We start from the raw sequence: 72,089 nt of genomic DNA, 5'->3' as shown, positions 1-72,089 counted from the left end.
GGGTCATCATTTTGTCCACATACTAGATTTTTAAATCATCTGGTTAATTAATTTATTAATCCTAATAACTGTTGGTTCACACCAGAAACCTAAAAGGTAAGGTACCTTTTTGTCCACATCCTTTTACTTTGAGTGAATGAATGATTCCACATCATCCACATACTATGTAACTAGAAACTAGTAGATGATGAAATCACACACTATATAGTATATATGATCACAATACTACTACTCTTCAACCATAATCACATATCCTTTTATTTTATTTTCATATATATATATATATATATATACACATTTGTACAAAAGTTATATCATATCCTCAAGATAATTATTTTGTTATGGCTCCAGATAGAGATACCCTAATGGCTTCCTACAATGTTGCTAAAAACACTCAAGCAGCCAATCTCCAAAAGCCCTCTAGGTTGTCGATGGACACGTTACAAAGGACGATATCCGACATCTCCTTTGAGCTAAGCAAAGAAGTAGATGATGTTGTTTCTGATCACTTGAAGCTTCCTCCTATTTCGGAAGTTGAAGATGCAAAGTGCGAGTGTTGTGGGATGTCCGAGGAATGTACACCCGAGTACATTGCTCGTGTTCGTGACAAGTTTCTAGGAAAGTTGATATGTGGGTTATGTTCGGAAGCGGTTAAGGAAGAGATGGAGAAAAGTGGTGGAAAGATAGAGGAGGCGTTGAGTGAACACACTAGCGTTTGTGTGCGGTTTAATAGGTTTGATAGGACGAATCCTGTGTTGTTTCAAGCCGCGGCAATGAAGGAGATGTTGAAAAAGAATTCGAGGTTGGATGGAGGTGGTAATAGGGCTAAATCGCTTAGCCCTAGAGATCAAAAGAGAGGTTATGGTAATGTAACTAAGGGTGGACTTACCAGGAGTTCAAGTTGCATACCTTCCATTACAAAGGAGATTAATGACCGAAAGGTCATGAAATGATCGATCGAGCAGCCTGCAGCTTTCGATCGATACATTTTCATACAACGTCGTTTCCATCAGAATACATACAAACTACTCTTTTTAGTTAGTTGCCAATCTTTATATTAATTTCCACAAGTGACTGCGATAACTACTAGCGTAGATTTTTATCCATAGCTAGATCGATATCTTTGTGTACATCGTGACCTCCTTTGATTGTTTGATCTAGCTAGTACATATTGTAAGGTTCTTAATTAGTGATGTAAATTAACATATAATAAATTCTCCTTTTCGATCTTTGGCTTACCCCACAATTTTATATGTATTTATTTATGAAAATATAATGTACATTATCTACTTTATTATCTCGTAAATATCAAAATTAACTTATAGCTTGTTTATAAGACTATCGTTCATAATTTGTTCTCAATGTTTTGGGTTTTTACTCCGTTTCCAGAGATTAAGTCTAGCTATTAAAATGAGTTGTTTGTTTTTTTTGTTTATGACAGCATAAATTCAAACCGTCTTGAAACTGGTTTTATACGGGTTTTTCCCTTCAAAACCAGACCCAACCCGATTATGAACCCGATATTTATCCAATTTTGTAACTTGAAACCGATTACAAACCGTTGGGATTTCCAAAAATCGAACAGGTTTTGATCAAACTTGGGTTTGAACGGTTCAATTTCGGTTTTCCCAACCCGGTTTGAAAAAACCGGTTTTTATGCGTACCACTGAACACAATTATACAGAAAGTTCTAACAAAGTTGGGTGTATCATAGTGATCCGGCCTGTTTGGTTAATCGCACAATGCTGGTTGGGTCATATACCTCATCCCTGGCCCAGCCCATTTAGTTGATGGTGTCACAATCACTAATGTGAACCCCATTTATAACACACCATGAATTGCATAATTTTCAAGATATTTCAAGATTTTCAGTTAAATCAAAATAATCGTTTTCTTTATTTTACTTTTAATACTTATTTCATTTGAACCATAATTAACCATGTCCTTGATTTGTGAATTCAGAATAATTTAATGATCAAATGGTTCATTTCAAGTACCACTAAGATCAATACCAACATACAGTATTAAAACTAACTTTAGTTGATGAATTACTAGTATAGTATTTATTTTGATCCTTCAGAATTCAAAGAGTAATAAATGTGGTGAAAAGTTAGAATTGCAATACCCCCTTAATTAATGGATGAGATTCATTAAACAGCAAAAACTAAAGGGATCACGAAATTGACGAAAATAGTTTTTTAACTAAGAATCTTTAAATGTATATAGCATGCACATTTTCCTTGTTCTATTTTTCGACAATTTTTGGTATGGTTATTTTAAGATACAATACGAAATGTTTTTCAACCATATGTAGGATGACATATTTGTAATCTTCTTACACCAATATGCCGATATGACTAATTCCATGCTTGAACTTTACCTGTCACCCGGTTACTTTTTGGCGGGTGGGCCCTCAGCCATTAGAATTTATACATCCGGGAATATTTATATAAATTATCTTTTTTATATTTAAAAAGGGCAATAGCCATCCGGGAATATTTATATAAATTACTCGTATCTTTTTTATATTTAAAAAGGGCAATAGCCATTACCGCGATAGTAACATCAATAGTTTAATTATAGATAACACAAAATACAATTAACAATGAACAATTTAAAGATATACAACTAAACAAAAAAAAAACAAACAGAACCTGAAACCTAAAAATACATAGGTTGTCGTGGTCGTCCAAAGAAAATTAAAAGAAACAACTGTGTTCTTGTTCAATCGCAATCTACAAAAGATGTACTAGGTGGACTATTTTATGTGGGCTAAATTACATATGCAGTTTAAGACTTTAAGTTTTTAGGTGATTAATAATTTTTTAAAATGTTTAACAGAATTAGTTGATTATTATAGGTAGAGAGATATATATACCATATATAACAAACACACACATATAAATATAATAATTTGGCCATTAGGGAAATCAGGCCCTAGACGGTCTCCCACTTTGTCCCAAGCCTAAACCGCCCATTATTCTTGGGATGCAACTAGAGCTATTATATAGATTCATTTTTTGGAAATTGTTATCCATTCGATTTTCATGGCTTCTCTTTGCTATATCTTTCATTGCCCATGTTAATGTGAGCTTTGGGTTAATCCTAGTGGTTATATTGAAGTTTTGACAAATCTTATTATGAGCGATGACTGCTTCTTCCATGGCATTTCCAGGGTTCTTTGATATATATTCTTTGATAGCTTCTGAACATAAGCCACAAACCCATGATCCTGCATGAGAGTTCTTAACGCTCGCAATGTAGTCTTTGGTGCAATCCTCGCTTTGGCCACAACATCTACACTCTGTTTGAAAAACTTCATCTTCTATTTTGGTTAAGACACCCAAGTCTTTCGGGATGATTTCTAAACTTGAGATGCTCAAAATCGCCGAACTAAGCTTGTATGAGCCCTGAAAAGAGAAGTAAGTTACAATATATACATAATAATACACTTTAGCTCAAATATCGATTGACAAGATAAAGGGAACTTAGTGTGCACTTGCAAAGTGTGCTACTTAAACTACTAAAACGAAATCATTCTCCATGTTGATAGGTAAGTACGTGTACTAGCTTATTACAATCTAGCATAAAATCTAGGTTTTTCTTTTCAAATTAACACCGCTTAAAATTTCATTCTTTTCCCAAAGGAGTTCATCGTGGGGGGTCATAGATTCAAATCCTGCCAAAGACATTTGGAAAGGGGTCTTTGTAATGCTATACTCATCCAAGACATGAGGGAGCAAACCCTTTAGAGCATTATCAGGATTCGAACTCGGGGTGGATACACCAATTTCAGGGGTGTTGCCAGTTCTTCTGCCTTTCAGGAAAAACATTAAAAGAATGACGAAAATTGAGAATTAGATTACGTTTAATCAAGTGAGGTTGGAAAGTTTGATATAACATACCATGATAAGCAACGCTGAATTTAATTGATTTTCTCTAGTCACCTTACTAAATGGAAACCAAAAATCATGTACGTCTAACTTAAATTTTGGTTGTTCATATATATATGCATGGAAAAGTATTGCTGATAGTTTGATTATGTTATCTTCCAGAAGATATCTTTAATTGCAGCTTTCAGTGTCTACTCTATAAACCTATAAATGTAACACTTTTCCTAGTCTAATTGAGAAAGTGCAGTCTAGATATAATGATATATATCCTCGATCTATTTATATCAACAATTATCTTCACAATCATGGTCAATATATCTCTATGTGTTTGCGCAATTTGAAAGGTTGAAACTTTTTATTGATATTTATCTGTGTTTTCAAGTGTTACAATAATTACCATGTGAAGTCTAGTAATTAGCTTAATTACCCGAGTTCGCACTCTGTACTACTCTCTTACCTAATGTGAGGTTTTATGGAATATTGAAACACATAAATGGTAATTTTAGTAAAAGCTCCTTGAAGCGAAGTTGACAAAGCTACTTGAAATAAGTTGAACTTTTTTTTATATATATAAACTAAAAACGTATAAAAAAAATATGTCAATCGAACAAATTAAAAAGATATTCAAAAAATAAGCTATATGAAGAAATAAATTATTTAGTCAGATATACTTTTTAAGTGATTTTGAAATTTTGACTTTAAGACGAAATATTTGACTCATAGAAGATTTGAGATAGAGCCTTGCTTAACTGCTACTTGCTAGCTAGCTTAAGCTTAAAATGGTCCAAAAATGGGCTTGTAAAGTAGGATATAGATGGTCCCAAAATAGCCAAATCTTGAATTATAGATAGGCTATCCGGGCCTTTTATGGATAACCCGTGAGTCCACTTGCAAAACCCAATAGATATGATACGGAAGTCATTTGTATTAGTTGTCTATAATTGCATGTGATTTCTGGTGACCTGATATTTTTGCCCGTCGAACTGATCGACATGCAGTATAGATTATTTGACTAAGATTTTTTTTCTCCCGTTTATATCATAGAAACGTCATGCTGATTAGAATTTGGTTACTTTTGGGTATTTTAACTAAATGTTAGTAACTTGATATTAGCCAGGCTAACAATATATGACTACTGAATGAGTGATACCCATTACTCATGTCTTTATCTTTTTGTCGAATTTCTTAGAAAACTATGTTCACGGTGTGCTGGTGGTGGTACTTGGATCCAAATCAGCTCAAAATGTTTCATGACATTTCGAATAGAGTAAATTATACTGATTTGTCTAAAAGTAAATTTTACATATATCATTTGTAATATCAAGTGATTTCAGTTTAAAGAAGTGGCTGAATAAAATAAGATTACGTTATAAAAAAAACTAGTGGTAGCGGATAAACAACATATAGATGGTTCATATGGTTTGAGACTTTGAGGTAATTTTCACCAATTATCTCTATAAATTATTATAATGTTTTGAGTTAAATGTAAGAACGGTCCCCTTGGTTTGTCGACTTTTGCAACGGCAGTCCCTCTCTTGATTTTTTTAGCAAGGGTGGTCCCTGAAGACATGTATCAGTTGCATCAGCAGTCCCTCTCTAACAGATTCCTTAATTAATGCCGTTAAGTTTTCCATGTGAGTAACATGTAAGGGGTATTAATGTCCTATTACTTACACAAACATAGGGTGTTCAAAAGTATTCGTATCCGACCCTGTAATATGAAAATCCGATCTGAATTTATCTGAAAAGTTGGATATTCAAAAATTCGGATATCCTAAATTTCGAATCCGGAAAATGATGTTTGAAAATCTTGGGCATCAAGAATATTCGAAAAGTTAGAATATCAAAATTCACTATGCGCAAGTTCAAATATAAAAAATTGAGCTGAAAGTTAGATATCTCCCAAAATTTCGGATATTCAAAGTTTTTGGATACCCGTGATGTTTTCGTATTGAGAATAAGTTTTTGATATTTTCGTAAAAGAATATTTTCTGGATATTGAAAATATCATTTTTTGATAGTTTTTTTGATATTTTCGGATATATTCGGATTTAAGAAAAAAAATATTGAAATTCTTAAACTTTTTCAAAAGTCACTATCCAAATTTAAGTCCGAAAAATATAGGATATCCAACTTTTCGAAGAAAACCGAATCAGATTTTCGGATAACAAGTTCAGATATGGATAGTTAACATCCCTAGATTTGTGTAGGTAGAAAGACATTAATACCCCTCACGTGCTATTCACATGGGGAACTTAACGACATTAATTAACGGTTCCATTAAAGTGGGACTGTCGTTGCAACTGAAAGATGTCTTCAGGGACCATCATTGCTAAAATTTCAAGAGAGGGACTGCCTTTGCAAAAAATGAGAAACCGCAAGGACCATTCTTGCATTTAAGTCTAATTTTTTTTTGTATATATGTGTCTTTTTTAAGAAGAGAAGACATTTAATTAGCAAAGACTACAAGTAAAAACAAAATTTCAAAAATATGGATAAATTGTGTAATTTCAAAATTTATAAATTATATTTAAAATTACTTCCAACCAAAAGGACGATCCATGTAACTTACTGTTCCTTAATATTGTGGAATTTTGAACATACAATCTCTATGATTAGATTTAGGGTCAACCATAGGTGCTATACAGCAACACGAAGTCACGAACTAACGTTTATAGAGTTGTTCTTTTTTTTTTTTTTTTTTTTTCTACTCACTAACGAGGTGAACTTAAATGTGAGCAGCCGAGCTACAAAGTTTATTTTCTCGAATCGATTAAGGTGATTTGCCGTACAACATCAATATGAATCTTTTATGGTTTGAGTAGTGCAATTAAGGGCCCAATGGGTTATCTAGGCAGCAATTGGACCTATCTCATGGACTCATGGTATGGGCTAACAAGGTTTTTTTTAACATCGAACTTGATTGAATTTCGGCGTATATTCACTATGATTTATTCCCTGATATGTCATGTGCTATTATAGTTCTTGTTTATATCCGATTGGGTATTTTTACTTATAATTCCATTAGAATTCCTTTTTAATTCCTACTCGTATTATTTTAGCACATAACTTGAGATTATGTATATACCTTTATTTATTGTTTGAAAAAATTAAATGTAACAAAGTTAACAACTTAATGCAATTGTATTATTACTATCTACTAGAAACGAACTACTTTTATAGATAAAGTAGATCCAATAGGTTTTCTTGTTGGATCAAAGCAATTATATATATTTTGCGTTCATATTAATTGGTTTGTATATATGCTTTCTATATATATATATATATATATGTTTGTTTTTATTTTCCATCATATCTCGATGTATACAAAATGAGTACTTATAGCTAGTGGTTTTATGCGAACATCAAATCAACCAACACTTTGTTGACAATTAGAGTTTACATGGAACCAAAAGTAATTTTTAAAGGAAGAACTGTACTTGTATTCAACGAAGCATCTGTCAAATGTTAAGAAGGTCGAAGTTCCACTTGCTTTATTAGTAACATCCAACTGAGCCATTTATTATCTACAGCTAATCAAATTTTACCTTTTTAGTTACTTTAACCAAAGTGTGATTAAAGTTATATAATCTAGTGAGCCTATTGGAGCACTCTTAGTCTAAAATAAGTTACACAAATCCCATTATGATTTGATTACCAAATTACTAGAGATAGAGATTGATCTGAAATTAGTTTGGCCTGACATCATGCTTACTTCACATGCTGTTGGTAATTTCCGCTAAGGAAAATGTCGATAATTTCTTACTACCCGAAGTAAGGCTTTTCCTAGAAGTTTTTAATTAAGTTTTAAGACTCTCTTAGCTTGGATGTAGTTCTGCATCATTTTTGGATGAAGGTACCTTAAAAATCAGTAAGACATTTTTGTAATATATCAATCATCTCTTTAATATGTATGTGACTGTATCTATGAACTTTACAGTGAATTGCATATTCGGTTTTCCATTAAAAATTTGGGTAAACAACTAATCATAGAGAAATATTATTCAAAAATCATAGAACAATCAAGTTTCTGACTACTCTGATGTAAGTTCTTTGTGAATGAAAATGAGACAGGTTAGAGTGGTGAGTAGTATCTCTATATCCAAAGCCGAAAACTGTAACAATCTGCAAACTGACCCGTTCGATCATCATTTGGGATTTTATAACTATCATGTTTGGTCAAACAATGTATTTGCAAACTGTTTAACTATGGTCACTGGTGCCATTTTGTATACAATTATAATCATGAACAATTTAACAAAATTTCACGTATTTTTTTTAGTTATATAACAAACTGCATACATTATATAAAGTAGAAGTAAAGTAGGAAGTAAATTAAATATATGAGTTATATATCTTCTATACTCATACGATTTTAACATGAAATCTCATTTCGATCATGTTTATGTGATGAGATTTGGACAAGTTAATTAGGTATATATATATTATTTTAATCGTGCCTATTTGGAAGCGTATCAAACTAATGACCTACATATACTGCACCATCGATATATATATATATATTGATTGGTGCCAAACCTTATCGGAAACTATTGGTAATTTCTATGAGAAAGCACGATGCAACTATATCCCATTAAGGGATATATATATAAGCTTAATACATTCACTTTTTGATAAAGTAGTAGTGGAACGATCACATACAACACACAAAGTTTGAACAAACCATAAAGACTATATTTGTTTGATTTTGTTTCGATTTAATATATTCGATAAAGTCACAAATTTTAAATTTGAAAATTATCACATAAATAATTAAGAAAATGATAAATTGATAATGGCAACCTTAACGATTATTTTATTATATGCATCAAAACTCATTACAAGAAAAATGTCTATTAGTTACAAAAAACGTTTGGTCTTTAATTTTGTTTAGCGTCTAAATTTTCGTCACTAACAATTAAAGTTTAGTCACTATTGTGGTCAGTTACCAAATTTTGGGTGATCACTTTTCGTCACTAAAGGTCCGTCACTATTTTTGTTTAGAGACCAAAAAATATTATTTTTTTGCCATTAATTTTGTTTAGTGATCAAATTTAGTGATCACTTTTTTTTAACGATAACTAAATAAGGTTATTATTGATCAAATTTTAGTTGTCACTAAACAAAATGATCACTAATTAATATTTTTCTAATAGTGATTTATATATCAAAAGTCACTCTTTGAAGTTCTATATTAACAAAACCCAAATTATTAACGTTTCGTTTTAATATATTGAAAGGGTGGTAATAGAATAGAAAAAGGAAAAATAAAAAAGAAGTGGGGGTGTAAGCGTGGGGTAAAAGGAGATAGTGAAAAGCCCTAGAAAATGGAGAATAAGGAAAGCATGCTGGGGAGTGACAGAGACAACACACTGCATATATATTCCTAATTCCTTGCACGAGCACCCATTATTAGTTTACTTCTACTCTTCTCTCTTCTGTTTTTACTAAAAAGCTATTTCCCTTTTCCCACTCCAACGTACGTATAAGGTATTATATCAATCTTTTTCTAAATTCTAATATATATATGTAGACATGACGGAGTAGATCTTCGAGGATAGCGAGTAATTAGATTTTCGATACTAAAAGTTTCGTAAGAAAACATGATCCCCTTATCACTAATTAATGTACGAAATATAGTCAATACCATAAGGCATATCGTTCGTTCTTTATATACCCATGTATCTATTTACTCTATATCTCTTTTTATTTTGAATTTTAATTTTTTCATAATCAGATGATTTTTGCATGAATACTTTAAAAAATAAAAATTATAATCATGTTGTCGCACAAGTGTTGTTCATGAACTACTCGAAAAGTTATAGTATTGGCGAAATTGCCAACTCATGTGGACGACTAGTCTAAAGTATTAAGGGTTAAGACTTTAATCATTATGATGACCCTTTTATAATTCTATGCATATCGATAGAAATGGCCTCACTTTTAAATTTGAAAAACAAGGAGACGTCGTGCATATATACACTATATAACGGGGTGTTTTAGCACATCTTTCGTATCCGTATTTGTCTTTCGTTGTTTATTATAATTGAATAAAAAAATATTCGTCTTTGTTTGTCCATATATATAGTATTTATTCATAATTAAGGATATGTTTTTAAATATATTTTTAGGATATTCATAGAATTTATTTTTTGTTTGTGTTATGAAATAAAGGTATCTAAAAATATGTTTGTATGATTAAGAATTAAATTAAAAGATTTTAAAGATTTGTAAAGATATAATGTGGTATATAAAAAATATATACAAACATCTCTATAGCCTAAACACAATAAATAGCTTTTTTATCTAATGTCCAATTTGCTACTGAATGTTAGTATTAACTAGCCTCAAAGATTACTTATTCATATAAGATAAAAAACTAAATTTGTTCTATTTAGAAAAAAAAAAAAAATCATGAAATAAAAATGAAAATCAAATAACAAGTTTACTTTTTATTTTTTGTAAATTAACCCTACGATAAATCATCTATTGTTTGACGTTGGCATAGAGTTTCCGTTGAGAGATATCAATCAACGCAACATTTAGTGATGATGATTTTTGGTTTGATAATTCCATGCCATTTCATTAAAAAGAAAAAGAAAAAACTTTCCAACGTTTCAAGGGTGCCTTTTGTCCCTTTCTAAATTCAGTCAAAAGATCATTTTGGTCTTATAATTCCGACAATAAATCTTTAAACTTTCCCCCACACTTCTTCTTTTGTGTTTTCTGCCCTCCTTTCAACTATTTGCTTTGTTCAAAACACAAAGTCCAAATGGTCCAATTTTGTAATTATATCATATCTTCCCATTTGACTCCTTTACTTGTAGTTTTAAGTCATCGCACTATATATTTATACGCTAAACTTCTCAACTCTCAAATCATATATCTTCTTCTCTCCACACTCTCCACTTATTCTTGTTCATTATATTATCAAGCACATTGATCTTAATTTCAAGTCCCTAATCATTAGACTTTGGTATGTTTCGCAATAGGTTATTTCACTTTCTAGCTAGTGTTTGTTATGCGTCCGTCATTCTTATATAACGATATATCGGTATATTTATTTTCACTTACCTAGGATATAACGATATTGATGATTTTGTTATGGTTTTAGATAAACCAGTTTCTTGAAACTCAATGCTACTTTTAACAAAAATTTAAGTAACAATTTAATTGGCCTCTATACATAGGCCTAGGGAGTACGGTCACATACATAGGAGGTTTCTTTGTGGAATTGACTTTATGGTCTAGTACTATATACTACCAACAATTTAAGTAACTAAGATGATGTGCATTATACTATTTTCACTAGAAAACTTTATAATTGTTTAGTATTCAAGTACATACATGCATGTGTATGTACGAATTATCTGTATATTATTGTTTCATATTTTCTGCCAAAAAGTTTGTTGGTTTTGTGGTAGACATTTTTAAAGGCTCATGTGCACAATACTAGTATGGTAATTTCCATTTGTGAGATACTTCATAGAAAGTTTTTCAAACTTAAATAGCAATCTAATAATCATTATTCATATATGCGTTAAATTCTTGACGATACTTTTTTTTGGAAATTTAATTAAATTCTTAAGTTGGAGGTACGTAACTTAATTTTATTTCAAGGACGTTTCTTGTTTTACATTGAGCACTTAATAATGCACTTCAATTATCCTTTTTGTACATAGTAAATCATGTAATGTATGTCTCGCAATCATTGGAGTTTGTGTGCCTTTCATTTTGATAACTTTTACTTTAGCATTATAATACATTGAGTAGTAAATAAATGAAGCTCTTGATCCAATGATTTAGTTTTAACGTGGTTTTTTTTTCATTATTGTTGACAGAAAGTGATTGATCCAAACTGTTGTGGAGTCCCATCTAGCTAGCTAGCTGCTTTTTTTCAATAAAGACTTGAATCGAATTCCATTTTGTCCCAATTCTAATGGAGAAAAAAAGTTCAAGAATCTCACATGAATTATGCTTCATGTTCTTGTTTTTGTTCTTGTCATCATGCAGTATTTGTCATGGCTTACAAAATGTGATCAGTGAGCATGAACTCCTTTTATCACTTAAAGCTTCCATTCATGATCCTTTGTCCTTCCTCTCTAATTGGAAGAACACTTCTTTCTGTAATTGGAATGGTGTTTCATGCAATTCCAATTCCACTTATGTCACCGGAATCAATCTTTCTGGAAAGAATCTATCAGGGAGAATCTCGGAATCTTTATTCGAGTTCTTCAACATTGAAAAAATCGATCTTTCAAATAACCAGCTCTCTGGCGACATACCGAAAAATGTCTTCTCTTGTCCTTCCTTGGTTCATCTCAACCTAAGCAACAACAACTTAACAGGTTGGATTCCTAAAGGTTGGATTCCAAAGCTAGAGAAGCTAGATTTGTCAAATAACTTCCTTTCTGGAGTAATTCCGGAGGGAATTGGATTCTTTTCAGGGCTACATTATCTTGACCTTGGGGGAAATGCTTTGGTTGGACATATTCCAAAGTCAATCACAAATCTAACAAGATTACAAGATCTGACTTTGGCATCAAACCAATTAGTAGGTGAATTACCCTTGGAATTGGGGTTTATGAAAAGTTTGAAGTTTATCTACTTGGGTTACAACAATCTTTCCGGTGGAATCCCGAAAGAACTCGGTGAGTTAGCTCGTCTGAATCATCTCAATCTTGCTTTCAACAATCTCACGGGTGAAATCCCATCTTCACTTGGTAATCTCATCGAACTTAACTACCTTTTCTTGTACTTCAACAAGCTTACCGGTCCAATTCCTAAAACAATTTTTAACCTCAAGAAATTAATATCTCTTGATGTAAGTGATAATCTTTTATCGGGTGAAATACCGGAACTTGTTTCCAACTTTCGAGCTCTAGAAGTCTTCCACTTGTTCTCAAATAATTTTTCGGGTAAAATACCAAAATCCTTGGCTTCTTTACCTCATCTCCAAGTTCTTCAACTATGGTCTAATAAGTTTTCTGGTGAGATTCCTTATGATCTTGGAAAGTACAATAACCTCACGATACTTGATCTTTCTACGAACAATCTCACCGGGAATATACCCGCATCTCTTTGTAATTCGGGTCATCTTCATAAACTCATCCTTTTTTCCAATTCCCTTGAAGGGGACATTCCTAAAAGTTTGAGACATTGTAAGAGCTTAGAAAGGGTTCGTCTTCAAAATAATAGATTATCGGGTGAGCTTTCCTCCGATTTCACTAAGCTACCACTTGTTTACTTTCTTGATTTGTCTTCAAACAATCTTTCCGGGAACGTAAACAATTGGGCATGGAATATGCCAAAGCTTCAAATGTTGAGTTTAGCAAGAAATGGTTTCTTTGGAGAATTTCCTGATTTGTTTGCTAGCAGCAAACTTGAGAAGTTAGACTTATCGGGAAATTATTTCTCTGGTTCCATCCCTCCGATAATTGGAAAATTCTCGGAGTTGATGGAGTTGAAAATAAGTCATAACATGGTTTCAGGGAAAATTCCTGATGAATTATCTTTATGCAAAAAGATAGTTAACATCAACCTAAGCTACAACTTTATCACCGGTGGAATCCCTGAAACCCTGTCAACATTGCCGGTTTTAGGAAATCTTGATTTGTCAAGCAACCAACTCTCTGGTGAAATCCCAAAAACTCTTGGGACCGTGGAGTCACTTGTTCAGGTGAACCTATCTCATAATCATTTTCATGGAAATTTACCTTCCACGGGAGTATTCGCGACTATCAATTCGTCAGCAGTCACTGGCAACAACCTATGTGGTGGTGCATCAATTGCCAATTTACCACCATGCAAGGAAACTAAAAACTTCAATTGGTGGTTTTTAGGGATGGCTTTGGCTGCAATACTAGCTGTTTTCATCTTTATTATGGTCTTATTGTATGTCAAAAGACGGAAAGAATTTGTTCATGAAGTGAAAATGAAAGTGGAAAGCAAATTAGACGGAGGTAACGAATGGGAGTTACTCTTTTTCGATCATAATGCTTCAAAACTCTTGGCAATCGACGAGATTTTGCACTTTTTGAGAGAACACAAAAATGTGGCAGCAACGAAAAACATACAATATTTTGTGAAAGAGTTCAATGAGATCAATCTCAAGAGTGACCATCACATTATCGAACTCAAGGAGATTGGAAAGGTTCGACACCCAAACATAGTTAAACTAATAGCAATTTGCAAGTCGGATAAAGGAAGACTGGTCTTAGTTCACGAATTTATTGAAGGCAAGAAGTTGAGTGAAGTAATTCGAGAGTTAAGTTGGGAAAGCCGGATGAAGGTTGCCGTTGGGATCGCGAAAGCTCTAAATTACTTGCACGGGTGCTGCTCGTCGGCGCCTATCATTATAGGCAATATTACACCCGAAAGCATTTTTGTGATTGACGGGAAAGATGAGGCTTGCTTGAAATTGAATCCTCCGGGGATGATTTTTCCAAATACTACCAAGTGTTTGGTTTCATCAAAATATATCGCACCAGGTAAAATTCAAATACACAACCTAATTTGCGTTAATCTTATCTTCGTTTACATTAAATATATTTTAAAATTTTGTGATCGATCATTATCGTAATTTGAATGAAGATAGTTTGTGCATTATTCATGTCACTATTATACTACTCTATATCGATGATATGTGTATAAATAAGCTACATGCTTGTTAAAAACTTCTTAATTAATTAGACGGCCATGATTTCAATATGCTATGTGTTGCATATAAAAAGGCATTTTTGAGTACTTTTATAAAATCATTATTATCTTATTAAAACTTTAGCAATATCCCATGCATACACGAATAGAACAGGGTAGACAATGTCCCAACAAAACATCATGAAATATATGCCTTTTTTGCTTTTACAACTGTGCACAATCATAGTTAAAAAGAGATTTTGTCTTTTAGTACTCCCTCTTCTCCTTTTCAAACTACAACTTGAAAGGATAAGTAAACCGGCAAAAGAAATACACTACTAATATTTTGAGAAACTCGATCTTCTTGGAAACAATAGCTTAACTTCACTAATTTAATTTTATGACTAAAGTGTTTTTTTCACTAAAAGAAATGCTATATATATATATGCATGGGAAATGATAGGCTTGTTTATAAAAAAACTTATAAAGTGTATCACATCAAAAGAAAAAAAAGAATCCAATGTAGATAATTGGTTCAACTCATTTACTAAATAAGTTTATAAACTATTTTTAAGTTTGAAATTTCTTTATTTGCATATTGCAAATCCCCTGTTCCCTAGTTATTTAAATTGCCCTGTTATTTTTGAAGCATCTAAATGTTAATAAGTATATATAAAAGTATATGTTTAAAGTAAATGAATCTTTTATAGAGAAAGTGTCATTTTGTAAGTAATGTTAGAAAATTAAGTTATGCAACTTACTTGTGACACATTAATATTGCAATTGGGAACGGTTTAGTCAATGTTAAATCACATTCTATATTATATTGCAGAGACAAAAGAGACCAAAGAGATAACCGAGAGCAGTGACATGTACGGATTGGGCCTCATCCTCATCGAACTACTAACAGGTAAAACCCCAGTCGACGCAGAGGTTGGTTTGCACGAAAACCTTGTCGACTGGGCACGATACTGCTACTCCGATTGCCACCTTGAGACATGGGTTGATCCATTACTTAAGACACATGCATCAAAGAAACCTAACCATATCGTCGAGGTCATGAATATAGCCCTACAGTGCACTGCTCGCGATCCGGCTGCACGACCATATGCAGGGGATGTGGCTAAAGTTCTAGAATCTATTACAAGGTCAAGTAACTTATGTTACTAGTTAATTAGGTGTTAATTAATCAGGGTTTTGGATTTTTCTATGATGTTATTTTGCTCTTGCTTTCTTCTTCATTTTTAGCATAAGGTTTTTATTTGAGTGGAAAGTAGTGAAGTGGATGTTTAATGTTGGATATTGTTTTTCATATTCACTTATGAGTGTAGTTAACTAGCTAGTAATTGTGAATGTAGATATATGATGAAGACATGTCAAATATCTCCTCGAAATAATGAAATAATATCATGGAATGCATTATCACTTTTTTTTGGTTGAAAAGCGAGGTATATATTATCAAAACTCGGATTATTTAGGGGTAATTGGTAAATTTGGTAAAAAAAAAGCCCAATAAAACCATGCCATTTATCATACCAAAAATTTTGCCAAAACTAGCCAAAATCTTGTCAAATTCCTTGGTATAGTACAAAAAGTTGCCAATTTGCCAATTAAAGTTGTCGATGCATATTTGACAATATTTTTTTTTAAAGAAAAGGCTCCTAAAGTTCACATGTCAGCTCCCCAACGTTCACTTGTATCGAACAAAACTAGCCGATGAAACTTGCCAAACTTGCCGATTAAAGTTGTCGATGCATGTACTATAAAGTTGCCGATTTGCCGATCCTAGCCAATGCTTTTTGCCGATAAAACAAGCCGACTATACCCTTACCCCTTACAAATCATACTTCAAAGTGGTAACTTGGACACACCAAATAAGTCAATAATCACTCAAGAAGCCATACAATTCTACTGACACTACCAAATTCAAAACCACGATGCAATCATCCAACAAAATGACAAGCCATACATATCTATTCAAAATTAAACAATACAATGTAATCAACATATCACTATCACTTTTACATTTTTCACTAACAGTTTTTACCAATAACAATATCATATTCGTTTTTCAAACAAACAACTAGCTACTTATTATATACCTAAAAATGAATATTCTCAATCTATCGCATCACCCACAACAATATCGTTCTTGCAAACATTCCTCATGTCACTCTAAATCTTCCATAGACAACTTAATTTGACGTGGGTAGCCTAAATGCCTTTACATAAACCTCTTTAATCTAAGTCATCCTTCTTTAATTGGAACCTATCGTGGATTAATTGCAGGTTGAATCACTCGAGTAGTGAAATGTGAATTAAAAAAGGAAATGTTTGTTTTTCCTTAAAAGGAGATATGTACTTTCCAATTGATTTTAATCACAGGCACAGTAAATCATAAGTATGTTGGCTCCATTCATTTGGTTAACAAAGGGATTCAAAAGTGTAGTTCGTGCTATAATTGTGGGTTGGTATAAATCTACTTTGCGACCATTATTTCAGTTCATCATAACATCACAAAAGGGACAAATGAAAAAGTAAAAGAACAAACTGCACAGTGCTGTTTTATGTGGTTTTGAGCCCCAATATTTCGATGGTGTATAGGGAGGTTAAGATGTAGGCAGATCTTACATCTACCTAAGTAAGGATGCTGCTTTCATTTTCTACCTAAATGGTAGAAATGACCCTCCAACATTTGCATGGGACGAGGATCAAACCCACGACCTCTGTTTTTAGAGGGCAGAGTGTTTATCAAGTATCCAACCATAAAGTAAGTTATGTTCAAATAAATACTCCTTAAGTTTTTTAACTTGCGACACAAGTCCACCAACACAGAGAGTAATGAATTTTACTTGTAAACTCAAGTCAAATATCATTTTGTTCACGTATTGTTCTTTTATCGTGTCCGTAATAGTTATACAAGAATGGAATACAATATATTAATATTAAGATTTTGTAAAATCTGATTTTTAAGTAGTAAAACTTTCATAAAGCAAAACAAAACAAATGGAATGTTACTATTTAACTTGTACTAGTTCGATCACAAAGTTATAAAGTAAAGTTTACCGCATGAGTGATGTTCAATTCACTTTGTAAATGTTTTTATAAGAAGATATTAGAATGTGAATCAAAAGTAAGTTTTTAAAGGCGATTTGAAGAACCAAAAGAGCTTTTCTGCGAGGTCTCCAAGAACCAATAATTGACTTTTTGAAGCTTTTAAGATAAAAAGGAGTTTAGACTTCAAATCAAGATTCATGATAGTTTTTACCACTCAATATTTTTATGTCAGCAGCTGGGTTTATACTTTATAGTTATGTGTTTATATTCATCTTTAGGAATGGAATCTTCTATACAATTTGTCAGCACAGATATGATTGGGTCTCATTTGTTGACATGATTGAGAGTCATATTGTACGTAATTCATGTTTAAGATCTTGATCAATGAGCATATGAGTATTGATATTAGTACCGTTGCACCATTTTTGATAAATGTATGTACCACAGTGTAGATGTTTTATAGTTTACTGAGGTGATAACTGCAGAAAATAGAAAGCATCTTTCGACCAATTCACGAAAATAGCAGTGACTTTTAAAAGTTTTGTTATTTAGAAATGAACTTTCATTTATTACCAAAAATAGCAACATTTGACACGTGGACATGGTGACGTGGACATTTTTTATTACGTGGCATTTTTTAACGACGTGACATTATATTTTATTTATTTACTATTTAATTTTTATCAGTCATGTCATTTCCCCCCAAAATGGCTTCGTTTCAGTTTCGGTTCCGGCAAGGTATTTTTTCTCGTCATTATATTCTGAAGCTAATTTCACCTTCTTTTTATTTATTTTTGTTGTGTCTCTTCCATTTTCAAGCATTGAGAAGTTGTGTATGAAGATCATAAAAGAGACATAAATCTATATCTTCTTCGTCTATCTCGAGTTTTAAAATCTCTAAAACTAGATGTCAAAACGTCTTTGTTTTCGTCGGAGAGAGATCCTGCGGATGTTCAGGTGAGACGAGAGTTTCATAGGCCATATTTGGTTCGTTTAAGAAGAGTTTGTCCGCACATGAGATAGATCCAGATGGCGAAGGTCCAGAGGTTCTCTCGAACTCGAACAAACTGTCGACGGTTTCTAAGTTAGTTGAAGAAATCGAAGAAAAAACCATCTCCACATCCAACACTGACGAGGTGTTCTAGTAATCCGACTATAAATTAAAGTTCATTGTTAAAAATTAACTTTTAAAGGTCATTGCTATTTTCGTATTGTTTGAAAGGTCCTTTCTATTTTCTGTGTTATAAAAAATGACACGTCATTAAAAATGTCACATAATCAAAAAATGTCCACGTCACCTTGTCCACGTGTCAAATGTTGCTATTTTCGGTAATAAATGAAAATTCATTTCTAAAAAACAAAACTTTTAAAGGTCACTGCTATTTTCGTGAATTGGTTGAAAGGTGCTTTCTATTTTCTGCAGTTATCCCTTTACTGAGTCACTAATGAATAAATGTGGTATATATACTAATTTATAGTGGTGGTACAAATATCACTCTCTATGAGCATATATATATATATATATATATACATACATGAGGGATGGTAATATAAGGTTGTTAGGTAGTTTAGCTTAGGTGTTGAGCGCTCACATACAAATTTTTTAATTCATAAAATTCATGGGAGCCCATGCATTTATTAATTAAACAAAATTATTAAAATATTAGTATGTGAAGGGTTCCACACCATAAAATTCATGGGATACCACTCAAGCCTTTTTGTGGCAACTTTTGCTTGTGTCGCTTCAACCTTACGTAGATATTGTGACACTTTTTATAGTGTCATTATTGTAAAATTCCACTTTTGTGACATATGGTTTGTGTCACTAAAGCAAAAAGTCGATTTATACAATTGGGCCACCCAAACAAGTCTATCACTGGGCCTGCGAGCTACAGTATTCAAGCCTAATGCTAAGCTCCTGGCCTTTCTTTGTTGGATTAAGAAAATCGGACCTTATATAATATCTTTCGGACAAAAACTTTCAGTGACCAAAGTGAGACATCGATTTATAACCTTCCCTCTAGATGAATAGATAACATATTATATATGTTGATTTTTTGCATGCTTGTACTTCGATCTATAAAACTATATTTATCCTTGTCCTATCAGATTTTTTTCAACAATCTAAATATTTTAAAATAGTAGTATTTTAGCAACGACAGGACTTGAACCCGTGACTAACAGGCCAAGGAAAAGATACACATGTTAAAAGGCCGAAGGCTACACTGTCGATCTTCTCTTGATTTATTGAAGAGTGGGGGTCATATATATGCCCATTAAGGAACTTTGGGCGTTTGGCCAGCTTTATCCAGGCCCAACATATTTATCCCCCAAAAGAGCATGTTAAAAGTTTTGTTATGGGCTAGGCAAATGTATAGTGTAATTACATAATCAGTATGATCATTAATCAACTAGTGGTCGCATCCGCGCACTAGTAAATCTCATGTTGATTTTCATTAAATTTTTTTCCCCTTTTGTTCCGTTTTATACTTTTAATCTTACAAGAACGGTACCCGCACGTTACGACGGTTATGGAGGTGGCGGAGGTGGCGGTGACGGGCGGTGGTGGCAGTGGAGATTGGTGGTGGTGGAGCCAGTGAGTAGTGGAAGTTATTGATGTAATGTGATATGATTATGATATATGATACATCATGCAATAGAATTATTGTTGAAACTTAAAATCAATATTGAAATTTTAAGTTCAATTTTTAAAAATCAAAAATGAATTTATTTTATAACATAGTATAGATATGCCATTTAAGTTGGTAAGCTTAAATATATTATGTCAATATATACTATGAATATGAAGGGTGGATCGATGTCAATAACAGTAACTCATCCCAAATTCTTTTCAATCTATGATCCCTATTTCGTACTAGATTAAATCAGCTACAAATACTTTTAAAACTCGTAATATTACAATTACAATTAGCAAGTATATAAATACATAGATGTACAATGGACGAAGCATCATCAATGTTGAGGTGGTAAAATATGCTAGTATAAAAACACATACGTATAACGGGAGCATTATGGAAGGCCGGGTCTGCAAACTCGAACGACCTCATAAAACCTTACCATGATTAAAAAAAAGAAGTTAATAGTCCGAATCATATCATGCTCGAGTCTTCACGTCTCACCACGAATTGAGAGCACTATCAACATGATCATCAAGCTAGTATATTTAAGTTAGCATCCGATCGCGCGAGTATTATTTTCGTATTTCTCAAAATAAGTGTCAACATTCAAATTTTATCCAATCAAATTAAAAATAGTAGTTAATATGACTATCTTATTAGTTGACAACTTGACATTGACTTTTGAGAAAAATCTATATATGCTAGTTCTACAATGAACACTTCATAATTATTAAACGGCGTTCAAATATTTTGATGAGTGTTCCCATTAAACCAACAATTGCCCATAACACATAGAAATGTATATTTAGCCGTTTTAGCTACCTAGTTACCCAAATCAAACAACCAATAATTTGAACGCCTAATGTTAGGGACAAATAATTAAGTCTATATTATAATAGGTTATCATCACATATTTTATGACCAATAACCGTGAGTGCAAGAAAGGATCGGATCTCGTCTCGTCATTGTGGTCATTGACTATTACACGATAATCCTCCGTAATCGTATCGAGATAAACAACACAACCCTATTACACAAATCATCGAGATATATATATATATATATATATATATATATATATATATATATTTAAATATATGTTGGTTGAGATACAATTAGCGAGACAATTATACTACAAGGAATATGTACTTAATTTGTTAAGAGATTCATAAGTATTTAAAGTTACCTAGATCGTGTTCGATATGATTTATAACCAAAAAAAAAAGGTGTCAAAAGGACTCTTTATTTCACCATTTGCATTTGCATAAAGAGGATATTCCATTGCACATAGACTATACAAAGGTTTCCACTCCTTCAACTCACAACTTCACCAACTTCCACGTGAGATAGGCACGTGCATCCCACTCCAACTCACGTGACGGAAGCAAGACACGTGCTTTCACGTTCGAGAAAAAGAAAAATTAAAACAAAATTTTCTGAAATAAAATCTACATTTTGATAAAACCACTCGATATCGAGTTTCTTTAACAAATTTGTTAAAAACAAAGCACGTCCATATAGCCACTCAAAGAATAACAGGTGGCATTGACCCACCGCCTTCTTTGCTTTCGAATATGTGTAAGTCACATGCTTAGCTGACACTCCCCTCAACCCACTATCACGTGCTGTTTGGACTGTCTAAAAATTTATTAAAAAATATTTATACATTTATATTATTTAAACTTTCATTGAAAGTAAAGTTACATGGATGTATAGTTCTGATCGATAATCATGGACAAAAAAAATACTTAATTTAATTGTTGTATGTTTATGAACATTTGTAATGTGTTTTTTAAAATAATATCTCCAAGAATTTATTTACTTTAAAAGAAATTAGCATTACTTGAAAAAATTTTAGATGTAGATAATATTTTTGGTGTCTTTGAGTATTAGTTTAATGGTTAAAATATCATCCTTTATCCATGAGATCTTGAGTTCAAACTTTGGGGAGGACATAAAGAAGTCCTCTTATGATGGTTTGGTTTGGGTATACCCATGTTCAAGTCTGAGGGGGCAAAGTTTACCCCTATTGATCGTCGTGCCTTCAGGCGGATTAGTAGGGGGTTTTCCCCAATTGGATATTTGAAATAGGCATTTCTGCTTCGAGGGAGCTCTCTAGCGCGGACCCGGTTAAGATAACGTATGCTAGACCTTCCGCTGTCGAATCGCGACACGAAGTTTCCAGCGAAATTCACCTTTAAAAAAAAAAGTAATAATAATAATTTTTTTTGGTGACTTTAGATGTAAAAGTTTAATTATATATGATAATATGACAGAGGCCGGGTAATCTGCGATCCAATTCTATATTATAACAATAACAAATAACAACAATACTCAATTCAATCAATATCTATTAAGATTTAAGAAGACTCCAACAAAAGTGTGTATAATAAAAAAAATTAATGGTCTGCAAGAATATGTGAGAAAGCTGTGTGTGTTAGCATGGTATATCTTTTTAGAATGAAATCAGGATTTAACTAAGAGTCATGATGTAAGGTTAAGTTGGTGTTTAAGAATATATATCAAGTTTACCTTTAAAACAGTTACTCGTAAAACTCTAGTAATGACCTTAATTATACATCTCAAGATATATATAACTCTAATTTCTGGTGATGTAAGAATACTATAGCAATAAGATTCACTGATTTATTTTTAGCTAAATGATACTTTTTTCATCTTGCAAAAATACAGCAATTTTTAATATACCATTCCTTATGTTATTGCTTTCTATCACACTTTGGAATAAACCCACACAACAGTAGTTATTATAGATGTCAGTAGCATGTACCTATTTTAATTCTTACTTTTGAATTACAATTTATTTTAAAGGAATATTATTATTATATATTTTTAACATGATAATAATATAATAATAATGATAAAAAGATTATATGGTATTGGCGAGTAAATGCAAAGGACAATTACCAATGAGGGGGTGAGTACTACAAGAATTATCCGCTATCACTCCTAGGGATCGTAGCATTCATCTTTGGCCCCACTAATGTCTAAATTCAGTAGATAATCCAACGTGGCATTGGGTGTTTGTTTTTAATAAGAAAAAAATATAAGAGTAGCTTCGTTAGTAGAGAGTAATTTTAAGGGAAAGGTGGTAATAAAATTTTGTTTGTTTGAAAGTCTCATCATATGTAAATTCATATCAAACGAATGTTTACCTAATATGGTAACATTGGAAGTTACGACCAAAATGTGGTAGTAGTGACGACTCATAGTGGTGGCGATTGATGACAGTGATGACGACAACAACAAACAACAACGTAGGTTATTGATTTAAAACTAAATGACGTAAAAAAAATAATGCAGTTATTTAAAAAATTAATTGGAGACAACTGTTGTAATTTTTCATTTAAAGTATAGGCAACATATTTTAGTTGTTGAAAATGTTCATTACGTATTTTCAATATTTTAAATTTCGAATGGTTGAAAATGAGAGAGATTGATATGTTTTATTAGTTTTTTTTAATAAAAAATATAATTTACAATAGTAATATAGATATTGGTGTTTGATTTATCTATACTTTTATATCTATATTTATACTTTTATACTACATAATAAAAAGAATGGCTCTTCATGTTGAAAGTTATATGGGGGAAAATGTAAAAACTACCCCCATAAGAAATTCTTTCATTTTTTATTTGTAGTCATTCACACACACGCAACTTTCTCTAAATATTTTTCTTTTTCTTTCATTTGCATTCTGTTTAATGGTATCCCGCTGCAACACGCAAGTGCCATGCTAGTAAATTACTAAAGATATTAACTATTAAAACTAATGTAAATTAACCAATTAAAGAACTGTATTTGTTTAGAGGTATAATTGATAAATATCAAACTTCTACAAGACATCATAGCGTCACTTATAAAATACTCTGTCTAATTAGCCCCAAGAGATTAGACCGTGAATTAAGATACTCTAAAGTTATTATTATCTTTAATATATATTAAAACAAAACCCTTTATTCTAAATTGAAAAAGTAAGGATCATTGATTAAATTTCATCTTTTATTCTTCAGTATTAGATCATTTTGATGACATCATCATTGACTAAATAATTGGTAATTACAGTTTTGGTCCTCATAATTTTATATAAATAAACGTGTCATATAAAGTATTCTATATTTATTTATTTTAGTACAATAATGATACTTCGTAGTATGTATATAACTTATAAATAAATAAAATCAATTATATAGGATATTATATTTTCATGTATACAAAGTTTATATATTTGTATTTCTAATATGGTGTAAATGATACTAATATTTGACAAAATATCCATTTAGAATGGGTTGATATGACTATTACATGGTTTTTTTTTTTGTGATTGCATAAATTAACCTAATACCTTTGGTACTCCTAATATGAGAAAAAGTTATGTAGTTATAACTTAGTGTTAATAAAAATATGTATTTAATATCCCATAATTAATATAATGGTGAACTTGGGATCTCACCTAACGTTGCAGGGTCGTTAGCTTGAGATGAAAAATTTTTATACGAGACTAAGGGTTTCTGGGCATTTACCATTTTTCTTACACACTTATTGGAATATACGTGTTTTATGCATATTTTTAGTTTTATGGCTGAAAACATTATTTGTTAACCTTTTATATTGCCAATGAACATGATATTATTATTGTGGTTTAATAGTTTGTAAATATTTATTTAGATGTTAATCATTTTATATATTAAAAGTTTTTTAATGTAAAAACAATGTACAAATCCCGCGTATTACGTGGGTAATAAGCTAGTTAAAATCATATGTGAAGTTGATAAATTCTTTACATTTGGATTAAAATCAAAAGTAAAGATATTTGAATCTTGATCCTTGATTTTAATCCAAAGGTCAAAATCATCAACTTTACCTATAAAGTTAATAATAACTTTAGAGGATCTCAATCCGTGAATATTAACCACTAGGCATTGACGTCATGGACGTGAAAGCAAATCAGTTGATCCTATACTTCGTTTTTTAGGAGGGGTGTTAGGCCTCTCCTTATAAGAAACTACTTTTAACCCACTTCTAACACTATTCATCACTTCTAGACACACCAAGAACACCTCCTCCTTATAACCCCCACTTCTAACACTTTTTTTTTTATTTACACTAGTTTAAACACAAATCGGGCCCCACTTGTATAACTAGACGCGCGTTCGAAATCGGAAGCAAGAAGAAGACGCAGCACCAAACGCATCTCGTGCTTATAGCGTCGACTGCGTCTGATACGTCGAAAGCGGCCTAGACGCGATGTAGAAAAGCTATAAGGAGCGACCTTAGAAAACTTGTCAAAATTTATGCTATTGGTGACCAACTTAACATAAATTATTTGAAGAGATGGTTTTACCCATGCTTTTTAATAATATGTTCGTTTACTAACCGGGCTAAAAGTGTTTTACGAAATAAAATAAAAAATGTCCGTTTCATGTATTTGTTTAGCTTGAGTTTATATTAAAGTTAATTAATCTATACTATCTATATAAATAAACTATCCCCAAAAAAATTTAACACTCTACCTTTAAAATCTCTAATTTACCCTTTTAATCTATACTACCATCTAACACTTTATCCCTAAAATTCCAAAAATATCCTTAAAAAAAACAACCTTCCCTTCCCTGAATTTGCCCACATAGTATACCAAAAAAACACACATGCGTTAAATTTAATAATCAATCAACATAAAAAACGTTCATTCTAAAATAACAATGGTGGTTTACACTTTCAGCTGGACTAAGAGACACTTGAGTTGAATCATACATTCCAGTAATAACACAGTACCGCTACTTTCAACTTTTTTTTTTCCTATGCCTTGTCGTATTGCGCGAGCACAAGGCTAGTTTAATAAGATAGCTTTAGGCCTTAATTACCTAAAAATAAAAGAAATAAAGGACTATGTAATAATGTAAAAGTTTTTTACTTTCATTTTTAAGGCTATCACTATCAAAACCACTATAAGACCGTCACTATCATTAAAATATGAATTCATTTCGAGTGCATTGTTGAGTTTTATTTTAAATTGATAAGAAAAGAAAGGGTAAAAAACTTTTAGTTTTTGTTTTAAAAGAAAGGGAAGGGAAAGAAAAGGAAAAATAGGATGTTTTGATCCCAAAACTTTCTTGCCACTTTTGGCAAGATTTGGAAGGAAAAGTGGTAAAACTATTATTATACCCCTCAAACTTATATAAAGGTTTTAATTACTACAAGGCTATAAATGTAAAATTGTATCTTTTTATCATTTCTTTTCATTCTCTTATAACTCAAGAATACATTTAAATATCAACTTTCTTTTTTTTTTCTTTCAACTCGAGAATGCCTCTTTTTTTTATGTAATTATCTATTCTTTCTTCCCCTATCTAATCTTCTCTTTTCTTTTCTTTTAATAAAAACTCGAGAATACAATGTTCATGTATCATGAACTATTTCTTTTTTTTTAAATGTAATTTTTAGAGCTGCAGTTAGGGTGCATTAAATAATTATATATTTAACATAAAATTCAAAAAGTGTATTTTTAATATGATAGGTACAAATTATTTATGCATGTTAAGTACAACCTTAATAACATTATTATTTTTTTTTTTTTCCAATCTGCTACTCTTCAATTCCAATATTCATTCAATATCGCCTTTATAAGATATATTCATATGATATACATATAAGATCTTTTAGGATGTTACTATATTTTATGACATGTATGTGATATTACACGTAATAATAATAAATGTAGTATATTATTTAAAAAACAAAAATTAAATACAAAGATATATACATATGACTTGATTAGCTTTTTCAGATAACTTACATATATTAACTTTGTGTATGTTACATGTTTCTAAAACTTTACTCATTTTTAAAAGGGCTTTTTACTTGAAAAGTATCTTAACTTGTCACTTTTTACTTTATTGAGGTCAAAACAAAATTCTGTCCTATTGTGAGATAAAAAACGGGCTAAACCAACTATATTAGGTTTTGACCGGCTAAGTGACATTTTTACCCGGTTATACATTTTAATATTCATGTGGACCTCACTTTTTCATTTAATAAAAACTCAAACACTTGATATATACATACCTACAAAAAAATACAATACAATAAATAAAACAAGCATCAGCAGTTTTTGTGTTTAATTAATTAATCTATATCGCAAAAAAAGGATGAGGATTTCGATATTCTGGTAGTAGGTGGTGAGGATTTTATAGATGATGATGAAATGGATACAGCATCAGCAGCTGCAGTTGGTTTAAAAATCCACAGTTTCTCATAGTAAGTATCGACATCGTTTCCAAAAACAGAAACTAAACCCATACCCGCAATGATGACCCGTTTCTTTGGATCTTTTTCCTTCTTGGGCGCCGAGGCCACGACGACGGAGATTACAGCATGGCGGCGCGTGGTGGTGGTTGTGAGTGATGGTGATTTGAGATTTATGGTGGGTTTTTGAAGTAGGTCAAGTGGGGATGAAACCCGAAGTGGCTTTGATTGAAGAATGGTGAGTGTGTTGGGGGTTTGATTATTAGATTTATTTGACGGATGTTTTGAGGAAAGAGATGAGAGATAAATCTAATAATCAAAACATTATTAGATATATATCGTGTGTATATAGATGGGAAGTTTTTTAAGCTGCTCACTACATTAACTGCTACGTTATTACGATGCATTCTAAAAGTAGCATACATCAGTAGCCGCAGTTGGTTTAAAAGTAGGTTGATTTGTTTTTGTGGATTTTTATTGTTTTGTTTTTTTTTTTTTTTAATTTAGTGATTATAGATCTGTGGTTTTTTTTAGTATATATAAAAAATTAAAATGAGTTGAAAAATCCATGTAATTGATATAATTAAATAAAAAAAAACTCAAAATGAATTTAAAAAGGAAAAATGACTGGCTACCTGATGGTAGTCCCAACATAGTTGGTTTAGCCGGTTTTTTCCCCCATAATAGGACGAAATTTTGTTTTGACTTCAACAAAGTAAAAAGTGACAAGTTGAAGTACTTTTTAAGTAAAAAGCCCTTTTTAAAATGAGAATTTATTTTGAAAAGAATGAAGTGTATGAATTAATTGAGCTAATCTTTTATCCAATAAAATTTTTTGTTGAATTGATTGGTAATATGGTAATTATACATGAAAGATATATCAAGTTATCAAAATATAGAATAGGTAAGTATACGATTAATGGAAGGGGAAAAAAATATATCAAAGCTACGTACTACGTAAGAAAATTTATATTTAAAGGCTAAAAGACAACACGTACATATATACAAATGTTTTTTTCTAATTAAATGAATATAAACCTATAACAAAATCAAATTTCCTTTTATAATTACCACAATCCACCTCGCAGTATATATAGTAAAAAACTAGGAATAGGAATTGCCGGTATTATGTATATCCAAAATTGTAGCCACTGATAACTTAACCATGCATCTAAGTTAAACTATAGAACTGGTTTTCAGTAGTAATATTAATTTATGAATTAGTCTAATTAAATATTGAGTAAAATAAAATAACCTTTGGTAAAAGTAAAAAAGAGCTCCATATTTGTAGGTGTCCGCCAGTCCCCTTCAAACGCAAATAAACTCTCTCATTTCCACACCTCTCTTCATCACTCCTCAACTGTCGATCTCTTTTTCCTTTCTCTCTCTCTCTCTCTCTTTCTAAAATACTTCCCTTTTTCTACGTTACCATATATTCCTAACAATTCCATTTCATCACAATCAAGTAATTATGGAAACTACTCCTGAATTCCTCCATGGATCATTCACACCCGAAAAACGATACTCTGATGTTAAAAGTGAGACTTTTGCCATTGACGACCTCCTCAATTTCCCTAATGATATTGAGGAAGCTTATGATGACGTTGGAGATGTTCCAAATGCTGCTGGAACGTCTACCGACTCATCCATTATCACCACTGCAGTCGACAGCTGCAATTCCTCTGGGGACGGTGTTCCCCAGGGCCTCCCCGACACTCAATTCTCTCATGAAATTTGCTTCCCTGTAAGTCATTTGTAGGGTACTAGGGTAGATATAACATATGTGTTTTTCAACCATGCATTTTTCAACACTATTAAATGTTTATTTAATTGCTTCAAAATATTGATTACCATTTATCTTTATTTGATAAACTGTTGAATAATTGAGCAATTATATACACATATTTAGTGAATGAGCTTGCAAAATACTCGGTATAATAAAGATTTGTAATCTATTTTTTAAGAAATTATTTTTCACCAAAAAGTGGCAAATTTAGATAAAATTTTTAGTTATATATGTTTGAGTTTAAAAAATAAAGTAAAATGTTACAAAATTAAAGTTCACGTCATCAGTAGCTAGCTTTTTGTGGCAGTGAAATCTTCTCGAAAAAGAAAGTTTCATATATCACTTTACTTTTAATGGTAGCAAGCATAATGGTTATAATAAAAGGAATTTCCTACAATATACGGAGTCTTTGGGTATTTCATTAAGATATTTTAAATTCTGAAAATAAAGTACACATTTAAATTTTGCAAAGTATTAAAGCACATTTTAGTGACTTAAACTTTAAAACATATACTGCTAGTACAAGTTTACATATAGTAGTGTAATTCCTAATTGTCACATAAGTACTAGAATATCAAATGACTTCAAAAAAAAAAAAAAAAAAAAACAGATTTTCATTAGAAGTTGATGTTACAACATTTATATATTATGAGACTAATCGACTATTCATACTTGCTTTTGTAGTATGATGATATGGCTGAACTAGAATGGCTATCGAATTTCGAGGAGGAATCGTTTTCAACCGAAGACATGGAGAAGCTTCAATTGATATCAGGAGCCAAGGCCCGACAGGGTGGCTCATTCGCAACACACCAATTTCAGCACGAGCGTGACAATCATGCCAACAATCCTATATTTAACGCGGACATGATGGTCCCAGGAAAGGCCCGTACCAAGCGTTCTCGTGCTGCACCGTGCAATTGGACTTCTCGTCTTCTTGCTCTCTCTCAACCGGCGGCAACTATGTGTCCTAACCCCACCATGTCATCCGAGTCAGAGTCTGACATTGCCTCAAGCTCAATTGGCAAGAAAACTGTTAAGCTTCCACCAAAGAAAAAAGAAGTTTATGACAACGAATCCCATAACGGAGACGGTAGAAAATGTCTCCATTGCGCCACTGATAAAACCCCTCAGTGGCGTACTGGACCATTAGGTCCAAAAACGCTTTGTAATGCTTGTGGGGTTCGCTACAAATCTGGTAGACTAGTACCAGAGTACAGACCTGCCGCGAGCCCCACATTTGTTCTAGCAAAACACTCAAATTCGCATCGAAAGGTACTTGAGTTAAGGAGACAAAAGGAGATGCAAAGTGTACCACAACAACCACCATACTTCCATCATCAAAATATGATGTTTGATGTATCCAAAGGGGATGACTACTTAATCCACCAACACATTGGACCAGATTATCGTCAACTTATTTAATTAATAAGACTGGTGTAGGGTGGTTCAAGTGCAAATTAAGGCGTAATTTTCAGCTTTTTTTTTCCTTAGCTTTTGGAAATTAAATTAGTTAAATTTGCGATTTTTACACCAAAATTTCATTGGGTTATTAAGTTCTAGCTTATGAAGTTTTGAGAGGAAACAAAAATAGTGGAATTTAATTAGGAGGGGTACCTTAGATGCTTGTAATGACAATTGAGTTTTCAGTTGTCAAACTTATGGCAAGTTCTTGATCAATTTTTCATTTACTTTTGCAGCTAATTTCGTTTATCCTGTTACATTTTAACGATATACGAGTAATTCTTTTCTAATTTGCACTTTTCATATCCCTCTTTTTTTAATGCATTGTGGTCTTTAAGCCAATTGATATTATACTTCAATTCGTTAAACCGTATATGGCTATAAGTACTCTTGCGCACTTAAGGGCAATAAGGCTATAGTTAAATTCTTTAAGCCAATTGGTACTTAAGGGCTTTAAGGGCTTTGAGAGTGAGAGGTCTTAGATTTAAATTTTGGTACGAACACAAAGGTTTTGCTTGAATAAATTTACTATAAAAAACTACGCAGTGAGTTACTTGCTTCTATATTTGATAAACTTAATGTACCGTTACATTTAACAATAATAGCATGCTATCCGCGCAATGCGACAGTGTTCGTGGCGGCGGCAGTATGGTGGTGGGAACGACTGTTAATTGGTGGTAAAAGCGGCATCGAGTAGTGTAGATAATTGATATAAAAATTATTGATTTAAAAGGTTAATAATGATATTTTAAAAGAAAAAAGATTGACAATGTAATATAATCATTAGGGGCTTTTTAAACATTTTTGCTTATGTAACTTTTAACATGAAAGTTTTTTTTTTTATTTATAAAATGGTATATATAAAATAAAATATGACAAGTATCTTTGTTTATTGGTTAGGGCCTTTAGGCAATGTAAGGAAGATGCATGTCTTGCTTAGTTTATTTTGCCTTATTCGGCTAAGGTTTTATTTTGTTTTGATAGAATTAAGTGCTTAATTTATTTGGCATTTATAAACTTATTTGTAGATTTTAAATCATGTTAAGATTATCAATGTTGGCCAATTCAATAGACATTTCCTGTTTTACTCAAGATTTTGAGTTTGATTTATGGATGTTAAATCTTAGGGTTTTTCTTTTCAATACTTGTAACACTCTATGTTCAATATATCGTTGTATAGGGTACATGCAAGCCTTCATCATTATACGGCGAACTTTTTCTGATATCGTATACCTTCTGAATGTTCGGTAAAAAAAATCATGCTAAGATTTATGCAATAACGTACTCAACAAGACAGAAGATTAAATAAAAACGAAGAAGTAGACCTGCACCATATAAACGAATAAGCCATCAAATAAGATTATTTTTCTTACTTATAAACCCATCATTATTCTAATAACTTTGTGAGGTTCAATACAAGTCTTTAAGAATATCATAAACACGCAACGACTTTTTTTTTTTTTCTTTTCTTTCTTTCTTGATCGCATGGATTTTTAACAACAAAATAAAGTACCATCTAATTAAAAGTGTACTCCAATTGAAAGAAATCCAAATAACTAAAAATTAAAGTACTAGTTAATTCAATATCTTTTTATTATAAGGTAACTCACGTGGACCAAGAGTACCACTAGCTAGTCCACTATGCAATACTTATATATTCAACTTATTTAGTATTGAAAATTAATATCATTAGACGAAAAAGGAGAGTTTTTTTTTTCTTCATGTGATCATGATGTGCCTCCGATCCTCCATCAATCCTCAAGGTGAATACAAACTTAAGACTTTAAAAAGAGCAGTATCCAATGAGTGGGTTAAACATTCATATAATCATGTTTAATGGCTATACTTTTTTTCTTTGTCTAAAAATTACTTATTCTTATACTCGTATATATTTATGCCCTGCAAGAACAGCACTCCACGCAAGAGTTTCATATATATATTAAGGATATATATTCTAAATTAAAGAAAACTGATATAGCATCCTAATAAATATCTTAATAATTTTCATTAAAACATTAAAACGTGACTATTATAATCCACTCATTCTTTATCTTAATATTGTCCTTAAGTGTCATTATTATTGATCATCTTCCACACTCTAATAGTAAGAACATTAAAGGGTTTGTAAAATATTTATCTTCAAAAGACGCCAATAGAGATATCCTAATTGATGATATACACAAAAATGCGGACATCTAGCATTTTAATCAAGTAACTAATTATACAAAAACCTTAAACCTGTTTGCTCTACTTAATTAGCTAGATTTGTGAATAACACAAAGGTTAATGATTCATCTAGTAAATAGTATAATAACCTGAAATATTGATTTTCATACCAAACTCACCAAAAGTAATTAGCTAGATCACATTTCTTATTTTGTTTTTCCAAGCTACCAAATTAGTTCAAAAACATAAGCAACGTTTAGTTACTTATGTTGGACAAAACTGATGTTAATCAATATCCACATAATGTTAATCAATCTAAAATACAGATTTACATGAGTGTTTTCTTTGAAATTAAAATTGGACATATAATAGATAATTTCGTTAAACCTAAATTAATTTGTTGTTAAAAATAAGAAAATCAATCTCCACATAAGACATTGCATAAATTATATTTGCACTCACTTTTCATTGAAATAGCCCTTTGAACCCATGCCATGTTGCAATATTGCTATCTCATTCTCATTCTATATTTATTATATATTCACTTTTTTAATTCATTATATTAAAAAAAAAAACTCAGCTATGTAAAATAACACTTTAAAGTTTCATTGATTTCCGTGAAGAGGGGTTCAAGGAAAACTGAAAACGATGAAGAGAAAGTGGAGAAAGAGATTGGTGATCAAATGAATGAAAATTTCCAGAGAATGTTGATCAGATAGAATAGAATATCGAGTGTGTCATGTGTTTTGCGGTAATTTTATTCTTTAGGCTAATGTTGACCAGCTCAACGGACTCTATGTATCGTGTTTTACTTAAAAGTCTTGAGTTTAACCATTAATGATAACAAAATTTGAGTTTTTCTTTCAAATACTTGTAACTATCCATGGTCAAAATGTCGTTGTCTAAAATACGTACAATGTTTTACCATTATTCGGTGAGTTTTTTTGATGTCGTATTCCCCCTGAATGTTTGAAAAAAAAAGTTATTCAATTATTTATTTCTAATATTTTTGAAAACTCGAAAACAGATAAACTTTTTCGGCTCAAGTCACTTGGGGAAGACATTTCCTTGGCTACTAAAGTGTGTAACCAGTGACATCACCTGATTTTAAAACTACTCGCGCGTGAGAACATCAAGACTCCTAATCGTTAAACCAAATTCGTTTTCTTCGTATATTTAAAAGTTGTTAAAAAAAAATCTACTACGGAGTACGTAGTATAAATTAATTAATTTATTTAATCTGAATTGAGTTCATCCGGCCGGTTAATTAACAGCTGAAGATGCTTGTAGCAGTATAGTACTGTATGCTTGATCCTAGACATCGCTGATCCATAGGCTGGTAAATAATAATTAACTCGATTTAAGTAATATATAAAGTACGAATATTACAAAAACCATATGTACACTGAACATTAATTATAATTGAAAGTAAGCTCTGCAAAAAAAATATATAAATAAAAAATTTTTGGTGAGCAAGTAACATTATCATAAGCATCAATGCATGTTCATAAAATTATACATCATGGGATGATTTAAAATCACTTTCTGACTAATGTATATGTACTTACATTACAAAATAAATACTATAATTGGTAAAATACGAGAACATGTGAAATTAAAAACATGTTACTTTTGATGAGCATGAAAAGATTAGAACAAATGTGTCTGCAATTCATTGCATAATCTTTACAAACTAAATAATAATTTATACTAATTTTGATTTAAAAATAACTTTGTAGTAAATGTTTTTGATTAAGTAACTATTTAATTACACTTGAATATATACTTTAGGATTTACTTTCTTTTAACGGCCAATAGTTGTTGTAATTAGTGTAGTTAGGTACGTTTTTCCTAGACTAGTAAGGATTGAGATACTATAATACTAATTCAACTTTATAGGTAAATTAAACTGAATCAACTTTAACCACTGAAATAAATCTAATGGTTAAGATATAAACATCAAATTTTAATTTTGACATTGGATTTAATTCAATGTTAAAGTTATAAAGTTGAATCAACCTTAGAGAATTTTAATTCGATTAGTAAATATATCAATACATCAAAAATAAAATAAAATATAATGTTTGAATCAAATAGTTCGAGTCTTTTTCTACGGATTTTGAAAGAAGAAAATAAGAGCATGGTGTATCATGGAACATTTAAGTATTTATAGAAATAATAAAGCCTATCAAGATTATCCAGGATATAATAAAAACACGAAGAAATTAAATTAAGGATTAGAAGCTGTCACTTACATAGCTAGTATCTTTGACGGTCAATTATAAGATAACACACATGAATTTAAGTTTCTAATTAATAAAACAAACAATCGTGCATACATGAATGATTGAACACTAGTATACTATACTTGCAATGTCAAAAGATGAGTAGCTAGTCATCGTATGTTATTTTTATCATAATCTTAAGACAAAAGAAAAGACCCTGCGATTTACGACATTTTAAGTGTCACTGCACAAATATAGCAAAACAGTTGGTTGTGTATAGCTTTCATAATATATATGATGATAATAAATTGAATACTAAGAAAGCTAATTGTTGCCTAAACTAAAAGAAAAAAGAAAGAAGCTACATGTTTGTATATGTATAATATATATATTTATAACGCTTAGAATAATAGAACTTTGAGCAAAATACATGGGCTTCCATGCATGGGGGGATATTTCCATGTTCAATGTAAAGGATATGTCCCCTTTCCACAACCATTCATGCTCACCATTACTTGCCTCCTACCTTTTTATTTAATTCACTTTGTTGTTATTGATTGAAAAAAAATCATTCACGATTAAAAGTAAATTATGAATTTAAGTATCTCTGGTAGATGTATTATGTTTATGTAAAGAGTTATTGCTACCTATTATTAAAACATAAAATCAAATGAATGGCTAATCAATAATGACCAATTAGGTAAAAAATTTTTAATGGCGCATACTTCATTAATTTAATTTTGAAAATATACACCAAAAGAAGACAAGCACCATTAAGTGACCAATTAGTTAGCATCTCACAGTTACATATTTTTTTATGTTTTTATGTTCATAAAACAACACGTTAATATGTTTTTATGTCTTATCAATATTTTTTAATGATCGATGTTAAGTAAAGTTATATATATAGAAGTATTATAATAAATTATAGTTCTTCCAAGTTCAAAGAAAAAAAAAATAGAAAAACAACACACATGACAGTTGAAGAGTGTTATGGAGGATTGGGCCAGACCAGCTTGTTGGACCAAAAACCTAATGGGCCCGAAAGGAAATCTCAAATGTGACTTTATTGTTACTCATTTATTTATTTTCTTTCATAATTAAAAGACAGTTATGAGTTATGTACTAATATTACCCGGTAAAGTACGTATTTAAAGGTGTTTTTACTTTTAACCCCGATTTTAATTTCTTGTTAACACATAAACACAAAGTGTGTTCCAACTACATAAATATTTTCAACTACACTATTTTGGTATAAAAGCAGACACACCCGTTCGAGTCCAACTGCGTACGTATGATGTACAAGGCTTAGCTTGGCTCAGTTTTTAGGGTCCAGACCAGCCTGGGCTTTGGGTATCATTTAGCCCAAAACATACTATATATATTTCAATGTAACCCCTTAAATTATTTTTAAGATCAAGTCCACATGTAAGTATATAGCACCCACACAAGATCATGCCTAATTCATTATTTTTGTCCATTGACTTTGTTCATTTGTTGAAAACATTTTCGTTAAAAGTCCTCCATTAAGCTACTTAAGAATATCGAAATGGCTAATCATACCTCGAAGAGACACTTTGGATATGTATTTCAATGCTTGGAAATGATCACCAATTGATATAAATTATAAACATGTACACATTGTCCTTGTTTCCAAATTATTGAAAAAAACTTTTCTTGCAACTTTTCAAGTTGACATTAAGGATTGCTTCAGATGACTAGTCAATTATTATCATATAATAACTTAGATTCTATATTGTATCTGGTTTGGTATGCTGCAAATTTATTGGTTTTTTAACATCTACATAAACCTTTGACTTTTATATTTGCTGATAACATCTACTATTAAATAAATTAAAAAATGGATATTATTCTTGATAAACATTGCGTGTTTACTTTGGATCAACCTTTAGCTAAATCAATTGTTTACTATGTTTTCAACCATCTGCTTACAAATATTTTATAGCTAATTGTTTGGTAATATCATATTATCATCATCTGGGAGGTCTTAAGTTAATTTTTCACTTTCTCCTAGCAATATGGGTTGGAATTCCCCTGAGGACGCTATGCCGTGGGTGGGTTTATATGTTTGTTTAGCGTCTTTTCTTTGTATTATAGCAATGGCAGCCGATGCCTTTGAAGGCTTTCGGCAATGGAAACTTTGGTTTCCATGCAAATTTTTCACCATCAATGCTGCTTCCCTCACACTCATAGCGATAGCAATGAAGCTACCCGTGGATCTAACCACTAATATGTCTAGAGGTATTGATTCTACGGTTAAGCTTGTTAGCATCATGTTCTTGGTAACCATGTTAGCCAACTTTCTTCCTTCTTTAGGGCTTATGAATGACAAGGAACTTCTGATGAACATTTTAGCCTTTGGTATCCTCATAATTACAATAAGTGTAAATGTGTGGATCCAATTTAGTACCAACGCTTCTTTTGCACCTCCGATATATTTACTCATATCTCTATTTCCCCTTCCATGGCCATTCTCGATAGCTTTGATAGTTCCGGCATCTAGAAGAATTTTGGGAAACCGATACAAGGAGATTCATAGGTTGGACTCACATGGTCAACAAGTCAACTTCTCATCCAAGGAACTTGTACATCATGTTAAAAAGTATTGGATGATGGCAGAAACTGGTAACCCCCAATTTGTTATTGCTTGTTCTTCGATTTCTTCTGCTTTTGGGGTTATATGCTCACTCCTTGTTTGCATTTCACTTATTTTCTTAATAACCTTGTTTAGTGAGATATCAAATTTTTGGCATGGAGAATCAGATTATAAGTGGTCGATCGATTTGATTATCACGGTACAGTCAATCGGGGTAATCATAGGTAGTATAGCACCAATTTTTAGATGGTTGACGTCTATCAGTTATTTCAGTCTCTCCAAGAAATGGAGCAGGAACCATTTAAATGTATTCAAAGTCGAAAAACATTGGATTAGAAAGCTTCAACAATGGAAAGACATCCATGTGCTTTCACTCATCCCAGGCTTTTATTGCAAAATAGTTTTCCATAATCTCAAAAACATAATTTTGAATTTTTGCATAGCACTTCAAATAACAATTGTAGTTACATGTAAAACAATATGTCTCATTCCTGTAACTTTTATGATCTTGTTCTCTTATTGTTGGCATTGTTGCAAGTCATTGTTGAAAAAAGAGGAAACAATTGCATCCGACAACAATGTCAGGTCAGAGATGGAGCAATATACTCGATATGCTTTACAGATTGAAGACGAAGCAAAACTCTCAAAGAGAATACTAAGAAATGCACTAAAAGCTATAACTCGAGTTCTTCATGAGTCTGAAAAGAAAGAGCCAAGTAAACTTATGAAGCTTCTTGAGAAATCTACCGGATTCGATGGAGTTGTAGACTTTGACAACGAAGACGTCCCACCTTTGCACACGGATGCGCCCCATAGGTGTTGGAGCCTAGTAGCAATAACATTAACCGGTGTTGCTTTGGCACTTCCGAACATTGAAAAGTGCAATGTCAAGGGGTTTCTTGCAAGCATGAGTGAAGGCCTCGAATTTGTACAATACATTGAAGAAAGCCTGAATGCAAATGATGATTTAGTCGAGGTAAGAAAAACATCTAGACGTGTGTGGACAGAAGTTGAACTATATGGCAGGTGGCTTCAAATAGATCTTCAAAAGAATGCTCTAAAAGGAAAAACATCAAAGGAAATTCTTCGGTGCTTGGCCGATGAAATGGTAAAAACCGTGATAGAGCACAAAAGCTACAAAAATGGTAATCAAGATCAGTCACCTCATAAGCTTATAGCTGCAAGTTCCATGTATAGAATCAGTGAAACCATACTACTCCACTGTAATGATCAAGAAAATTGGCCGACGGATGTGGAGCTCTTCGAGTGGATATCAGTTACCGCCGCAGATATATTATGCGCCTGCTTTACCAACCTCCCATCCGTCATAAAAATGAAGTGTCATGATGTTGCTATAGAGAAAAGGGAACACAAAATCAAAACAGCTGCTCAGCTTCTTGGTAGATCCAAAAAGATTCTAAAGATGCTTAAAGCGCGCCAGCTTCCTAAATTAGATGCGGATTCAATGGCATACATTGATAAGTGGCATACATTATCCAAGAGCGAGATACAGATGCCCAGTGGTTCGTCTTCTTCAGGCAATATACCGGTTTCTTCAAGTTCCAATGAATCGTTCATAGTAACTTTTATGTGATGAGCATCTGTCTTTTTATTGCATAGCTTAGAAATTCACAAGGGGTTAACATGATTGTATATATGAATAGACCCATGATGTCCTCAAGATGAAATTCTGTTAATTAATTTTTTGTAGTTATTAATTAACGACCTTCATAAATATAATGACATATTTTTCTTCATAACAGAAATTTTTAAGAAAATGATGATCATATGGCTTAAAAATAATCGATGGCCGCCGTCTCTTGAAATAGTAGAGGTTACACATATTTATTTCAACGAAAAATTCGTTGAAATAAAGTTTATAATTACAAAAATATAAGTTTATAACTCTCAGGGACTGATTCTGACATTCCTGATAAGTTTTATAGTAGAAGGTCTGTTTTGTTACTTTATCGTTATGCAGGGACTGTTCTTGTGAAAAAGAAAACTTGGAGTAAAATATCTGGGTTTCTCCTCTCATTCATTCGAGTGTTCACCTCTTTTTTCTGTGTATGTATTATTCTCTGTATTTCTGTCTTTGTAATCATATAACTATTGATTCATTTGTATTGTTTTCTTTCTCTCGAGTATGTAACTTGATTGTTTAGAGTTGCACACAGTTGTGGACAACCTAGTCCTTTAGATCTGTACACGATTGTGAATAAATCATTGTTATCGAGTTGTAACTTGTAAGGAGCTTGATTCTTTGGTAATAAAATTCAGTTCGATTTAGTATTTTTACAAAATTGTAACATGTTGATCGTGTAGTTATAATAATGTTACCAGTACTAGCGGCTCAAGCCATGTTGGAGCCTAAAACAAAACTATAAAATGAGGTCTATATATTTACCACTAAAACTTATTTAAAAAGGAGAAAAAAAACCCAAAACGTATTACAATTCACTCAATCAATCAATCAGTTAGCTAGCAAAAAATAAACTTGGTTAACGAAAGTTTGGTGATGACTTACCCTTGAGTCACCACTATTAACTAAATTGATATATTTAACATATATATAAAATTTGAGGCCTTCAATAATACGGGGCCTAAAACCCTTGCTTTATTTGCCTTACCTTTGAGTCACTACCGAACGTTACAAGATACAAGAAGTTCAAGTCAAATTACCCAAATGTACAATGGTTGTAACCTATATATCTTATAACATCTGGTTTTTTAATCGTACTGACCGAGAGGTTAAAACCAATTGTTGAAGCGGGTTTGTGTATTTTATAAAATGTTACTGCGCTTATTTTATTATAATAAATTAATATAGTCACAATACACTTATAGTATAGTTAAAAATAATACCAATTTAATTGTTACAAAATTTAAACTTAAATTTAAATCTATAAAAGGTTTTCTCTTTTGTATAAGATTCGGGGAAAAGAATAAAAACCAATTTGACCAGTTCAACCAGGAAAAAAGGCCGGATCAACCATTTGCGGTTCAATTCCAAGAAAATTAGGCCTAAAAACACTTCCTCAATACGATATGGGTACAATCTAGGCTACAGAATATACCGTTGGTGGGTTTAGGACCATTCAATGGTTACAAAGCTACGTGGTTTCACACGTAGCTTGCCAAACCGAGGTTACCCAAACTGTGCCCAAAGCCGTGACCTTGACGGCGGTGTAGCCGCGTGGTTTGGGCCAAACCGCGACTCCAAGTCGTTGGCAATGTCAACCCCCTATTGCATATTTTACTATACAAGCTTTAAAACAAGTAGGATTTAGATCAAGTGAAAAACTATTTGTTTTTGGAGACAGAGCTTAACGGTTCGGTCGGGGTTCTTTTGGAAGCAGCAATTCTACGGGCAGGGGCGGATCCATAGTACTATAGGACCTACCTTAGACTTAAACTTCTATACGAACCATGGAATCAGATTTACTAGGAACTACCTTGGATATGTACCAGGAACTACCTTGGTATGACCGACAGACAGTATAAGACGCCTCACTGGTATAGAAAGATGATCATAAAGGATTATTTTCTTTAATGGTGGATTGGTGGGTTTTACTTTTCTTGTCAGTTTGTCACAAAGAAGAAGAAGAAGATATACAGTATGTTTATCTCATATTTTATAGTTATTATTTCAATTTTTTATAAAATCCACTATAAGTTTTAAATATTTTCAAAACAGCCCCTAGCTATTTGACTATGGACATATTTCGATATATGTTATTTTATGAAAGCCAGCCGTATAAACATAGTTGCTAAAATTTCAATATAGTAATATTACATAATTAATTAAGGAAACTACACAACAATATCGGGCACTAATTTATTTTTTATAATTATTTGATTGATAGGCATATGTGGCATGACTGTCAACCTCCCTAAGACTTAATCTTTTATAAAAATTTATGTCATAAGTGTGTATTTGTCTTAATTTAATAGGGTTTTGCTAACTATATCTCTAACGGTTTATAATTAACGTATTTAGAATAATTGTACTTTTACCATAAAGTACTTAGCATTTTCTACTTTAATAATGCATTTTTATCATTTTTAGAACTTGTTTTATGGTAACTTCTAAATTAGTTATGGTTTAATCTTAAATATGACTTACTTAATTGAATGTAAAATTTTATTATAAACTTTGAACATAACATTATACTCAAAAAAATGTTTTTATATTATTTTATTAGATTGTGTCTTATTTTTCGTAGCAAGCATAATTCATGTTATAGACAGTGTAGTGTCGGTCTGACCGACCAGACCAACTAATTAACACACTCACTTTCAATTTTAATAAGTTAAGAAGGACCTACTTTTAAGTGAAACTCTGGATTCACCACTATCTACGGGTGTTTAATTATATCTCACCTCTCCATACTTTGTGAAATGGAAATTTGGATATGGACATATGGTTGTTTGTTACTATACAAGCTTTCACAAAGTGCTAAGTGACACATCGTCCATTAATCAAAGGCAGGACAAACTTTTCTTTACCTTTTAAGATTAGAGAAAGGAAAACTTTTTTCTTGATTCTTGACCACTCATCCTAACCAAAACTGCAAAAGGAATGTTTTACCAAATAGCTACTTATATCTTCCCTTTTTCCTAACTTCATATACATTTTTCTAGAGATATCAATCATCAGTCTAAGTTATCACTTCTCGTCTAGAAAAAAAATGGCTTGGGAATCTCCAAAGGACGCCGTCCCATGGGTGGGTTTGTACATTGGTGTAGCCTCTCTAGTTTGCACTCTTGCTATGGCAGCAGACTTATTTCAAGGTTTTCGACAACGACCACGAAAGCTCTGGTTTCCATGTAGATTTTTCATTATAAATGCTGCTTCCATCACACTCATAGCAATAGCAATGAAGCTACCAGTGGATCTTACTACTGACATGCCCGATGATGATCTTGTTGCTAAGTATGTCAGCATTTTTTTCTTGCTCGCTATGTTAGCCAACTTTCTCCCTTCTTTAGGGCTTATGGGTGATAAAGAACTTTTCTCAAATATCATAGCTTTTGGTATCCTCATAATCACCATTGCGGTGAACGTGTGGATCCAAATGAGCACTAAGGTGCTTCCAGCTAGACTCGTAGGAAAAGTTATACTTATGTTTCCCCTACTATGGCCTTTTTCGGTAGCTTTGACAGTTAAATCATCTAGAAGGGTTTTAGAACTTCGATATAAGGATTTCCATAGATCAACTACAAATCAAATAAAGTTACATTTATCTACCGATGAACTCACACATTGTGTTAAAAAGTATTGGATCATGGCAGAAACCGGCAACCCCCAATTTGTAATTGCTTGTTCACCAATTTCTTGTGCTTTTGGGGTTTTATGCTTCTACTTAGACATCCTTACTTTAGGTTTTTTAATTGGCTGGTACCTGCGAAAACCACTTTATACGGATAAAAAGTCTGATTATAAGTGGTCAATCGAAGTTATTTTAATCGTGCAATCAGTAGGGACGGTAGTAGCTACTATAGCACCAATTTTTAGATGTTTCACTGCTACCACCTATTTTCAACTCAACACCAGATGGAGCCTGAATCATCTAAATGTGTTCCGAGTCGAGAAACATTGGACTGGAAGGCTCCAACATTGGAAACAAATTCATGTAGATTTGCATATCCCAAACAGCCATTGCCGAAAAGTAATTCATACTGTTAAAAACATGATTTTGAACTTTTGTATGGCATTTCATATAGCGGTATTAGTAATATGTAAATCCATATGTCTCATTCCCCGATGTTGTTTGATATGTGTTTCTGGTTGTTGCTATTTTCGAAAATCATTGTTTAGAGGAGTTAAAGAGGAGCAAAATACATCTACTACTGATGCCACATCAGAGTTGGAAAGATATACTACTTATGTTGTACAAATCGAAGAGGAGGCAGAACTATCAGAAAAAATATCTAGAAGCGCACTCAACTCGATTAGTCGACTTCTTCAAGAGTCGGAAAAATATGAGCCACGTAATCTTATCAAGCTTCTTGAAAAATCTAAGGGATTCATGGGAGTCATAGAGTTTGTTGATGATGAAGTCCCGACTTTATTAAATAAAAAAGAAACCAGATTTTGCTGGAGTCTAGTAATAGTAACCTTAACATCGATTGCTATTGCAATTCCTAATATTGATGATGGTCATCTTAAGGGTTTACTTGCTAGCATGAAAGAAGGCCTCGAATTTTCAAGACATATTGAGGAAAGCTTCAACACAAATGGTGACTTGGTAAAGGCAAGAAAAGCAGCTAAGCGAATTTGGCCTGAAATTGAATTATACCGCAGATGGCTAAAAATTGATCTTCAAAAAAATGCTTGTAAAGGAAGTACATCAAAGGAGATTATTCAGCAGTTAGCTGATGAAACAGAGAAAATCTTGAAAAAACTCAAGAGTTGCAAAAAGGGAAGTTTAGATGACTCGCGACATAAGTTTATTGCTTCAAATTCAATGTACAGAATCAGCCTAACAATTATGCGCCACTGTGATGCACAAGAAAACTGGCCAACAGATGAGGAACTTTTCCAGTGGATATCAACCATGATCGCCGATATACTATGTGCTTGCTTTACCAACCTACCGCGTGTCATAACTTCAAAGTGTCATCACAAGGCAATAGAGAAAAGGATAGACAGCATTTGGAGTGCAGCTCAACTTCTTGGTAGATCCAAACCGATATTGAGTATTCTTGAAGCGCGTCAACTTCCTAACTTAGACTTGCACTCTCGCGCATACTTGGATATGTGGCATGCTTTACCAAAGAATGAGATACCAAATGGTTGTGTTTCTCAGGTCAGGGGTAATACAGCTTCTCCATATTCCAATGAATCGACCATTGTTAATATCATATAAGTTTGTATCGCTTTATATTCAAAATCTGGAAATTGTCAGCTTTTTTATGATGTAGCATAAGTATTATAAATTACCCTACATGTAGTTTCTGTTTATCACTAAGAGGTTCATGAATCAAGCTTGATAGTAGACACCGATAGAAATGGGAGCCTTATACAAGTAAAAATGAATTACTTAATCTTATTTGTGTGGTCTTACTTATCTGGTCTTTATATGTATCTGTGGTATTATGGCGTTCCTTTTGTTGGTTGAAAGAAAAAATAGAGCGTCCTGTGTTAGAGACCCATTTCTTTATATATCTTAATCGGTATCCTGGATAGAGACACTCAGACACCCCTTCTCTTTAAAACGGATTCAGAAACCAATCTCTAAGGAATAATCCTGTTAATAAAATCTTCAGACGTATTGCTAAGGAGCTAATCAAGATTATGATTGAACAAGGAAATACAACCCAGAAGGATGGAAAGAAGCCGGCTCTCAAAGTTCACGCTACCATCTGTCATAAAAATGAAGCGTCATGACGTTGCAATAGAGAAAAGGGAGCACAAAATCAAAACCGCTGCCCAACTTCTTGGTAGATCCACAAAGATTCTTAAAGCACGCCAAGTTCCTAAGTTAGATGTGGACTCAATTGCATACCAATAAGTGGCACACATTATCCAAGAGTGGGATACAGATCCCCAGTGATTCGTCTTCTTCTTACAATATTCAAGAAATTCAACAACGGTTTGTATTTAAAATGACCCAGGATGCCCTCAAAGTTAATTAGCATGGATGGAACAAGGATGAAAAAACCCAACTCTCGAAGCTCACGCAACAAGCCTATGACAAAATATCACTTAGGCGCATTTTATCGAACATCTAATATGCGTGATTTTGTAACATTTTGAAATACAACTTACCTGAAGCTTTGCATATCAGATTATACATAAAGTGTTTTTTTTTTTTTTGGTGTAAATAAATAATGCCGTTCAAAAAAAAAATAAATTATACATAAAGTTCTTGACTACATGTAGCTTTTTGTTTATTCCGGATTATTATTTCTCTTTTGTATTTTATAAGTTGTGCCTTGTATGAATGATTTGAAGCGGCGTCCCGACCCATTTCTATATTTTTCTTAATCGATATCCTGGACACACGCATCCGCTTTAAGACCGATTCATTAACGAGTCCCCATACGATAACATACTTCTGCAAAGAAATTGTTCTTTTTTGTTCCAGTAAATAAATGCTAATCTAGCTATGAGGGATCATTAAAATATACCAGAGATGAGAGACTATTGGGTAACTTAATTAGAATGGATTTGTTAATAAGATCCTCAAAGGTAATCCTACTCAAGATTTGTTAGAAGGATGAAAGAATTTGACTCTCGAAGTTCACACTACAAGCCTATGACAACATATATATCAGTTGGGCATTTTATCGAACACATAATATGCATGATTAATTGGAACATACGATTACTTTAAAAACTTTGAAATACAACTTACCTGAAGCTATGTAAAGTGTTCCATATCGATTATTACATAAAATTCTTAAATCCACATGTCTTTTTTTTCCAGATTATAATATCTTTTTTATTTTATGAAGTTGTGCCTACCGTTTTTTTTTTTCCATGTAAAATGTTATTGATTGAAATGACTCTTTGTTTCTTTGTGGGAAATTTCTAAGAAGATATAATACTGAAACCAGCCAAAGCTTTGTATGGCTTGAATAGACGCCTTTTTCTGGGGAATATATAGTAGAGTTCACAATCCGTCGAATATGAGATGAACTGGCAGGTAGTGTTTACATCGGGTCAACCAATTTAGAATTCTATGTTTACTAAACTTGCAACCACATATGCTGTTCGGATTTTTCTCGAGCTGGCCAGTGAAAGGAAGGTGAAGGGAAATTGCACATATGGACAGAATTGTAAAAAATATGATCTTTGATCATTTTCCCCTGAAACTTTTAAGGATATATATTTACAACTAGATGTATCGGATCCATATATTCCTTCATATATACATACCAAGCAAGTTACATTCTTCCCTTGTCTAAAAAGATGGATATGACGGAGGAGAAGAGATTCGAACCCAAGGACGCCATGCCATGGGTGGGCATATACGTTGCAGTAGCATCTTTGGTTTGCACTCTTGCGATGGCAGCCGATGTCTTCCAAGGCTTTCGAAAATGGAAATTGTGGTTTCCAAATAGGTTTTTCACTCTGAATACAGCTTCAATCACGCTTATCGCAATAGCAATGAAGCTGCCAGTTGATCTAAATGTTGATCTCGAGTCTCCTTACGGAGATTTCTTTGCCAAGCTTACCAGCATCTTTTTCTTGATCACAATGTTAGCGAATTTTCTACCCTCTTTAGGGCTTATGGGTGACAGAGAACTTCTACTTAATATGGTAGCATGGGGTATCCTTATAGTCACCATTACAGCAAATATATGGATCCAAATAATTGGACGTCTATTTGCTATGAGTGTATCACTTCTTGTGATGATTCCTCTTTTATGGGTGTTTTCGGTAGCATTGACGGTTCCAGCTTCTAGAAGAATTCTAGAACAAAGGTACAAGGAGTTGCAGAGATCGGAATTCAATCAACAAGAGATAAATTTCTCCTACAAGGATCTTATGAACAATGTTAAAAAGTATTGGATGATGGCAGAAACAGGTAACCCACAATTTGTGATTGCATGTTCACAAGTGTCTTCTGTTTTTGGGGTTATTTGCTTACTCCTTGCACTCTTTGCTTCCCTTTCACTTATTTTTGTGAAGGAGCTATTTTCTGATAATTTGATACCTATTGAAGCATCAGATTATAAGTGGTCATTAAAAGTAATTATTAGCGTTGATTTAGTTGGGATTGTCGTTGGTAGCATAGCGCCAATTTTTAGATGTTTGACGAGCTTCAGTTATTTCAGCCTCTCCATAAAATGGAGCATGAACCATTTAAACGTGTTCAAAGTCGAGAAACATTGGACCCATATGCTTCAGGAGTGGAAACACAGCCATGTTAGTTCACATATCCCAGGACGTGGATGCAAAAAAGTTTTCCTTGTTTTGAGAAACATGCTTCTAAACTTTTGCATAGCACTTCAATTAACAGTTGTGGTTGTGTGCAAAACAATATGTCTAATTACAACAATTTTATTGATCACGTTATCATGTTGTTGGTATATCTGCAAGTCTGTGTGGAAAATGTTCAAAAAGGAACCAAATGTATCCGGCATGGATGGGAGATCAGAGATCGAAGAATATCGGAAGTATGTTATACAAATTGAAGACGATGCAAAACTTTCAGAAAGAGTATTAAAAAATACTTTCAACTCTATAACTCAACTTCTACATGTGTCTGAAAAGAAAAGGCCAAGAAATCTGATAACGTTGCTACAGAAATCTACAGGTTTCAATGGAGTAGTAGAGTTTGACAGTGAGCAAGTACCATCTTCAGAAAAAATCCAGAATTCCTGGAGCCTAGTAACACTGACACTGACAGCCATCGTTATAGCACTTCCTAACATAGCCAAGGACCATGTCAAGGGGTTACTTGAAGGCATGAAAGAAGGTCTCCAAATTGTAAGACTTGTCGAAGAAAGCCTCAATTCAAGTGATGAATTGGTGAGAAGAGCATCTGGACGTGTGGGCACAGAAGTTGACTTATACAAAAGGTGGCTAGGATTCAATCTTCGGAAGAAGGCACGTGAAGGAAAAACATCAAAAGAAATTCTTCAATGGTTGCGTGATGAAGCAGGGGAAATTGTGGAAGATTTTAAAGACCTCAAAAATGTCAGTCTACATCCCTCATTTCATAAGTTCATTGCTGCGAAATCCATGTGCAGAATCACCCAAACTTTACTGCATCGGTACAACAACCAATTATATTGGCCAACAGATAACGAAGTTTTTGAGCAGGTATCAACAATAATTGCAGATATCTTGTATGCTTGCTTTACCAACTTACCACGTGTCATAACCATGAAGTGTCATCACGATGCAATAGAGAAAAGGCAAGACAGTATCCGCACGGCAGCTCAAGTTCTTGGTAAATCGAAAGAGATCTTAGAGATCCTGGAATCGCGCCAACTTCCTAACCTAGATATGGATTCTATGGCGTACCTAGATAAGTGGCATGCACTGCCTAAAAGTCAAATGCCAAAGGGTTGTGCTTCTGCAAGTTCTAATGAATCACACAGTGTAACTATCATGTAATAATGATTTACACTAGTATTCTCTAATATTTTACGAATACCACTAATTATATATGGAATAATGTACCTGTATCTATTTCTACTTGTTGGTAATAGCATTACTGTCATCTATTGTCGTCATAGTGCGCTCTTTGATTTCAAGATTAAATACTCGTATATCATCGTATATCTTCTTTTTTTAGTAGAGGAAAAGTTCCAACAATTGCAAATCCAAAACGTACTTACATCACACAGTAAGTTCTAACTTGTAACCATGCATGCTACAAGGGAACTACAATCGATTTAAGTTGTTAGTTGTCACAAATAATGTAAATTACACATACAGCCACATCAGTTGGTCACGTATTTAGATGGCCACTTATTTTACAAAAGATAACTACACTCAATTTAATGCACACCCAATAAATCAGCGCTCCTACTTAACATTCTTCATCAAGCCGAATTTGAGACCACGTACACCTGGTAAAAGTACCAGGGATGGATTTGAGACAACAAGTGTAAATCCAAATTAAACGTACTTTCACTGCACAGTAATTAAGTTGTAACCGCTTATACTACAAGGGAACTACAGTTAAGTTTTCATAGATAGCGTCACACACAGACACAATTAATCACGTATTTAGGCGTGGCAAAACATTTTTCACAATAAAGATAAATACACTCAACTTAACACGCAACAAATCTGCACTTCTACTTAACAGTAATTTTTCCAATTCTTACTTAACAATAAGGGTGGACGGTATGGGAGTTTGAACTTCGAATTATCAAGCCAAAATTTTTCATGAAACCGCAACAATGACCACCGAGGTAGTGGCCATTGTATATTCGTTACCATGTTGTGTCGTGTTTGTGCTCGTTTTTTAGTCAACTACTGAGTCTGATGTAATTCGATAAGCTAAACCTTGTTGTGAAATGTTTGAAACAAATTCCATGTAGTCTGGGATGACTTATAATTAATTTGTTATAACTTAATTAAGTTTGCAGTGTAAATGAGTTAATTGAACTGTATACTCGTAAGATATTAAACTTTGACTAGCTCGTTAGAAACTTGTTTCCGTGGGTGGGTTTATATGTTTGCTTAGCATCTTTTCTTTGTATTATAGCAATGGCAGCGGATGCCTTTGAAGGCTTTCAGCAATGGAAACTTTGGTTTCCATGCACATTTTTCACCATCAATGTTGCTTCCCTCACACTCATAGCAATAGCAATGAAGCTACCCATGGTCGGTTTCTTCAAGTTCCAATAAATCGTTCATAGTAACTATTATGTGATGAGTAAATGTCTATCTATATATTTTGCAGTCTAGTCAACGTGTCTCTTGATTGTAGATATAACGACCCAAGATTTCCGTTAAGCCTATGACAAGATATCACTTAGGCATTTTATCGAATATATAATATTCATATGATTATTAATTGTAACATATAATCCTTTAGGAATTTTGAAATACAACTTCCCCCAAGCTTTGCAAACGGTTGCATATAAGATTATGACATAAAGTTCTTGACTCCCTGTGGCTCTTTGTTTATTCCATATTATTATATCGTTACTGTTTTATATTTTATAAAGTTGTGCCTAATGGCTGAAAAGTTTTCGGTCAGTTACTGGTTTATCTTGTGATAATAAGTTGTTATAGGAATGTTAAGTGTAAATTGGGGTGTACAAATAATCTAATTACGATTAGTTTTTTTTTTTTAAATCACAACTCACAATGAACAAGGAAAAGACATATTTTTTTCATATTGTTCTGAATTAATCAGCCATCACTCATATAGTGACTTTTTGTTTCTTAGTAAGAGCAATATATCCAAGAAAGAAAGACTTGTATGTATGGCCTGAAATAAACCACACTTTCTCTAGATATAGTAGAATTCACAAGTATCTTCTTAACAGAGCACGTTTGATAGGTTATTCATGTACTTATAATCCGTCAAAAATAAGATGAACCTTTCATTGTTGGGAAAGCTTCCAAGAATTTGGTTGCAAGTACTACGTAGTGTTTACTTTGAGTCAACACTTTTAGAATTATATGTTTACTACACTTGCAACCACATATACAATTAGATTTTTTAATAAGGTGGCCCTGTGAAGAAAATTCTTTCATGCAATTTTTCAAGATATATATTTGCAACCGGATCACTTGGATCTTATATTCCTATCTATATACATACCAAGCAACTCACATAGTACATACTAAGAAAGAAAACTCTATATCTAGATTCTTGACGACGCATCGCAACTGGACACAGTAATAATTAAAATAAAGTTCTTACTAGGTAGCTAGTTCTACTTTCCTTTTTTTCCAACATATTTCTCTGGATATTCATCATTGATATAAGTTATCACTTGTGCAACTAATTTAAGCTCAATTTCTCTTGTCTAGAAAAAAATGGCTTGGGAGTCTCCAAAGGATGCCATCCCTTGGGTGGGTTTGTACATTGGTGTAGCCTCTCTAGTTTGCACTCTTGCTATGGTAGGAGACTTATATCAAGGTTTCCGACAACGACCACGGAAACTCTGGTTTCCATGTAGATTTTTCATTATAAATGCTGCTTCCATCACACTCATAGCGGTAGCAATGAAGCTACCAGTGGATCTTACCGTTGAGATGTCTGATAATGATGTAAGCGCAAAGTATGTTAGCGTTTTTTTCTTGGTCACAATGTTAGCCAACTTTCTCCCTTCTTTAGGGCTAATGGGCGAAAATGAACTTTTCTCAACTATGATAGCTTTTGGTATCCTCATAGTTACCATTGCAGTGAATGTGTGGATCCAGTTGAGTACTAAGGTGCTTCTAGCTAGACTGGCAGGAAAAGTTTTACTTATGTTTCCCCTATTATGGCCTTTTTCAGTAGCCTTGACAGTTAAATCATATAGAAGTATTTTAGAACACCGATATAAGGACTTTCAAAGATTGACTACAAACAAAGTAGAGAAGAATTTCTCTACCAAAGAACTCACACATTGTGTTAAAAAGTATTGGATGTTGGCAGAAACGGGCAATCCTCAATTTGTGATTGCTTGTTCACCAATTTCTTGTGCTTTTGGGGTTTTATGCTTCGTCTATGACCTCTTTACTTTATCATTTTTAATAAGCTGGTACACGGATAAACCAAGTTATGAGAATGAAAAATGTGATTATAAGTGGTCAATCGAAGTTATCTTAGTTGTTCAGTCAGTGGGGACTATAGTAGCTACTATAGCACCAATTTTTAGATGTTTCACTGCTACCACCTATTTTCAACTCAACACCAGATGGAGCCTGAATCATCTAAATGTGTTCCGAGTCGAGAAACATTGGACTGGAAGGCTCGAACATTGGAAGGAAATTCATGTAGATTTGCATATCCCAAACCGCCATTGCCGAAAAGTAATTCATGTTGTCAAGAACATGATTTTGAACATTTGTATAGCACTTCATATCGCGGTATTGGTAATATGTAAATCCATTTGTCTCATACCCAGATGTTGTTTAATATGTGTGTCTTGTTGTTGCTATTTTCGGAAGTCATTGTTTAGAGGGTTTAAAGAGGAAGAAAATGCATCTCCTACTGAAGCCAAATCAGAGTTGAAAAGATATACTACTTATGTAGTACAACTTGAAGAGGAGGCAAAACTATCAGAGAAAATACCAAGAAGTGCACTCAACTCAATTAACCGACTTCTTCAAGAGTCTGAAAAATATGAGCCATGTAACCTTATTAAGCTTCTAGAAAAATCTAAAGGATTCATAGGAGTCGTTGAGTTTGTCGACGATGAAATCCCGACTTTATTAAATCAAGAAGAAACCAGATATTGTTGGAGTCTAGTAGCAGTAACCTTAACATCCATTGCGATTGCAATTCCTAACATTGATGATGGTAATCTCAAGGCTTTACTTGCTAGCGTGAAAGAAGGCCTTGAATTTTCAAGAATTATCGAGGAAAGCCTCAACACAAATGGTGACTTGGTAAAGGCAAGAAAAGCAGCTAAGCGTATTTGGCCTAAAATTGAACTATACCGCAGGTGGCTAAGAATCGATCTTCAAAAAAATGCTTGTAAAGGAAGTACGCCAAAGGAGATCATTCAGCAGTTAGGCGATGAAGCAGAGAATGTTGTGAAAGAAGGCAAGAGTTACAAAAAGGGAAGTCTAGATGACTCACTATATAAGTTTGCAGCAAACTCTATGTACAGAATCAGCCAAACAATTTTGCGCCACTGTGATGCACAAGAAAACTGGCCAACAAATGAGGAACTTTTCCAGTGGATATCAACTATGACCGCAGATGTACTATCTGCTTGCTTTACCAACTTACCACGTGTCATAACTTCAAAGTGTCATCACAAGACTATGGAGAAAAGGAAAGAGAGCATTTGGAGTGCAGCTCAACTTCTTGGTAGATCCAAACAGATATTGAGTATTCTTGAGGCGCGCCAACTTCCTAACTTAGATTTGCACTCTCGGGCATACTTGGATATGTGGCGTGCTTTACCAAAGAATGAGATCCCAAATGGTTGTACTTCTCCGGTCAGGGCTAATACAGCTTCTCCATGTCCTAATGAATCGACCATTGTCAATATCGCATAAGTTTGTATCCATTCATGCTATACTCTGGAAAACCGTCCAACTTTTCTTAAGATGTAGCATAAGTATTTTAGATTACCATACATGTAATTTCCATTTATCAATAATATTGTTACTATAATTACCATTAGATATCTGTGATTTAATTTTTGTCACTCTGTTCGTTCTATTAATTCCTTGGCTTTGATCTCTTCAATAAGTGTGGTTTGTCTGTGTTAAATCTTGATTATATTTAAAATTGTTCTAGATATGTATATATTGGGAGGGTTGATCATGAGACTGCCTAGGTGTTGTAGAGGACAAATATATGTTTGTCATGTATAAAGAGTAGTAGAGATAATAATATATAGTATGTCCATGAAAGGTTTGGACTAGAATCAAAGTACAAAAATGTTACCTGTGAAACCATGGGTGTAAAGTATTATTTTGATGTCACAGTTAACGAAGCAAAAAAAGACAGATTTTTTTCTCTGGTTTTAAATCATCGGCCATCACTGATATAATGACACTTTGTTACTTTGTAAGAGAAATTTCCAAGATGATAAAATATTGAAACCAGACAAAGGCTTGTATGGCTTGAAATAGACGAGAGTTTCTCAAGAAATAGTAAGGTTCACAAGTATCTTCTTGAAAGGACCCGTCGATATTAATCGTGCAGTTAGAATCCATCAAAGATTAATGAATATTCTGTTAATGGGAAAAATTCCAAAAATTTGACTGCAAGTGTTTACTTCGGGTCAAAATTTTACAGTTATGTGTTTACTACACTTTCAACCACATATACTATCCAAAATTTTGTAAAAATAAGATCTTTGATCATTCTTTCCTGAACTTTAAAGGATATATATTTACAACTTGATCTATCGCATTCCCCTATTCCTATATAGTATATACATACCAATCAAATGACAACTTCATTTCCCCTTATCTACAAAGACGTATTTGGACACTCCCAAGCAAGCCATGCCGTGGGTGGGCCTGTATGTTGCTTTAGCATCTTTGGTTTGGACACTTGCGATGGCACCAAATGCCTTCTAAGGCTTTCGACAAAAAAAAAACTGCGGTTTCCAAATAGATTTTTCACTCTCAATACTGGTTCCATCATGCTTATCAACGTGTTGCCAGTCGATCTAAGTATCAACGTGTCTAGCATAGGAGATTGGTACGCAAAGGCTACCAGCATCTATTTATTATGTTGCTTGTTTTGGTTGGAAAAAAAAAGAGCATACTATTTTAGAGACACCCTTTCCCCATTAAGACCGATTCAAAAACCAGTCTCTATGAGGCAAGTTTTGATTGGTCTCCATCGCCTCGGATGTAGTAGTGAAACTCGTATAGTGAACCTTAGGCAACATTCTTCAGTAAATGAAGAATCATTAAAAATATTACAGAGATGAGGCCACATGCTAAGTTAGTATGGATTGGTTAATAAGATTTTAGAAAGTAATGCTAAAAAAGTAATCAAGTTATGATGGACCAATGAAATATAAAACAGAAGGATGAAAGAAACCGAAGTTCACGCTACAAGCCTATGACAAGATATCACTTAGGCATTTTATCGAACACTTAACATGCATGATTAACTGTAACATACAATTCTTTGGAAATTGTGAAATACAATTTACTTAGAGCGTTGCAAAGCGTTACATATGAGATTGTACACGAAATTCTTCAATCCATGACTCCATGTGCATGGCTTTTTTGTTTATTCCAGATTTTTATTAACATTTTTCCTTTTCTTTTTAAAGTTGTAACTACTGTGGTTTGTTAAGTCAAAAACAGTCTCAAAGGTCAACAAGTACAAAAGTCAAAGCCTGCTTCATATGTTAACAAACTTAATTTGAAAGAATGGGTCAACATATATTAATCGGATAAAGTAGGTATATTCTCTCCCTATTAATTAAAATAATATATGATCAAACCTTTTCCTTTTGGTAGCTAGGAAAATTTCCAAGAATATCCTTTTATGTGTTTTACTTCTTGTACGTCAAGCTTAGTTTAATAATCTATTTGACACTTTTTTAATCACATGCAACATTAGTTATTGTCTAGCAGAAGGACGGCACTTCGAAAAAATAAGAGAGAAACATCGGACATATGTCATTGGATACTATTGAACTCATCTAAAGTTCTTATATTCTTTTCCCCTTGATTAAAACCGAAGAATAATACCAAAACGAAATCGCAACTCTTTTGAGCTAATAAATTCCAACAGTGTTCATATCAACCATCAACAAGCTAGCTCGGGTTCTACTATACTAATTAAGTTAAGCGAAATCTTTATATTTTTTCTTGTAGAATGTTGCCGTTGGAACCTGGGGAGGCAATGCCCTGGGTGGGAACATATATTTGGGTAGCTTCTTTGGTTTGCACTCTTGCCATGGGAGCGGATGTTTTCCACGGCTTTAGATTAGGAAAACTATGGTTTCCATGCAGGTTTTTCACAGTCAATGCAGTTTCTATTACAGTGATTGCCATAACAATGAAGCTGCCACTAGATTTAAATGCAATCACAAATTCTGACATCCTTGCAAAGAATGGCAGCATTTGTTTCTTGGTCACCATGGTAGCCAATTTTCTTCCTTCTTTGGGGCTTATGGGTGACAAAGAACTTCTCATTAACATCATAGCCTTTGGTATTCTATTAATTACCATACTTGTTAATGTATGGATCCTAGCTTTTTCATGGGCGGCGAGTGGTTTTGCTGGTATGTTCATATTACCTTGTCTGTTGACATTTTCGGTAGCCTTGACAGTGCCGGCATCTAGACGAAACTTAGAACTACAATACAAAGAGTTGCGCAGATTGGCTCCAAATCATGATGAGATGAATTTTTCTTATGAGGAGCTTGTTAGTTATGTTAAAATGTATTGGATGATGGCAGAAACAGGTAACCCCCAATTTGTGATAGCTTGTTCACAAATTTCTTTTACTTTAGGGGTCTTATGTTTTGTTGCCGCCATCATGTGGATTTTATATCCGGATACATACTCTTCATATACTTCTAACCAATCGGAATCATCAGATTATAAGCGATCACTTGGGACTATTTTTTTGGTGCAACTACTTGGGGTTTCAATAGGTTGTCTGGCACCAATTTTTAGATGTTTTACTGTCATAAGTTATTTCAAGCCTTCTAAGAAATGGAGCAAGAACCATCTAAACGTCTTCATAGTTGAGAAACAATGGATAGAAAGACTTCAGCAGTGGAAGGGCATCCATGTTCGTTCACATATTCCAGGCCGCCATTGCAAAAAGGTTTTCCATATGGTTAAAAATATGATTTTAAATATCTGTATTTCACTTCAGATAGTGGTTGCAGTTATATGTAAATCGATGTGTCTTGTTCCAAGATGTTTCCTGATGTTATTCTCTTACTGTTGGTATCTCTGCATATCATTATCGAAACGTTTTAAATGGAGGTCAAGAGCATCCAATGATTACATATCTGATGAAGAGGTGAAAAAATTTAGTAAGTATGTTCTATTAGCTGAAAAAGAGGCGAAACTTTCAGAGAGGATACTGAAAAATATGCTTATCTCTATAACTAAAATTATCAGAGTATCTGCAAAAAAGGAGCCTGCGAATCTTCTGACGCTTTTAGATAAATCCAAAGGATTCAATGGAGTAGCAGAGTTTGATGATGATGAAGTTCCACCTTTATATCCTGAAGAAACCCATAATTGTTGGAGCCTAGTAGCAGTAACATTAACGACAATTGCAATTGCACTCCCTAACATTTCAAATAGCCATGTCAAAGATTTACTTGCTAGTATGCAGGAAGGACTCCAAATCGTAAGATATATTGAAGAAAGCCTCAATGAAAATGTCGACTTGGTAGATGCCAGCAAAGCAGCTGGACGTTTATGGACAGAAGTTGAAGTATACAAGAAGTGGCTACAAATTGATATTCAAAAGAAGTCTAGCAAGGGAAAACCATCAAAGAAGATTCTTCAATGTTTCGGTGATGAAGCCGTAAAAAATATGATGGAGTTTAAGAGGTCCGATAAGGAAAGTCTAAATCATTCATTTCATACTTTTATTACTTCTAGTTCCATGTATAGAATTAGTCAAACCATACTACTCCGATACAATAAGCTAGAAGATTGGCCAAACGATGAAGAAATTTTTGAGTGGATATCACAAACAATTGCAGATATGTTATGTGCTTGCTTTACCAACCTACCACGTGTCATAAAAATGAAGTGTCATCATGATGCAATAGAGAAAAGGGGGGACAACATTCGGATTGCTGCTCAGCTTCTTGGTAAATCCAAAAATATTCTTAAGATCCTTAAAGAACGCCAACTTCCAAACTTAGATATGGACTCTATGGCCTATATCAATAAGTGGCAAGCTATAATACCAAAGAGTGACATACCTAACTATTTTACTTCTTCAACTAGAGTTCAACTTACTTCTTGGAGTTCTAATGAATCACTCGTAGTAACTGTAATGTAATGAGTGGAGATGTATTTTTTTTTTTTTGTTGTCTATCGTGAATGCTTTTTTCTTTAGATTCTCTAGCTTCATGTCAGTGTGTAATTTTTAATATATGGCTAAGTTTTCAATTTCGTTATCCTTAAGTGTTGATTTGCAGGTTTAAATTTTTGATTTAATTTATGGAATAGGTGGATTATAAACCATAAATACATATTTATTTAATCTTCAAGTTGATTTTAACTTTAACTACTTCCAAAGCTTGTAATCCTTTTACAAAACATTATTGATAACATAATCGTTATTTTTCCTATTTCCTAGATCAAGCTAGTATCTTGCATTAGGTGACTTTATCCCTTTCTGACTCTCCATACTTTTTGAAAATGGAAACAAACTCAAGCCATCTTGAATTGTAAAACGGAGATGTCCCTATTCAGGCTAAGATCTTGAAATACCATCTTGTAAGCCATTCGCATAGCTGTTGAATACCTTTCATTTTAGGTTAATCGGGTTTGGCCATGGGTTTCAAGTTGTGAGTTAGAATAAACAAGGGTCATGGGTTAAAAAAAAAATGGGATCAAAGTGAGATTTAAACGTGTACTTAGTGAAGACTTTTGGTATAAAAGTTGACCGAGTATTTTTGGAGTAGATTGTTGCATATAAAGAGAACTGTTTTTTTGTTTAGCATGTGTTCGTTTATTGTCATATGAAGAATTGTAAAATGCCAGTGAATTAGGTTAGGGGTTAAAAAGTTAGGGATAAATTAAGTAATTTAAAGGTAGAAAGGTTTAAAAAAAAAATCAGTTCTTTTTAGTTTTTACTATGGAGTACAGAGAGAGAGATATGAGATTTTGTTTGCTTCTCTTGTTAATTAAAAGCATGTCAAAAGGCACGTTTGCTTTCCTTTCAACCTACAGTTATATTTTGAAACTTAATTGGCTAATTACACGTGTATGCACCATGCAGCGACGATGGTGTTAACGGTGCAGGGCGGTGGTGGTGAAGACGGGTGGCGGCGGCAAAGGTAGTAGTTGACATTAAAGGCAAATAGTATAGTTATTTTAAGAATTGAGGGATTTATGCTGTAAACTAATTCATTAAATGGTATTATAGGTATATTTAAAAAAAATATTTAATTTAATGAATAAAAAGTATAAGTATTTTAGCTATATCAATTCATATGAGATGTGGGGGGAGGGGGGGGGGGGGGTGGATTCCTTTCTGATAAGGTATTATTGATATAACCTATACTTTTATAATTTTTATAAAACATATATTTCATTATTAGGTTACAGTTATGAATTATTATTAGAGATATACTAAAAGCATGTAATGAAACATATTCAAGTTAACTTTTTTATATATAAAGTTAATTACGTAATATATAGTTATCAATAGGTAAATCATACGGGTATTAATATATGTACATTGCGTATATTTGGCACAGAAGTTCTGAAGCTGGAGCTTTTATTTTAACCATTCTTACATAAGTTTTTATTATACATAACTTTTGTAGTTTTTAGGAGCTTTTTGGTTTAGGACTTTTAATCTTAAATGTATATTCAAACAAAAATATTATTTTGAAGGGGGTCTATTTTTTGAGTTATGGGTTTTTAAGCTTTTAAAAGTCCCTTTGCCAAATAGACATAATACAATTGAGTATTTTGTAATAAAAAAAAAAGCAACATGGTTGGATCAGTGGTAAACATTATCGCCTCTGGAGACAGAGGTCATGGGTTCGATCCTCATCCCATGCAAAGGTTGGAGGACCTTTTCTACCATTTAGGTAGAAACTGGAAGCAGCCTCTCTACTTAGGTAGAGGTAAGGTATGTCTACATTTTAACCTCCCCCATACACCGTCGAGGTATTGGGGCTCAAAACCCGCAGAAGACGACACTGAGCAGTTACTTTTTAGTATTTTGTAAAAAAATAATTCGTACACTTTGTAAGAAAATTACTAAAAGAATAAGGTTAAAAAAAGTTATATAGCTTAAATTAAACGAACATCAAATAGGTTGGAATAGCGGATTTTACAAGTAAATTTGAAAGAACGCGTCAAGATGTTAGACGGATAAAGTAGGTATATTCTCTCCTTATTAAAATGTACTCCAATATATGAACTTTTCATTGTTGGTAGCTACGAACATTTCCAAAAATTTCATTTGATCATGTACGTGTTTACTTCTGGTCAACCTTAGTTTAATATATCTTTACTACTTTCTTTTTTAATCAAATGCAACAAGTAGCTATTGTCCTCTAGAGAGATGACAATTTGAAATAAAACAAGAATAAACATCGTACCGAATTAATTTTATAGTACTATTGAAGCTCCTTTGAACATATATTCTTATATATTTTCTATTTCAATCATTAGCAAACTCTAGTTCTACCAAGTTATTTCTACATCTTTTTCCACCTTGTACACAAGGTAAAATCATGATGAAATCTCAAAATCAAAATTCCTATAGTATTCATATCACCAACCACCAATAAGCTCGGGTTTTACTAAAGTTAGAAAACCTTTTTTTACTCTTTCTAGAATGTTGCTTTTGGAACTTGGGGATGCGATGCCATGGGTGGGAATGTATATTTGTGCAGCTTCTTTAGTATGCATTCTTGCCATGGCGGCTGATGTTTTCCACGGCTTTAGACAAGGGAAACTATGGTTTCCATGCAGGTTTTTCACTGTCAATGCAGTTTTCATCACGGTGATTGCCATAGCAATGAAGCTTCCAGTAGATCTAAATGCAATCACGGATGCTGATACTCGAGCAAAGATTGGCAGCATATTTCCTGGTTACTATGGTAGCCAATTTTCTTCCTTCTTTAGGGCTTATGGATGACAAAGAGCTTCTCATTAACATCATAGCTTTGGGAATTCTGTTAATCACCATAATTGTTAATGTATGGATCCTGGGTTTTTCATGGGCGGTGAACGGTTTTGCTGGTATACTCATGTTACCTTGTGTGTTGGCATTTTCGGTAGCTTTGACAGTTCCAGCATCTAGAAGAAACTTAGAACTACAGTACAACGAGTTGCGAGGATTGGCTACGGAAATTGAAGATAACTAATTGACACCTAGATCTTTAATATTTCGGCCAAAAAAAAAAATGTGTCTAACAAACGGAAATTCAAAATAAAATGAGAATATTAGTAGACAAGTGCACGTGAACCTCCTACTACAAGTACTAATGAACTATTTTGAATGTTTGACAATTCCAAATGTGAATACGAGTTCCAAGAAAAAGCACGTGACATCCAACTCAAACTATGTAACATGAATTCTTTTTCAAGATTCTTACACCATGAGGAGTGGAGGGTTATCCACTTTTTGCATGACACATGTTCAAGCCTAATTATGAAGGACATTTCCCCATTTCCTAGGGTGGAATAATGCCCTTAGGAGCATTCCCTATTTTTTTTTTTCTAAAAAAAAAAAATGATTTATAAATAAGCTAAATAAAACATACTACTTTTTATTAAATAAAAAACACATCACACTAAAAAATTACATAAAACATAAAAAAAACTTATATTATTTAGATTATATATAATAAACTTAATACATTTTTTAAAATAAATATAAACTTAATACTTTTTTTTAAATAAATATAAACTTAATACAATTTAAATAAAATATTTAAAATAAAAATACAAAGAAAATAGCATTTATAATAAAACTTTTTAAAACTTGAATATTTATTTTGTATATAAACGAAAGTACAGGGACTAAATTGAAAAAAAGTATTAAATACATACCCATCAACAAACTAGGGGCAGTCGTCTTCTTCGTGAATGACCTGCAACTCTCAAAAATATTTCAAAATTAACCAACTATTCTTTTTAATAAAATTATTGTCATGTTCATATATATATATATATATATATATATATATAATAATTTAATTAAATCTTTTTATGTTTAAGGAAGGCAGCAACGGGAGTAAGCCCACAAAAAGACAAGCCATCGGACGCGTTCAAAATCGGAAGGGGCTCGCTTTTTAAGAGGGCGGAACGCCCCCGGGATCGAGATAGGGCGTTCCCGGGCGTTACGCACGAAAAAAGAGAGTGGGAACGGGATACTCCTCATAGTCTTAGTACTTTACAGCTCAAAAACGCGTTATCACTTTTGATAATTTCAAACATGCGTGATGTATCCTGACAATGCGTATATGGATACACGTTACACCACCACCACACGTTATTGAATATGTATTTCTCACACCTATTGCAACACGTTTTCTCCCTCTCCCTTTTATGTATAAAACAACTTATTAGACTTTAAACCAAAATCACTCTCTCGAAAATTTCTCACAAACAAAACAGGATTGAATCCTTTAATTCTTTCTGAGATCTTCCTTAAAACAAAACACAGCCGATTAATCACTTTCTTCTTTCTTTCAACACAAATCAACGTTTCTTTCTCAAGCAAAACGATTCAAGTACACAAAAATAACTTTCTGTACTTATCTATAAACCTTACTTTGTATCACAAAATGATTCTCAACAGATTAAACACTCAAACGACTCAACCAAGCACAAAAATTAAGGTACAGGATGTGTTCGTGATTAAGAATCAAAACTTCGTAGAAGGTTTGGCTTGATGATACATGTAAATGTTTCTTTCGTAAATGAAATAATGAAATGGTTTTTGAAACAGAAATGGGTTGAGTCGGGTTTGGGTTTGAGATGAAAATGAGTTTTTAAGTTTTGATGAACTAATACCGGTATTCGAACAAAAGCCGGTATTAGTGAAGAATTAAATGAAAGCCAGATTTAGTGAAGATTTAAATGAAATGTGAAAATGAAGAACAAATACCGATTTTCGATTTTTAAGTACAAATACAAGAACAAATGCCGGTTTTGGAAAAATGAAGAACAAATACCGGTTTTCAAGATTTCAAACGGACAGAGTTTCGTTTAGGAAATACACGAAAATATGTACTAATGCCGGTTTTGGTGTAAACCAGGCATTTGTATAGTGAAAGCCAGTATTTGTATGGTGAAAATGTGAAACCCGGTAAGGAAAACCGGTATTACAACTGAAATTCAAAGAAAAAAGGTGAATCCCGGTAGGAATACCGGTATTACAACATACAAAAACTGAAAATCACAAAATTTAAGGAAAAACGGTCCGAATTTTGTGCCATGGGCTCTGGTACCGAATGTAATCTTTAAATTTCTGTTCTTTAAATGTTTTGTATCATGATTTGTGTGGGAATTAAAGGATTAAAGGTATATTAGATAGATATTACACTATGCATATGTATAGAAAATGGGTGAAAGGAAGAAGTACAAAGGAGGTGAGAAGGGGTATTTATACATTATCCTAATTTCACTAATACCCCTTCCACACTTGGATAATTACAATTCCACACTTGTTATACACTAATACCCCTAAAATATAAAGCTAATAGTAGATACTGATAAAAAAGGGGAGCCTTATACTTATAAAAATGAATTAATCTTATTTGTGTAGTCTTACTTCTCTGGTCTTTGTATGTATCTGCGGTATCATGGCGTTTCTTTTGTTGGCTGAAAAGAAAAACAGAGCGTCCTCTGTATTTATCTTAATCGGTATCCTGGAAAGAGGCACCCCTTCTCTTTAAAACCCATTCAGAAACCAATCTCTAAGGAATAATCCTGTTAATAAGATCTTCACACGTAATACTAAGGAAATACAACCCAGAAGGATGGAAAGAAGCCGGCTCTCAAAGTTCACACTACCACCTGTCATAAAAATGAAGTGTCATGACGTTGCAATAGAGAAAAGGGAACACAATATCAAAACCGCTGCCAAACTTTTTGGTAGATCCAAAAAGATTCTAAGGATTTGTAACGCACACCAAGTTCCTAAGTAAAATGTGGACTCAATTGCATACCAATAAGTGGCATGCAATATCCAAGAGCGAGATGCAGATCCCTGGTAGTTCGTCTTCTTCTTCTTACAATAATCGTTCATGGTAACTATTATTTGAGGACTATCTGTCTCTTTATTGTATATTCTAGAAATTCAACAACGGTTTGTATATCAAATGACCCATGATGTCCTCAAAATTAACTAGTATGGATGGAACAATGAAAAAAACCGACTCTCAAAGTTCACGCAACAAGCATATGACAAGATATCACTTAAGCATATTATCGAACATCTAATATGCATGATTTTGTAACATTCCGTTTTTTAGAAATTCTGAAATATAACTTACCTGAAGCTTTGCAAAGTATTACATGTCAGATTTGTACATAAAATTCTTGACTACATGTAGCTTTTTCTATGTTAATTCCAGATTATTATTTTATAAGTTGTGACTATATGTATGACCTGAAATTAACAACGGTTTTCTTTCGAAATAGTAGATTTTACAAGTATCCACTTTAAAGTACGTATCAATAGAAGAAAAAAAATAAAAGAAAAAAAAAAAAACATCTTTAATTTGATGAATCTTTCATAAAGCAATTTCAAAGAATTTGGTTGCAAGTGTTTACTTTGATCGGGTCAACCTTTTGTGATTATATGCTTACTACATTTCCAACCACATATACTATTGACATATGCTACACAAATTTGTCAAGCTGGACCCCTGAAGGAATTGGGAAGGAAAGTTGCACAAATGGAAACTATTGGAAAAATAACGTACATCTTTAATTTCATCTTTCTTTCATAAAACAATATATAAGGATGTATATTTGCAACTAAAATAAGTCATTTTCTATTTTCTGGTAAAATGGGTTGGGAATCTCCAAAGGATGCCATCCCATGGGTGGGTTTGTATATTGGTGTAGCCTCTCTAGTTTGCACTCTTGCTATGGCAGCAGACTTATTTCAAGGTTTTCGACAAAGATCACGTAAACTCTGGTTTCCATGTAGATTTTTCACTATAAATGCTGCTTCCATCACACTCATAGCAATAGCAATGAAGCTACCAGTGGATCTTACCACTGACATGTCTGATAATGATCGAAATGCAAAATATGCCAGCATTTTTTTTTTGGTCGCAATGTTAGCCAACTTTCTCCCTTCTTTAGGGCTTATGGGTGACAAGGAACTTTTCTCGAATATCATAGCTTTAGGTATCCTCGTAATCACCATTGCGGTGAATATGTGGATCCAAATGAGTACTAATGTGCTTCCAGCAAATCAGGTAGGAAAAGTTGTACTTACGTTTTCCCTATTATGGCCTTTTTCGGTAGCTTTAACAGTTAAATCATCTAGAAGCATTTTAGAACACCGATATAAAGACTTCCACAGATTGGCTACAAATCGGATAGAGGTACATTTCTCTACTGAGGAACTCACACATTGGGTTAAAAAGTATTGGATGTTGGCAGAAACTGGGAGCCCCCAATTTGTGATTGCTTGTTCACCAATTTCTTGTGCTTTTGGGGTTTTTTGCTTCATCTTTGACATCGTTATCTTCGAATATCTAATAAGCTGGTTCCTGCAGAAACCAAGTTATAAGAATGAAAAATCTGATTATAAGTGGTCAAGCAAAGTTATTTTCTTTGTGCAGGCACTCGGGACTATAGTAGCTACTATAGCACCAATTTTTAGATGTTTTACTGCTACCACCTATTTTAAACTCAACACAAGATGGAGTCTGAACCATCTCAATGTGTTTCGAGTCGAGAAACATTGGACTGGAAGACTCCGACAATGGAAACAAATTCATGTCAATTCATATATCACAAACCGCTATTGTCGGAAAGTAATTCAGGCTTTTAAAAACATGATTTTGAACATCTTTATAGCACTTCATATAGCAATATTAGTAATATGTAAATCCATATGTCTCATTCTCAGATGTTGTTTGATATGTGTTTCCTATCTTCGAAAGTCATTGTTTAGAGGGTTTAAAGAGGAACAAAGTGCATCTAATACTGATGCCACATCAGAGTTCGAAAGATATATTACTTATGTTGTACAAATTGAAGAGGAGGCAGAACTATCTGAGAATATATCAAGAAGTGCACTCAACTCAATTAATCGACTTCTTCAAGAGTCGGAAAACTATGTGCCAAGTAACCTTATTAAGCTTCTACAAAAATCTGAAGGATTCTCAGGAGTCATAGAGTTTGTCGATGATGAAGTCCCAACTTTATTAAATGAAGAAGAAACCAGATATTGCTGGAGTCTAGAAACAGTAACCTTAACATCCTTTGCGATTGCAATTCCCAACATTGATGATGGTAATCTCAAGGCTTTACTTGCTAGCATGAAAGAAGGCCTCGAATTTTCAAGACATATTGAGGAAAGCCTCAACACAAATGGCGACTTGGTAAAGGCAAGAAAAGCAGCTAAGCGTATTTGGCCTGAAATTGAACTATACCGCAGGTGGCTAAAAACTAATCTTCAAAAAAATGCTTGCAAAGGATGTACGTCAAAAGAGATTATTCAGCACTTGGCCGATGAAGCTGAGAAAGTCGTGAAACAAGTCAAGAGTTGCAAAAAGGGAAGTCTAGATGACTCAATGTATAAGTACATTGCTGCAAATTCAATGTACAGAACCAGCCAAACAATTTTGCGCTACTGTGATGCACAAGAAAATTGGCCAACAGATGAGGAACTTTTCCAGAGGATATCAACCATGATCGCAGATATACTATGTGCTTGCTTTACCAACTTACCACGTGTCATAACTTTAAAGTGTCATCACAAGGCAATGGAGAAAAGGATAGAGAGCATTTGGAGTGCAGCTCAACTTCTTGGAAGATCCAAACAGATATTAAAGATTCTTGAAGCGCGTCAACTTCCTAACTTAGACTTGCACTCTCGTGTGTACTTGCATATGTGGCATTCTTTTCCAAAGAGTCAGATACCAAGTGGTTGTGCTTCTCCGGTGATCAAGACTAATACAGCTTCTCCATGTTCTAATGAATCGACCATTGTTAATATCACATAAGTTTGTATCCCTATATGATTTCATTCTTGTCACTGTGTTCATTTTATATTAATTCCTTGTCTTTGATCTCTTCTATAGTTATGGTTTGTATAGGGTTTTGATGTGGGAATAGATTTGTTTGTCGTGTATAAAGAGTAGTAAATAAGATAAAAATAAAAGTACCTATGTGAAAGTTATAGACTAGCATCAAGTGGATCAGTCTGGTCTTTGTACATATCTTGGTATTATTGTGGTGCTTTTGTTGACAGAAAAATAAACAGGGGTGTCTCGACCCATTTCTATATTTTTCTTAATCAGTATCCTGGACACACCCATCCCCTTTAAGACCGATTCATAGACCAGTCCCTATGCGGCAACATACTTCTGTGAAGAAATGATTATTTTTTTTTGTTCCACAAAATAAATGCTAATCAAAATCATTAAAAATATACCAGAGACGAGAGACTACATGGTAACTTAATTAGAATGGATTTGTTAATAAGATCCTCAAAGGTAATGCTACTCAAGATTTGTTAGAAGGATGAAAGAATTCGACTCTCGGCGTTCACACTACAAGCCTATGACAAGATATATATATATATCAGTTAGGCATTTCATCGAACATCTACTATGCATGATTAATTGTAACATACGATTACTTTAGAATCCTTTGTCTTTTTTTTTTTTTCCAGATTATTATCTCTTTATTATTTTATAAAGTTTTGCCTACCTTATATGGTTTGTTGAGCCCAAAATATCTAGATATAAGATTAGCCACGTTTATATTTCCATGTAAAATGTTATTGATTGAAATGACCCTTTGTTTCTTTGTGAGAGATTCCGAACAAGAAGATAAGATACTGAAACCAGGCAAAGCTTTGTATGGCTTGAAATATATAGTACAGTTCACAAGCCGTCAATGATGAGATGAACTGGCAACCAATTTAGAATCATATGTTTACTACCCTTGCAAATTGCACAAATGGACAAATGTAAAATATGATGTTTGATCATGTTTTCTCGAGCTGGCCCAGTAAAAAGAAGGTGAAGGAAAATTGCACAGAATTGTAAGAATTATATGTTCGAGCTGGCCCAGTGAAAGGACAGAATTGTAAAAGTATGATCTTTGATCATTTTCCCCTGAAACTTTTAAGGATATATATTTACAACTAGATGTATCGGATCCATATATTCCTTGATATATACATACCAAGCAAGTTACATTCTTCCCTTGTCTAAAAAGATGGATATGACGGAGGAGAAGAGATTCGAACCCAAGGACGCCATGCCATGGGTGGGCTTGTATGTTGCCATGGCATCTTTGGTTTACACTCTTGCGATGGCAGCCGATGTCTTCCAAGGCTTTCGAAAATTGAAACTGTGGTTTCCAAATAGGTTTTTCACTCTGAATACAGCTTCAATCACACTTATCGCAATCGCAATGAAGCTGCTAGTTGATCTAAATGTTGATCTCGAGTCTATTGATGATGGAGATGTCGATGCCAAGCTTACCAGCATCTTTTTCTTGGTCACAATGTTAGCGAATTTTCTCCCTTCTTTAGGGCTTATGGATGACAGAGAACTTCTACTTAATATGGTAGCATGGGGTATCCTTATAGGAAATATATGGATCCAAATAATTATTGGAGGTCTATTTCGTAAAAGAGTATCATTTCTTGTGATGATTCCTCTTCTATGGGTGTTTTCGGTAGCATTGACAGTTCCGCCTTCTAGAAGAACTCTAGAACTCAAGTACAAGGAGTTGCAGAGATCGGAATTCAATCAGCAAGAGATAAATTTCTCCTACAAGGATCTTAGGAACAATGTGAAAAAGTATTGGATGATGGCCGAAACAGGTAACCCACAATTTGTGATTGCATGTTCGCAAGTGTCTTCTGCTTTTGGGGTTATTTGCGTACTCCTTATGCTCCTTGCTTTGCTTTTACTTTTTGTGAAAGTGGTATTTTTTGATAAATCGTTATATGATACATCAGATTATAAGTGGTCATTAAAAGTAATTATTATCGTTGATTTACTTGGGACTGTCGTTGGTAGCATAGCGCCAATTTTTAGATGTTTGACGAGCTTCAGTTATTTCAGCCTCTCCATAAAATGGAGCATGAACCATTTAAACGTGTTCAAAATCGAGAAACATTGGATCCACATGCTTCAGGAGTGGAAACACAGCCATGTTAGTTCACATATCCCAGGACGTGGATGCAAAAAAGTTTTCCTTTTTTTCAGAAACATGCTTTTAAACTTCTGCATAGCACTTCAAGTAATAGTTGTGGTTATGTGCAAAACAATATGTCTCATTCCAACAATTTTATTGATCACGTTGTCATGTTGTTGGTATATCTGCAAGTCTGTGTTGAAAATGTCCAAAAAGGAACCAAACGTATCCGGCATGGATGGGAAATCAGAGATCGAAGAATATCGGAAGTATGTTATACAAATTGAAGACGATGCAAAACTTTCAGAAAGAGTAATAAAAAATACTTTCAACTCTATAACTCAACTTCTACATGTGTCTGAAAAGAAAAGACCGAGAAATCTGATGACGTTGCTACAGAAATCTACAGGTTTCATTGGAGTAGTAGAGTTTGACAGTGAGCAAGTACCATCTTCAGAAAAATTCCAGAATTCCTGGAGCCTAGTAACACTGACACTGACAGCCATCGTTATAGCACTTCCTAACATAGCCAAGGACCATGTCAAGGGTTTACTTGAAGGCATGAAAGAAGGTCTCCAAATTGTAAGAGTTGTTGAGGAAAGCATCAATTCAAGTGATGAATTGGAGAAGGTGATGAGAAGAACATCTCGACGTGTGGGCACAGACATTGAAGTATACAGAAGGTGGCTAGGAGTCAATCTTCGGAAGAAGGCACGTGAAGGAAAAACATCAAAAGAAATTCTTCAATTGTTGCGTAATAAAGCAGAGAAAACTGTGGAAGAGTTCGAGAGCCCCAAAAATTTCATTCTCGATCCCTCATTTCATAAGTTCATTGCTGCGAAATCCATGAGCAGAATCACCCAAACTTTACTGCATCGGTACAACAACCAAGAAAACTGGCCAACAGATAACGAAGTTTTTGAGCAGGTATCAACAATAATTGCAGATATCTTGTATGCTTGCTTTACCAACTTACCACGTGTCATAACCATGAAGTGTCATCACGATGCAATAGAGAAAAGGCAAGACAGTATCCGCACGGCAGCTCAAGTTCTTGGTAAATCGAAAGAGATCTTAGAGATCCTGGAATCGCGCCAACTTCCTAACCTAGATATGGATTCTATGGCGTACCTAGATAAGTGGCATGCACTGCCTAAAAGTCAAATGCCAAAGGGTTGTGCTTCTGCAAGTTCTAATGAATCACTCAGTGTAACTATCATGTAATGATGATTCACAGTAGTATTCTCTAATATCTGGAATAATGTACGTACTTGTATCTATTTCTACTTGTTGGTAATAGCATTACTGTTATCTATTGTCGTCATAGTGTGTTCTTTGATTTCAAGATTAAATACTCGTACCATCGTATATCTTCTTTTTTCAGTAGACGAAAAGTTCCAACAATTCTAAATCCAAAACGTACTAATTACATTGCACAGTAAGTTGTAACCATGCTACAAGGGAACTACGTACGTACAATCGATTTGAGTGCAGATACTGTTTATTAGCCATATCAATATATTGGTCACTACGTATTTAGATGGCCACATTTTTTACAAAAAGATAACACTACACTCAATTAAATGCACACCCAACAAATCCAATTTAACATTATATTCTTGTCATCAAGCTGAATTTGAGACCACGCCTGGTAAAAGTATCAAGGGCTGGATTTGAGAATATACGCAGGGTTTTACGGGCACAATATTCAAAAAATTGAAGATGAATTTATAGTTAACTTAGATCATTTTGTGAAATACTGAAAGTTTGAAACAAGTTCTAGGTAATCTGGAACTACCTTTTTTCATTATTGCTTAAGTTAGCAGTGTAAATGTGTCAAACTCATAAAACTATCAACTTTGACTCGATAAAAACTCGATTCGAGTCTAATATAATTAAGAGTTAATTTCATTACATACCTAAGGTGTGTCATATTTTCAAGTTTCGTCACTCTCGTTTTTTCGTATCATTACATGACCTTATGGTGTGACTTTTTGTTTCATTACATACCCTTCATACTAACAAACGTTAATATGTCTCAGTTAAGTCCTCCATGTACAGAAATCACTCCTGTAGTGGATTGTCACTTTCAGTTTTCATCCCTCAATTTCAAAAATTACAGTTTTAGACCAAAAATATTTGCTCCATCAATACTTTTGGTCTTGACTACTAACTTTCGTTTAAAAACTCATCACATGACCTGCAATGATGGTTAAATTAGTCATTTCATTAAAAAGATTTCTATTTCCAATTTTGCTTTACAATCATCATCATCATCATCATCATCTGCAATCAACATCAACATTCAATTTTCCCCAAAATCTCATTTATATACAAACACAGATCTGCAAGACTCACACAACACAAAGACAAAAAGTTTTAATTTACTCTAACTTCACTCTTATATCAGATGTAAATAAACAATAAATCTACCTCCATATTTAGATGTACATGTATACTCAATCTCAATAATATATTCATTTTCATTTCAACTATTAAGATTTCATAGATTACAGAAACTATATATACAACATATAAATATTTATATCTATATTTACATCTCTATTTTTTTTAACGGCATTTACATCTCTATTTAAATATATATATATGTATCATCTTCTTCATCTGCTAATTGTATGCAGCTGGGCAATCAAAACTAAGTAAATTAAAGTCTTCATATGAATCTAAATGCACATGGATCGATTTATGTATCGTGTGCATTCAATCTAACAATGTAGCCCAATAGTCACCCCTGTAAATCGTCCCCACCCACCAGTCACTGCCGTGAACCGTCGCCGCCTCCAACTCATCACCCCCAACCCCGCATCCAGATCTATATTTATATCTTTCATCTCAACTACTGTAATCCAATATTTATTTCCAGATATAGATATAGATCTATCTTCGTTTTGTGAGAGGCGTCTTAGTGGTGGTGGTGGGTGGAAAAAAAACTGAAGAAAGAAAGGCTAAAAATGGTGTTGGTTGGATGTGAAGAATCTATATAATAAAACATTGATTTATATATATATATATATTTATTAGGATGTTTAATTGATTTTTCAAAATTTTTAATATTGACAAAAGATTATATACTCAACTGAACATATTCATCAGAGACCTAATGGTGTTGCTTTCCTATCTGGATCGTGAGGATTAGTTTGAGCAAGATTGACGGTATCTTGTGTCTGCATATTTGCTCCTA

General features: G+C 33.2%; 10 protein-coding genes across 10 annotated transcripts; all 10 read left to right on the top strand.

Moving 5' to 3' along the window:
- The first annotated feature begins 266 nt into the window (after nucleotides 1-266).
- Nucleotides 267-1,235, top strand: LOC122583027. The gene has a single exon (XM_043755463.1). The coding sequence runs from the start codon at nucleotides 342-344 to the stop codon at nucleotides 951-953; it is 612 nt and encodes a 203-aa protein (XP_043611398.1). The 5' UTR covers nucleotides 267-341; the 3' UTR covers nucleotides 954-1,235.
- A 9,572-nt stretch (nucleotides 1,236-10,807) lies between these two features.
- LOC122581870 (leucine-rich repeat receptor-like serine/threonine-protein kinase SKM1) lies at nucleotides 10,808-15,956 on the top strand. Its single transcript, XM_043754185.1, has 3 exons — nucleotides 10,808-10,869; nucleotides 11,735-14,383; nucleotides 15,364-15,956. The coding sequence occupies exons 2-3, from the start codon at nucleotides 11,833-11,835 to the stop codon at nucleotides 15,699-15,701; spliced, it is 2,889 nt and encodes a 962-aa protein (XP_043610120.1). The 5' UTR covers nucleotides 10,808-10,869; nucleotides 11,735-11,832; the 3' UTR covers nucleotides 15,702-15,956.
- Nucleotides 15,957-28,931: 12,975 nt separating this feature from the next.
- LOC122583337 (GATA transcription factor 12-like) lies at nucleotides 28,932-30,926 on the top strand. Its single transcript, XM_043755755.1, has 2 exons — nucleotides 28,932-29,235; nucleotides 29,962-30,926. Exons 1-2 carry the CDS (start codon nucleotides 28,963-28,965, stop codon nucleotides 30,700-30,702), a joined length of 1,014 nt encoding a protein of 337 aa, XP_043611690.1. The 5' UTR covers nucleotides 28,932-28,962; the 3' UTR covers nucleotides 30,703-30,926.
- A 6,245-nt stretch (nucleotides 30,927-37,171) lies between these two features.
- LOC122583736 lies at nucleotides 37,172-41,137 on the top strand. Its single transcript, XM_043756112.1, has 4 exons — nucleotides 37,172-39,287; nucleotides 39,662-39,816; nucleotides 40,842-40,979; nucleotides 41,033-41,137. Exons 1-4 carry the CDS (start codon nucleotides 37,172-37,174, stop codon nucleotides 41,135-41,137), a joined length of 2,514 nt encoding a protein of 837 aa, XP_043612047.1.
- Nucleotides 41,138-42,440: 1,303 nt separating this feature from the next.
- On the top strand, nucleotides 42,441-44,621 carry LOC122583735. The gene has a single exon (XM_043756110.1). The coding sequence runs from the start codon at nucleotides 42,441-42,443 to the stop codon at nucleotides 44,619-44,621; it is 2,181 nt and encodes a 726-aa protein (XP_043612045.1).
- Nucleotides 44,622-46,579: 1,958 nt separating this feature from the next.
- LOC122582572 lies at nucleotides 46,580-48,945 on the top strand. Its single transcript, XM_043754984.1, has 2 exons — nucleotides 46,580-47,923; nucleotides 48,011-48,945. Exons 1-2 carry the CDS (start codon nucleotides 46,670-46,672, stop codon nucleotides 48,824-48,826), a joined length of 2,070 nt encoding a protein of 689 aa, XP_043610919.1. The 5' UTR covers nucleotides 46,580-46,669; the 3' UTR covers nucleotides 48,827-48,945.
- A 2,028-nt stretch (nucleotides 48,946-50,973) lies between these two features.
- On the top strand, nucleotides 50,974-53,519 carry LOC122584023. The gene is made up of 2 exons (XM_043756384.1): nucleotides 50,974-51,101; nucleotides 51,209-53,519. Exon 2 carries the CDS (start codon nucleotides 51,215-51,217, stop codon nucleotides 53,390-53,392), a length of 2,178 nt encoding a protein of 725 aa, XP_043612319.1. The 5' UTR covers nucleotides 50,974-51,101; nucleotides 51,209-51,214; the 3' UTR covers nucleotides 53,393-53,519.
- Nucleotides 53,520-55,688: 2,169 nt separating this feature from the next.
- Nucleotides 55,689-57,851, top strand: LOC122583734. The gene has a single exon (XM_043756109.1). The coding sequence runs from the start codon at nucleotides 55,689-55,691 to the stop codon at nucleotides 57,849-57,851; it is 2,163 nt and encodes a 720-aa protein (XP_043612044.1).
- Nucleotides 57,852-65,470: 7,619 nt separating this feature from the next.
- LOC122580955 lies at nucleotides 65,471-66,803 on the top strand. The gene is made up of 2 exons (XM_043753102.1): nucleotides 65,471-65,541; nucleotides 65,637-66,803. Exons 1-2 carry the CDS (start codon nucleotides 65,504-65,506, stop codon nucleotides 66,733-66,735), a joined length of 1,137 nt encoding a protein of 378 aa, XP_043609037.1. The 5' UTR covers nucleotides 65,471-65,503; the 3' UTR covers nucleotides 66,736-66,803.
- Nucleotides 66,804-67,957: 1,154 nt separating this feature from the next.
- LOC122583733 lies at nucleotides 67,958-70,111 on the top strand. Its single transcript, XM_043756108.1, has one exon. The coding sequence runs from the start codon at nucleotides 67,958-67,960 to the stop codon at nucleotides 70,109-70,111; it is 2,154 nt and encodes a 717-aa protein (XP_043612043.1).
- The last annotated feature ends 1,978 nt before the right edge of the window (nucleotides 70,112-72,089 follow it).

The sequence above is a fragment of the Erigeron canadensis genome, chromosome 9 (genome assembly GCF_010389155.1).
Source record: "Erigeron canadensis isolate Cc75 chromosome 9, C_canadensis_v1, whole genome shotgun sequence".
NCBI lineage: Eukaryota > Viridiplantae > Streptophyta > Magnoliopsida > Asterales > Asteraceae > Erigeron > Erigeron canadensis.
This window is presented reverse-complemented; position numbering and strand designations above follow the sequence as displayed.

Coding starts and splice junctions, on each gene's coding strand:
- LOC122583027 (XM_043755463.1), top strand. CDS start 342: ATGGCTCCAGATAGAGATACCCTAATGGCTTCCTACAATGTTGCTAAA.
- LOC122581870 (XM_043754185.1), top strand. CDS start 11,833: ATGGAGAAAAAAAGTTCAAGAATCTCACATGAATTATGCTTCATGTTC. Junction 14,384..15,363: donor ATCAAAATATATCGCACCAG/GTAAAATTCAAA, acceptor ATTATATTGCAG/AGACAAAAGAGACCAAAGAG.
- LOC122583337 (XM_043755755.1), top strand. CDS start 28,963: ATGGAAACTACTCCTGAATTCCTCCATGGATCATTCACACCCGAAAAA. Junction 29,236..29,961: donor CTCATGAAATTTGCTTCCCT/GTAAGTCATTTG, acceptor TTGCTTTTGTAG/TATGATGATATGGCTGAACT.
- LOC122583736 (XM_043756112.1), top strand. CDS start 37,172: ATGGGTTGGAATTCCCCTGAGGACGCTATGCCGTGGGTGGGTTTATAT. Junction 39,288..39,661: donor CAGTGGTTCGTCTTCTTCAG/GCAATATACCGG, acceptor TATAACTCTCAG/GGACTGATTCTGACATTCCT. Junction 39,817..40,841: donor TGTTCACCTCTTTTTTCTGT/GTATGTATTATT, acceptor TGGTGGGTTTAG/GACCATTCAATGGTTACAAA.
- LOC122583735 (XM_043756110.1), top strand. CDS start 42,441: ATGGCTTGGGAATCTCCAAAGGACGCCGTCCCATGGGTGGGTTTGTAC.
- LOC122582572 (XM_043754984.1), top strand. CDS start 46,670: ATGGATATGACGGAGGAGAAGAGATTCGAACCCAAGGACGCCATGCCA. Junction 47,924..48,010: donor ATGCAAAACTTTCAGAAAGA/GTATTAAAAAAT, acceptor ACGTTGCTACAG/AAATCTACAGGTTTCAATGG.
- LOC122584023 (XM_043756384.1), top strand. CDS start 51,215: ATGGCTTGGGAGTCTCCAAAGGATGCCATCCCTTGGGTGGGTTTGTAC.
- LOC122583734 (XM_043756109.1), top strand. CDS start 55,689: ATGTTGCCGTTGGAACCTGGGGAGGCAATGCCCTGGGTGGGAACATAT.
- LOC122580955 (XM_043753102.1), top strand. CDS start 65,504: ATGTCAATTCATATATCACAAACCGCTATTGTCGGAAA. Junction 65,542..65,636: donor CAAACCGCTATTGTCGGAAA/GTAATTCAGGCT, acceptor TCTCATTCTCAG/ATGTTGTTTGATATGTGTTT.
- LOC122583733 (XM_043756108.1), top strand. CDS start 67,958: ATGGATATGACGGAGGAGAAGAGATTCGAACCCAAGGACGCCATGCCA.